Here is a 70,055-nt window from a genome sequence, read left to right as displayed (position 1 = left end):
TGGGAACCTCCATATGCCGCGGGAGCGGCCCAAGAAATAGCAAAAAAAAAAGACAAAAATAAATAAATAAATAAATAAAAATAAAAGGCTCTGGTGTGGCTGCAGCTGTGGCCTAGGTCACAGCTGTGGCTCAGATCTGATCCCTGGCCCAGGAACTCCATATGCCACAGGGTGGCCAAGAAAGAAAAAGTAAATATATAAATTTTTTTAAAAAATCTGTTGATTACCTATGTTGCCTCATGTCGGCATCTTTTTGTTTCTCATCCTCAGCTATTGATAGTAGTTCTGACTCACTACTTGGTGGGATAAGGATATCACTCCTACCTTTCCTCTTTGGTTCCCCTTCCCAGCTTCTGTCTTCTGAAATTTACTTGGAATGCTCAGTGTTGACAGCCTGTATATTCTAATTTTCCAACCAGAATTAAGTCTTCTGTGTTTGCCCATTCGTTGGTTTTAGAAGTTTAAAACCAATAAATGTTTACATCTGCGACAGTGTAAATATTGTTTATTACAGAGCTGGCAATGTCCTATAACTACATTTTTTCCTTTTTTCTTTTAGTTTTTCGCGGTTTCAGACTGCCTTTCTTCTCCTCCCCCTTCCCTTTTTCTCTTTACTTGCCATGATCATTTCCTCAAGTTTGATTCCAACTTGTCACTTGATTGAGTATTCTGTTTCTGAGGTCCCGCTGTTTCCCAGGGACCACTCACACGGGGCTCCATGATGCTCTAATTTGGGTGTGTTGCCAGGGACTTGTTCTTTTCACGGATGCCCTGGGCTGGTCCCACTGTTTTCTCTCTTTCCTCCTTCTTCCCTCCCTCCCTTCCTCCCTCTCTCCCTTCTTCTTGCCAACTCTCCCTCCTTTTTTTTTTTTTTTCTCTTTTTCTTTAGACTATCATTTTGCTGCGCCACATCTCAGGTAATTTCTTAAGAAGCAGCATGTGGCATATCATAGATTTTCTGAGTCCCTAGCTTCTCAAAGTGTTATAGTTCCACCCTTATATTTGAATGATCATATGGATGGAAACAGTCTTCTTTGGTGAAAACTGCTTTTTTCACCTAATGTTGATGGCATCATTCTAGCTTTTGCTAATGGGAGCCCTGAGGCCAGTCTGATTCTTATTTATTTATTTATCTACTTTTGTCTTTTGTCCTTTTAGGGCCGCCAGTAGCATATGGAGGTTCCCAGACTAGGGGTCCAATCGGAGCTACGGCTGCCAGCCTACGCCAGAGCCACAGCAACACCAGATCCGAGCTGCGTCTGCGATCTATACCACAGGTCATGGCAACGCTGGATCCTTAACCCACTAAGCGAGGCCAGGGATCGAACCCACAACCTCATGGTTCCTAGTTGGATTCATTTCCACTGCGCGACGACAGAAACTCCTGATTCTTACATTTTTAGTGGGAGACTTTTCTTCTCCTCTAAGGAAATTTTTTAGGATCCTGACTTTCTCATTGCTTTTTTAAAATTTCACCATGATGGTGCTCGTATGTGGGTCCCTTATTCACTCATTGTGCTGAATTCTTGGTGTTGCCTTTATGAGCAGTCCTTCAGCTGTGGGGAATTATTTTGTTTCCTTATTTGAGAATTTCTTCCCTTTATTTATATTTTCCCTTTACTTTGTCCTGGATATTCCTCTTATCCAGACATCAGGCTAATTCTCAAATTCTCTTGCTTCTCAACACTTCCTGTTGAAATTTCGATTGCCACAATCCTATCTTTCATTTCCAGAACCTCACATTTATTTTCTAGTCCTCCTTTCATAGCATCCTATACTTATTTAAGCACACGACACCTCCTCAAATCTCTGTAATTACTCACTAGTCACCGAAAATGTCTTTTGTCTTCTGTTTCCTAAATTATTTCTCTCTAGCATGGAGCATCTCCCCTGTGCCCATTTCTCTTTAACTTTTTTTCATGCCAGAGGTTTTTTTTCAAATATCTGATAATCTTTGTCTTTTCACATTTCAAAGTGAGACTGGGCTGGTCAGGAGGCTGGTTTCATTTCATTTCATTTCATTTGGACAGTGAGCCTGTATCACGTGGAGACTCCAAGGAATAGAAGCAGAAGCCTCTGCTTTGGGGTGATTGAATTGAACCCTCTGACTGGGGATGGACCTCTGGCTGCCCTGTGTGCTGCTTGGGAACTGACTGCTCCAGGTACCTTGGCGGGTCCTCCTCAATTCAGCGGGGGCTGTGTCTCCTGCCTCCTCTACACTGTCCGCCCTCCTGGCATCTTGGAGGCTTGAGCCCCCTGTGGTTCTATGGGGATAATGTGCAGCCATCCTGCAGCCTCCTTCTCTGGGTTCACTGTCCTCCACTCACTTCACCAGTGAGCCCTGTTTTCTCCATTCCTCAGCTGCTATATATTTGCCGAGACTGTTTATCTGCAGTGGTGTCCCTCCTGTTTTCATCATCGTCAGGAGAGTGAAATTTCCTCATTGCCTTGTCATCATTTCAGTGGGGTCACAGAAGGAGATGGAGCAAATGCATGTAGCCAATAATCTCTCTTTAACCGGCATCTTTAATTCCTCCTAATGTGTCTGTTTTACCTTTTTCAGAGTGAAGATCATTTTCCTTGACATAGGAGAATGAAACAAAGTAAGAACTTTATTATTATAGTAAATATCTCTGCATGTTGAGAAACAGGCTCCGCGGGCTCTTTCCTTCTCTATTTGGCTGCTTTTACTTATTTCATTTATGTATTTATTTGATGGCTGCATCTGTGGCCTATGGAAGTTTCCAGGGTAGGGGTCGAATGGGAGCTGGAGCTGCTGGCCTACGCCACAGCCACAGCAGTGCCAGATCCGAGCTACGTCTGTAACCTATACCACAACTCACAGCAACACCGGATCCTTGAATCCACTAAAGGAGGCCAGGGATTGAACCTGCATCCTCCTGGATACTAGTCAGGTTCTTAACCCGCTGAACCACAATGGGAACTCCTGTTTGGCTGCTTTGGGTTCACCTGCCTTTACTTCAGACACCGTTTCCACACCCACCCAGTCCCCCCGTCAGACACCTTTGCATCCTCACATCCGATTGCCAGTTTTTGTCTCTGTCCTGTCAGTTCTAAGTCCAGTACATTTCTTGAAGTCAAGTCTCCAGCTCCTTTGTCCCGGGGTCTTGACCCCCAGTTCAGTTGTGGGCAGTTTTCCCCTGCATTCTTGCAGCAGCCTCACAATGGTCCCTACCTGCCCACATCTGATTCAGTCGCCTTACACAGTAAGTTCAGACCTGATCTCACCTCTCGTTTACATAAAAAGAGGGACATTTGGAGTTCCCATTGTGGCACAGTGGAAACGAATCCAACTAGGAACCATGAGGTTTCGGGCTTGATCCCTGGCCTCGCTCAGTGAGTTAAGGATCTGGCGTTGCCGTGAGCTGTAGGGTAGGTTGCAGATGTGGCTCAGATCCCGCGTTGCTGTGGCTGTGGTGGAGGCCAGCAGCTGTAGCTCCGATTTGACCCCTAGCCTGGGAACCTCCATATGCTGCAGGTGCAGCCCTTAAAAAAAAAAAAAAAGAGGGATATTTAAAGCAATTAGTATCACCTTTACAGAGGGCTGTTTGGAATATCCATTAAAATTATAACTGCAGCTGACCCTTGACCTATAATTGCACTTCCAGGAAGTTATCCTGCATATTGCAAGATGACATATGTACAGAGTTATTTATTACTGCATTGTTTATAGATTCAAAAGATTATAGACAACCCAAATGACTATTAGCACAGACCTGCCAAATAAATTAGAATGCATTCATATGACAGATTAGTATGTAACAATAAAAAATGAGAAAACTTTATACAGTCAAAGGAAAAGTTACCGAAAATATAAGTAAAAACTGAAGGATGCAAAATAAGTGGTTAACACTTGTGTGACATTTGAGTAAAGGGGGAGAAAATAATATGTATTTATCTTCTTGTCTATGCATAAAATTCCCAGAAGGTTACAACAACATTCATTGAGTCCAAGAAGGAGAGCTCGATGGGGGGGATGGGGTGAAGGGACATTTTCACTCTATACCCTCTCGTGCCTTTTGAATTAAGGAACACACAAATGTGTTGTCCATTAAAAATAAATAAATAAAGGAGTTCCCATTGTGGCACAGCGGAAACAAATCTGACTAGGAACCATGAGGTTGTGGGTTCGATCCTTGGCCTCGCTCAGTGGGTTAAGGATGCGGCTGTGAGCTGTGATGTAGGTTGAAGACGTGGCTCAGATCTGGCGTCCCTGTGGCTGTGGCTTAGGCGGCAGCTGTAGCTCTGATTAGACCTCTTGCCTGGGAACCTCCATATGCCACAAGTGCGGCCCTAAAAAGCAAAATAAATAAATAAATAAGTAAAAATGAAAACTCCCCCTTTACATCATCTCAACTTAGTTTTTTTTAAAAATGCACCATGTTACACTAACTTACAAAATAACATTGTATGTTAATCTATATCTTCTCTGAATTCAGAATATGCTCTAACTTATCTTTTATTGATTTTTTATTATAGTTGATTTAGAATAACTCATCTTTTAATATGAGATATGCATTTTACTATATTAACATGACTATGTTACATATTGTATCTATACATACACTCGTTTTAAAGGTCTCTATAAGAAAGAATCTGAAAGGAGAACATCAGTGGCTACTTCTGGGTAGTTGGCATATGAGTGATTTTAATTTTCCTCTTTAGATGTTTCTGTTTCCCTGGTTCTTCCTCTTCTTCTTTTTTTTTTTTTTTTGGTTTTAGAGCCACACCCAAGGCATATGGAGGTTCCCAGGCTAGGGTTCAAATCAGAGCTACAGCTGCCAGCCTACACCACAGCCACAGCAACACAGGATCCTTAACCCACTGAGCGAGGCCAGGGATGGAACCCGCAACCTCATGGTTCCTAGTCAGATTCATTTCCGCTGTGCCACAATGGGAACTCTCTCCTTCCCTGGTTTTTCTGCCAAAGGTAAATTATTCCTCATAATCAGGAAAAAATCATGTGTGCTCCCCACTCACCTCTGTCCACAGGATAAAGCTCAGTGCCTTCAATGTGCTTTTTGAGGCCCTGCACCCATTTCTCTCTTATCACCCCTCCCCCTGTCCCCACAGGGGGATTTGTGACCTTGGAACACGGCACCTTGGCTGTTCTTCCCTGTGCTGCAGAAATATGACCCAGCCTTCAGTGTCCAGCTCAAATGTCCTCCCACCCAGATAGAATCAGTAGCATCCTCCCCTGCGCTAGGGTGACTCACTGTCTCCCTTTGAGCTATCTTCCTTTTGTGTGTGGCCCTTGCCTTAGGAGTCACTGAGCCTCCAGGAGCAGTCCAGGCCCTACCTCAGGCGGAACGGAGGGAGTGGGGGGGGGCAGGGGCTTGTCACTTGTCGCCTCCTCCACCTTCTGTGAGATGTGGTGCTAAGACAGTTACCTTTGGCTGCAGCCCTCACCTCACTCTGGTGTCCCCTTTCTGTTTGTGAGTTTCTGAGGTGTGATCTTGGTGTTCTGCCTGACCTGGCCACAGTCCTTGTTCCCATGCTGGGGGCCTCCCTACCCAGCGACATTTTTCAGAGAGAGCCGCATCTTCGAAACCAGCCATGGGCATGGATCAGCCCGCCCCCAGCGGTCCAGTTTGAAGGGAAAGGACTCTCCCCAGGGTGGCTGGGCTGCCCGATGGAGAGGGCAAGGGGGGAAAGTACTTTTCTCATGTTCGTTGGAGAAAGCGGGGCTGGGAAATAAGGTGACGTTTGCCCTAGAGACTTCCAGTCCCCTCCAAGAACCTTCTGAGTCCTCCTGCCTGCCCTTACTCAGAGGGAAACTGGCCAGAAGGGGAGCAGAGAGAAGCAGGAGGAGCAGGCGCCATCATCCTTCCCTTTTCTTGGAGGACTGGAGTCCGTTTTTGCCTTTTCCCAGGCTCACAGACTGGAGCAGAGGAACGCGCTGGCAGAGAATCCCATTCCTTCCTAGGCTTTCAGGCGGAGACCCGGTGATTCATAAGCTGCCCGCCTCCCTTCTCACCAAGCCCAGCCCCCTTCTCACCAAGCCCAGCCCGCTTCTCACCAAGCCCCGCCCCAAACCACCAAGCCCCTCCCCCAGCTAACCGCAACTGAATCTAAAGGAAATGACAGCGAGAGCAGATGTGGAATTTCTTTCATGTCCATCTATCCTTTCCCTTAAGCCCTGGCTTAAGCGGTACTAATAGAGACTCTTCCCTAATCCAGCCGCTGTTGCTCTCATCCTTACCCTTGTTCCTAAGGAGATTTACCAAGAGAATGAATCCTAGTCTGAGAACTCAAACACTTGGCTCCACGTGCTGCATCGCCTCTAGATGAGGACAGCCAGGGCTCAGCTTGAACATGGCATACACACGGCCCTGGATGGACACAAGACATTACCTATGAAATCCAGGCTATTAAAAGTCTCCCCTGTGGAGTTCCCGCTGTGGCACAGTCTGTCGGTGATCCGGGTTGTTTCCGTGGCGGCGCCGGTCTGATCCCCAGCCTGGCGCAGTGGGATCCGGTGTTGCCATAGCTGTGGTATAGGTCAAGGCTGGGGTTCACATTTGATCTCTGGCCTGGGAACTTCCATATGCTGCCGGTGTGGCTGGAAAAAAAAGTCTCCCCATATCTCAAACCCATCTATTAATAAGCAGTTATGACTAATATGTATTCAGTACTTAAAATGTGCCAGACGTATTCTGAGTGCCTTTCCTGTGCTAAAGAAGTGCATAGGTTTGTTGTATCTCTGATGCATAAGGAAATTGAGGCACAGAGAGGGGAAGTGAGTGCCCTGAGGTCACTGAGCTAATGAAAGGTCTAGCCAAGATTTGAACCCTCGGCAGAGCCTGTGCTCTTAACCTCAAGGTGAGACTCCCAGGGAGAGGGCTTCTCAAGCCCCCTGGATATCTTTCTTGCAACTGCTTGTAAAGTGTGCATATTCCAGGGGAGGGCTTCAGGCGAGCCCAGTCCACCTACTGGGTGTGAATTGGTTCATCAGATCCTTTTTCCCCCAGAAGGAGGTGGCAGGTGGCCTGAGAATGGCCCCTGGGCTTCTTCTTCTTTTTTTTTTTTTCCGTCTTTTTGCCATTTCTTGGGCCACTCCTGCGGCATATGGAGGTTCCCAGGCTAGGGGTCTAATTGGAGCTGCAGCTGCCAGCCTACGCCAGAGCCACAGCAACGCAGGATCCGAGCCTCCTCTGCAACCTACACCACAGCTCACAGCAACGCCGGAACCTTGACCTACTGAGCAAGTGCAGGGATCGAACCCTCAACCTCATGATTCCTAGTCGGATTCGTTAACCACTGTGCCACGACAGGAACTCCTGGGCTTCTTGAGATGGGAAAAAAGAAGAGCTTCTAAAGAGGGCATGAGGGTCAAGGACGTGGAGATAGTGGTCCTTGGAACCATCTAAAGGTGGTGGGGAGGAGGGAGGAACAGCTAGGTCCCCCAGCTCAACAGAGACAACTCAGGGGAAACAAGAGGTGGGACGGGGGAGGGTCCCTGGGCTGAGTCCTCAGAGCTCATGCTTCTGGTGTGATTCTTGGTGTGAAGTGGAGGGTTGCAGAGTGGATGCACAGGGGTGTGGAGGGGTGGAACGATTCTCTGGACATGACCTGGGCTTCAGGGTCCCCTGACCCTTGGGGGTGCCCCAGACCACTCCATCTGAGTCCACAGTCATGATTCTGAATTCTAACCCCCACCGCCGAACCCAGCCCTTGGCTCTCCAATGGAGCGGAGTGGGTCCGTGCCAGCCGGATGCTGCTGGGAGCCCTCGCAGATGGCCTTGTCTGTGAAACCTCAGAACCAGCTTCTTCCACCACACACCTGCTGCTGCCCATTCAGTGCCCACCGCCTGTGCACCAGCTCTTCACAGCCATGTGGAGAGATGGACCAGATTCTCCTGGTGGCCCATGAGGAGCTGAGCTCAGGGATGTTGTCATGTGCCAGGGAGAGCAGAGGGGTCAAGCCAGGATTCAAACCCAGAATTCCACACACTGGAATTCCAATCCACAGCTGCGCTCCAGGGATCCCCACTCCTGCTATAGCTTCGGGGCCCTCCTGGGCTCCCTAAGCTTTGGGAGTTCTTTGCCTTCCCAGTTGGCCACCAGTTCTCAAACCCGTATTTGCTTCAGAATTGTCTGGGGAGCATATTTAAAAATGAAATGCAGATTCCCAGGTTTCCACCCCCTGTAAGGTTTCTGACAGTGGAGGTCTGGGTGATTCCCAGGACTCGGCATTTTTAGCCAACCCCCCAGCTAACTCTGAAGCAGGAGGTTCCTGAGGTGCCCAGCTCTGAGAAACGTGCCTTAGTCACCACCTCAGAACCTCAAAGGTGCCTGGCCCAAGCCCTTTCCCACAGCAGGGCATCTATACCTCTCAGGTGTGAATGAGGGCCCCTTTGTTCTGATTCTGTTGCTCAAATACCTCTCCTGTGTATTTCATTTTATTTTATTGATTTATTTAGTGTTTTTGTCTTTTTAGGGCCACACCCACAGCATATGGAGGTTCCTAGGCTAGGGGTCCAATCGGAGCTACAGCTGCCAGCCTACACTATAGCCACAACAATGCCAGATCCAAGCTGCGTCTGCGACCCACACCACAGCTCATGGCAGTGCTGGATCCTTAACCCACTGAGCGAGGCCAGGGATTGAACCCGCAGCTTCATGGTTCCTAGTCGGATTCATTTCTGCTGCGCCACAACGGGAACTCCGCTCCTATGTATTTCAAATATTATAAAGGGTGATGGGGGACTTCTCTTGGCTGTAGGTGGTTTCCCTTTGTCTTCTTCGACTCTAGGCTTCTTCTCCTGGGTTGCACACATGACCAGAGATAAGTGAGGGGACAGCGCCACCTTTTAAGGTCTCCGCAGGGGCCTGGGGCTGTGCCTATGTTTTTAGACCTGGCTGCTGCTCTCTAGGCTGAAGTCATAAAACAGAGCCCAGCACCCAAGGTAGTGTTTCTCAACTAGGGGCTCCAGTGTTTCAGAATCCCAGGTTATCTGGCAAAAATGCAGATTCCTGCCCCACCCCAACTCACTGAATTAGAGTCAGGGAGGATGCGCGGCCCAGAATCCCTGAATTTTTGCCAGCACCCCAGTCAATGCTATACCCGCCCTTTGGTCTTGCTGCAAGGATTCAATGCAATCGTGAGAAAATGGATGCCAAGCACCTGGCATCCAGGAACAGCTCTGGAGGCACACCCAGTCTAGTGGTAAAGAGAAGGATGCGTAAATAAATGCCTGCCCTGGTAGGGAAGCGCTGTGAGTTAAGAACACCGAGCATTACTCACCCCATAGCAAACACTGAGCTGCTTTACAGTTGTGACCTTGGATTTCCTCCGGGGTAAGCTCAGTGAAGCTTTTCAAGGTGACTGGGTCCTTTCCCACCCTCAGGCATGAGCCATCCCAAGTTGGGGTCAGGTGTTGGCAAACCTCAGGTCTGCTAAGCTCCCCAGGACCTTCAGCCTCGCATGTGGCTGCTGGGAACGGGGAGTCGCCAAGTTCTCCCTTTCCTTGGTTCCCTGGCATCTGGCCCATCCAAAGAAATGCCAAAGCTCATAAAAAGTGTCCACCATTCATAATGTGTCGGTTCTCTCCGGAAATGTTCCCTGGCTCTGCTGAAAACTTGCCAGGCGACTTGGTGACGTCCTGCTCTCAGCCCACACAATGGGCAAGGCCAGAACAATGCCGAGTAGGAAAAACATCCCGCCTGTCCATAGGCTCACAGCCTCCTGGGACCCCACCCCACCCCCACCCATGGCTCCCAGGGCTGGGGGGAGGGGTGCCAGAGGATGCCAAAGCCTCTGTGGAAGAGGGGAAGGGGGGTGGAAGCAGGACCAAATCTCCCCAGGTTGGCTACATCCTGAACCAGCTGGGCGAGTCAGATTAGAAGTCAAATCTGCTTATTCTGGCTCCCTTGTCAGGCCCGAGAATCACGGCGCAACAGCCCTGACACTGAACCAGATTAAACCCTGAGCTGGCAAACAAAGCAGTTCAGGAAGCTGTGAGGCAGGTAGACTTACCTGGTGGGAGGCATGGCTCTGTCACTTAATTAACTATGTGCAAGGTGTTAAAACTCCCAAGGCCTCAGTTTCCACATCCATTGAATGGGGTAATCCGTTTACACCCTGTCCCCACACAGGGTGTTTTCAGAGCAAAGTGGGCTACTGTGCGTGAAAGCACCTCCATAACTACAAATACATTACTAGGTCTCCAAATGGGGACCGGGGTGGCACCCCTGGGGGAGGTACACCAAGAGAGCATGGCCCTCTTCACCCCAGGCAGCTTGCAACCTGAACCCAAGGAAGAAACCTAACATGTTGGAAACCTGGATACATGAGGGCAGATTACAGGCTGTGAACATTTCTAGAGAGTCAGGTGGGGGTTAGGACTGGGTGAAGCGGGGCCTCTATGGACAACTTACCTGGAGGTCACAGGTCCCTACTCAGTTATCCGTCTTTCTTTAGGTTGTGTATATTTGGGGGGCCTTTTGGGCAATGGAGGTTATGAGGGGCCAAGGCCCCCATGAAGCCCTTGCGTTGGCCCTGGTGTGGGCCTACATGGTGCCCACGGACCTGAGCACCGAGGGCTCAGGGGTTGACCAGGGCAGGCTTCCTGGAGGAGAGAGCAAAGAGGTTCCCACAACACCCTAAACTGGGAACAGACAGGTTGATGCAAAATCGGGAGGTAGGAGGACATGCTGTGGGGTCCGCACCCCCGCCACCCCCATCACAGCAGGGACAGGAGCACCGAGTCCCAGCACCTGCTCGAGGCCGAGAGTCTGACTGAGCTGCTGCCGGAGGGGGGAAGGACTTGAAGGAGGCGGTGCCTTCAGGGAAAGGTGGTCCCTGTTCCGCTAAGCAGGAGTGTGGAGCGTTCAGGCCAGACACGGGACTGGAGAGAGAGGAGGGTCAGGGACGCCTTGCTGGGCCTGGGCACAGCCCCTCGGAGATGACAGTGGGACAGTTAACAGGATGTCTTTTTTTTTTTTTTGTCTTTTTGCCTTTTCTAGGGCCGCTTCCTGCGGCCTATGGAGGTTCCCAGGCTAGGGGTCGAATCGGAGCTACAGCTGCTGGCCTATACCACAGCCACAGCAACTCGGGATCCGAGCCACGTCTGTGACCTACACCACAGCTCATGGCAACGCCGGATCCTTAACCCACTGAGCAAGGCCAGGGATCGAACCCACAACCTCATGGTTCCTAGTCGGATTCGTTAACCACTGCGCCATGACGGGAACTCCAACAGGATGTCCTGAGGCCTTGTAGAGCCCCTCTCAGAGCCTCTCAGAGGCTGCTTTCTTCCGAGAGTTCTGGGGGTGGAAATGGGGGTGGGAAGAGTAGCGCATGGAAACACCTAGAAATAAGACAGGCTTCATCACGTGACCAAAGGGCACTGCCTCTGGCACGGCTGAGGCTATGAGGATAGCCTGAGGGTGCTCAGTGATGCAGGCCAGGAAGAAAGGGACTGGCAAGAGTGGGTTCCAGCAGGTTCCTGCGGTATCAGATATTCCATTTTTCTTTTCTTTTCTTTTCTTTTTTTTTTTGTCTTTTTGTCTTTTTAGGGCTGCACCCGCTGCATATGGAGGTTCCCAGGCTAGAGGTCTAATTGGAGCTGTAGCCCCGGTCTACACCACAGCCACAGCAACGCCAGATTGGAGCCTCGTCTGCGACCTACACCACAGCTCACGGCAACACCGGATCCTCAACCCACTGAGCGAGGCCAGGGATCGAACTCGCCACCTCATGGTTCCTAGTCGGATTTGTTTCCGCTGTGCCAAGATGGGAACTCCAGATGTTTCATTTCCATGTTAATTCATTTTCATTCACAACTACCAAGCAGGAGGCCTAGAGGTCCAGCCCACTTTCGGAGGCTTGCAAGACACCGCCAGGTACCCACGCCCTCCGAGGGAGGGGAGGGAGGCAGTGGAAGTGACAAGGCCCTTGGGCAGGTGGTTCAAACCCTCTGGGATTATCTGCACCTTCGAGATGCAGATAATAACCCTCTATTGTTATTTCTGCAATCAGCTTATCCCTCCCAGACCACCCTGTGAGTTCCTTAAGGCGAGAGCACTGTTTACTGAATGTGGAATCTCTAGAGCCTCACAGATTGGTCTGGATCGAGGAGATTTTGGATAAACGTCTGTTAAGTTAAAAAAAAAAAAAACTTTTTTTGTTCCTATGGTTACCAAAGGGGAAAGATGGGGAAGGATAAATTAGGAGTTTGGGACTCATGTATACACACTAATATATATAAAATACATAAACAATAAGGACCTAGTATACAGCGCAGGGACATCTACTCAATAACCTGTAATAACCTCTATGGGAAAAGAATCTGAAAAAGAACGAATACACATATAGGTATAACTGAGTCACTGTGCTGCACACCTGAAACTAACAAACACAGCCAAGCAACTATGCTCCAACATACAATAAAAATTAAAGAAAAAAATTTTAATGGAGATAATGTCTGTTAAGTTCATATTACTTTGTCTAATATATATATATATATACATGTTAGGATAAGGAACATAAGAATTCTTAAACTTTGAAGGCAGTTTGAGAGGAGGGGTGGGTCCCCATGGACAAAGAGGTTTTATTCACTCCTGAGCCCCCTACCACCTTTCCCCCTCTAGAGACTGATGCCTGCTTCCACCCTCGGGGACAGGCCACATAATAACAGGCAGTACTTAGGTGGTGCTTTTTTAGGTGGCCAATACATATTCCGAGTGCTTTCCATGTATTAATTCATTTAATTTTCACACTAGTCCTATGATCACCCCATCCTCTGGGTGAGGATACGAGGCACAGAGAAGCCATTCTGTGTGATCCCATGACTAGGAAGTGATGGAGCTGGGATGTGAGCAGAGGCAGCTGGCACTAGAGTTTCGCTCTTGACGCCCGCACTGTAACTGCTTGGGCATCCCAACTATTCCCCCTCCGCTGGTACCCTGAAGCTAGGCCATCAATTCCATCACCAAACAAAATCACAGGTGGTTGGGGGTAACGCTGGAAGTCATCAGCTCAAGGCAGAAAACAGTCACTGGGCCCTAAACCCTGCGCCCACACCCCCGCTCCGAGGCAGCATCTGCTCCCATCCTCATCAGCTCCCACTGTAAGAATCCCAGGTTAGTTGATTCCCATATTCCCACAGCGTCTGCCCTAGAGAGGCCGAGGTCATCTGGCCTCAAAGCAAGTGGCTCAACTGGATGCACTAGGCATCGCGGCATCCAGGTGGAAGGATGTCTGCAAGCCCACAGCCATGGTTGCCACACTCCTCTCAACATCTCCGAGGAACACGTCTTACCTGTGGGCCGCATCTTGCCGCTCTGCTTGGCAAAGTAGAGACCCAAGGAACAGGGTCAGACTAGGGGTGGATCTGGCCGACCCCAAGACGACCCCATCCTCTGCAACATGGCAAGACTCACCAGAGACAGTGCAACACCCCTGAAATTCCCAACAAGTGGTCTCCCAGACTCTGCTTGAATGCTTCTAGGGACAGAGCGCTCACTGCCCCGGGAGGCTGCTGATCCACTGAGCGATACCTGTGACCCAGTGCTTTTTATCGTAAACTCTCTTTCCATGTTACTCCCCCAGCTGACTTTAAAGCTCTGTGGAGACAAAACTCTCCTGTGAGGTAATTGTACAGTCTTGCAAAATCTTTTAGGTAGAATTTGCTTAACACATTCTTGCTAATTGAGATCTTATCAAGGATGAAGAATGCAAGAAAAGGAAAAGTATGTCCAATTTAAATGCCAGGACTGGGACCCCTGGGGAAGGGAGGGAGCTGGAATTTCTGCTCGTGGCGAAGGGGCTGGGCATGTGCAGAGTGATATGCATGCCCCCCCCCCCCCCCCCCCGCGCGCGCACCGAGCACTCTGTGTTAGACCCCTTATGGGGACTCGCTTATGAATCCTTACAACCCCATGAAAAAGGCCATGTCACCGTCTCCATTTCACAGAGAAGGAAACTAAGGCACAGAGAGGTTAAGTAACATGCCCAAGGTGACAGAGCTTGCAAACAGCAAGGCTCGGATTTGAATCCAGAGTCATGTATTTTGGAGCCTTGGATGGGCAAGACTCCTCCCCAGGAACCCGGGACCTAGCTGATCCCTCCTCCAGGGAAAACAGAGATGGCATAAAAAAATCTTTATTGTGCCTGGGAAAAAAAAAAACAAAAAAAAACTTGGTAAATTTGAAAAGAATGACTAATGGACAACTCCCCTTCCTCCCCAGGAACTGAGACCTCTTGAGAGGAAGCAAAGACCACATGTTAACTGATGCCCGAGCCTCTGCGATTCTGCAAGTCGGGGTCTAAGTCAGGGTCAAGTTTGTATCCCAGATACTGGAAACAGAGCCTGGCACGGAGTCAGGAAGCCTCGAGTGAATAATGAATGAATGTGGGAGGGAGGAGCTCAGGACGAGGCAGGAAGATGAGGAGCTGGACTACAAGATTCGAGGAGGGAGAAGCACTGACTGCAACCAGGAGGGCTGAGCCACGCACCTGCCACCCTGGCTGAACCCCCACCCCCACCGAGTGCACACCACCATGGCCATAGCACTGCCGCACACTGGGTTGGCATCACCAGGATGAAATGGACCAGGGTGCAAGAAGAAGGGGTGCCACTTGGCATGAAGAGACCTCAGGGATTCAGGCCTGGGGTGGACAGCTAGGCAAGGCTTCTGCAGGGAAAAAGCCCGATCAGATGATGGAGCTTCTGGGTTTGTACTGCTCAGGGCCACCGCAGGCAGAGGAAGGGGCAGGGGAAGGGCAGAAGGAGGGGGCTGCAGAGGGAAAGGGAGGGAGAGAGATAGGAGAGAGAAGGAAGTGGCCAAGTGGCATCTGTGATCCCATCAGAGCTGCCCACCCGCCCCGACCATCCTGTCTAAGGAGAGCTGGCGCTTTCTCCCTGGAGCTGCCAGAAAGAACGTCAGGCATGGCGCTGGCACAGGAATTGGGGCCCCCAGTGCCCAGCGCTACCCTTTGAGCTGATGGATGGTGGGGAGGTCCTCAGGGTCCTGGGCCATGACAGGGGGCACATGGCAGGGCTAACTCTCTGGGGCCTATTGGCTGCCTATCAGCCATGCTTGTAGGTGACAGGTGTGCTTTTGTGTGTGTGTGTGTGCACTTGTGCACATGCACACGGGTGCTGCTGCTGCTCCCAGCCCCCAGGAACCCAGCAGACAAATGAGATGGAACCTCCTGTGCCAGCAGTTGGTAGAGTCCAGCACTGCACTGCTCAGGTAGGCAGACCTGGGTTTGAATTCTGATATTCTCTGGCTCTGTGTGGCCTGACAAGTTACCTCACCCAGAGCCTCAGGCACCTCGTGGGAAATGAGATGACAGCCTTCAGCCCAGGCCATCACTCCTCCAGGAGGCCCCTCCTCCCCTCCTGTGCTCCAGAGCCGAGTCTCCTCCTAGTGCCTGTACATGTGTGTGTTGGGGTGGGGGGTGGGGGTCCTTCCCCTCCTCCCTTGGCACTCTCCCACGTAGGCTGACATCTCCTACTGGCCTCTCTGAGCCTTTAAAAACAGAGGTCAGGGAGTTCCCATCGCGGCGCAGCGGAAACGAATCAGACTAGGAACCCTGAGGTTGTAGGTTCAATCCCTGGCCTCGCTCAGTGGGTTAAGGATCCAGCATTGTCATGAGCCGTGGTGTAGGTCGCAGATGAGGCTCAGATCCTGCGTTGCTGTGGCTGTGGCATCGGCTGGTGGCTATAGCTCCAATTCGACACCTACCCTGGAAACCTCCTCCATGTGCTGTGGGTGTGGTCCTAAAAAGCAAAAAGCAAAAAACAAAACAAAAAAAAAACACAACAGAGGTCAGTCTGGAAAATAAAGAATGTATACGGATGTATCACTGGGTCATTTTGCTATGCAGCAGAAATTGAACATTGTAAATCAGCTATAATAATAAAAAAATGTTTTTAAGTGTTCCCATTTAGCAAACCCAATTAGCATCCATGAGGACGCAGGTTCAATCCCTGGCCCTGCTCAGTGGATTAAGGACCCCAGCGTTGCTGTGAGCTGTGGTCTAGGCCAGCAGCCGCAGCTCCAATTGGACCCCTCGCCTGGGAACCTCCATACACCACAGGGTGGCCTTAAAAAGACAAAAAGAGCCCCCATTTTTTTAAGATAAATAAAAAATAAAAACAGAGGTCAGTGGCTTCCCAACTCGGAATGGGATCTGGAGTCCCTCCCACGCCCCTCAGGGCCCCATGTGAGTGGTTCTCAATCCTAGCCACACACTGGGGTCATCTGCGGAGTTTAAAAAAAAAAAAAACCACTGATGCCTCATCCCACTGCTGGAAAATCTGTGTGAATCAGTCTGAGCTGGAGCCGGGCATCAGTACTTCTTCCTAAACGCTCCCGGGTGGTGGATTTAACATGCAGAACCACGGCTCCATGTGAGCCAGCCTCCTGCCACCCGATGCGGTGGCTGTGCTCCAGCCTGGCTGCCTCCTTGCTCATCCTCAAGCACCCTCCCTTCGGAGCCTTTGCTGGAATATGCTGCACTTGGAGGTCCATGTGGCCCCCTTACAAGTCACTGCTTTCCCCAGTCTTGTCACCTAGGGCCCTGGGTCACATTATGTCAGCCCTCGACCCTGCACCATCACATCTGCCCTGGCCCTGTCTGATCTTGCTTCATCACACTTGATCTCTTGATATGCCATGTGTTTACCTGGGTGACACTTTCTCCCTCTCTATGAGAGAAGGACTTGCTCACAGCCCCTCCTCGGTGCTCAGCACAGGGCCTGGCATACAGTGGCACTTGAAAAAAAAAAATCTGCTGAGAGAAAAGCCATCTCCACCAGCAGGTGTAGGCTCCTGGAAGGCGAGGGTGCAGCATGTTGGATCTCAGTGTTCTGGTGTCCAGCACAGGGCCAGGCTATGACCCATTCATGGTGCTGATGATTTATTCCGGAGACTTGGGCTCATGCGGGTGCTGAAGGGTGTCAAGATTGGAAGCAGGGGTCCGAGAAAAGATGATAGGCTGAAAGGGGCTGAGCTGCTTCAAGGAGGAAGGAGGTCTGGCAAGTGTCTGATGCCTGGTCGGCCAGATACCTAGCAGGGCAAGGGGAGCGGCAGCCTTCAGGGCATCAGCCCTGACCACTGGACCCAGACCAGAGGGACAGGTTGACGGGAAGGGTGGGGCAGGGGACAGCCAGCCCCAGGTCCCACCAGGGAAGAAGTTGATGTGGGGCAGAGCCCAGCAGGAGAGTTGCCATCACCCTCGCCCCTGCAGCTGCCATCGAGAACTTTTTTTCAGGCAGCTGCAAAGCACAAATGCTGCTGCCAAGTGGGCATGGTGATGGGAGAAGTTGGTCGGGAGCCCAAGCCCTCCTGCCCCATCCCAGGAGCAGACGGCAAAAGTGAGGCCAGAGGGGAACATAACTGGCCAAAGGGGGTTTGGGGCAAGGACTCCAGCCTATGGGATGGGCTGCTGAGGGCCACGAGGCACAAGGGAATGATGGTGGGGGAGCCTGGAAACAGAGGCTCCTGGACACGCACAGTGTGTGGTGTCAGTTTGGCCACCGGAAAGCCTCGCGGCAACCCTCAGCCTTCTGCCCTAGCAGCTCACAATCCGTCATAACCAGCCATTCCACCCCTCCAGCTCCCTTCTCCAGAACCATCATTTTAGGGCCTGGTATGAGCCTATCCAGCTGAGCATCACGCCTCACCCTGCCCAAGCTTCCTAGAGCAGAAGCTCAGAGGACTCCAAAGTCCCCCCACCCAAGGGAGCCTCCAGGACAACGATGACAGGACAGAAACTGCACCAGCAAGATCAGCGGCCCCACCCCTGAAGCTCTTGAAGGAGCCTCTGTCAACCAGTTGGGTGCCGCTGCGATGATCAATGGCAGCTCTGGTCTCTGGTCTCAAGAGATGCTCCAGCAAAGCAACGTCAGCCTGGAAGCCCCCTCTTCTTAGCTTCTGGGGCTCCACCCTGCCCACACACCCCCCCTTCACTCCATCCCCTCCTTGAAGACCAAGGGCTGGGGTGGCAGACAGACCTGGGATTCTATTTGCTACGTGACCCCAGGCAAGTCATGTACACCCTGGAAACCTCATTGCCCTCACCTATGAAGTGGGGAGAAACGGGGCTGTTGTGAGGACTAAATGAGAGGCTTCTGCACGGCGCCTGGCACAGAGCAGGGGGCTTAACGGGTCCCTTAGGTCTTGGCCAGTCTCCTCCCATATTCAACCTAAAAGGCCTGACTTGCATTTCCACTAATGTTTTCCTGGCCCCTGCCCTCCTCTCAAGCACTAACTGTCCTCCAGTTTGGTGACTTGCTGCCCTGAAGAGGTGAGGAGGTCCAGGCTGCAGAATTCATGTTGAGAATCAGGCTCCTTAACATCCATGACCTTGGGGGGATGGCCCCCAACCTCTCAACACAAGCTTCTTCCTCTGGGAAGCAGCCACCCCCCTCCAGTTGGCCAGCAAATTGGAACATTCTTATGGCCAGACATGAGGCCACTGGACAGGTAAGGCCAGAAGCTGGGGTTTGGGGCCTGACAGTCTCAGGGAGAACAAACCTGACAGACAGAACAGGATGCTGAGAACCCGGGGAGAGGTGTGTGGACAGACCAAAGGTCAGAGGTCATCTGGGCAGCAGGAGGGGGAGTGAGGTCTGTGCAGTTACCGCTGGGTCAGAACTACAGTGAGATGTAGACCCCAGTTTGCGGCCCTGGCCTTGACCTTCCCCACGTCAACCCTTCCCCACCCCCTCTCAGCTGCGCCCACGGCACACAGAAGTTCTGAGGCCAAGGATCAAACCCACACCAAGGCAGCAACCAGAGCCACAGCAGTGACAACACCAGGTCCTTAACCTGCTAGGCCACCAGGGAACTCCAACCCTCTCTTGAACCTACCTCCCTGCTTTCCAAGAGGTCAGAGCCACTTGGATAGGGGAGCACAAGGGTCAGCTACAGCAGCCAGAACCCCAGACCCTTCCCCGGGACTCCCGGCGAGTCCCACCCCTCAGAGTCCCAGGCCTCTGCTCCCACCCCAGGTCACCCAGAGTTGACTTCTAGCCCTGAGTGCAGCAGCGCCCGAAATACAGCAGGGAGAGTGCAGGGCACCATGTCCACGGCCCAGGGCAAGTTCAGAGATACACACAAACCAAACTCTCTCTCCACTTTATACATATACGTATAAATATATACAAGCCAGCCCCACCTGCACTCGGGAGGCCTGGAGAGGGCCTTCAGGACTCCATCTTTGGCATCGACCTGTCAACATCAGCTTTTGTGCATGAGATTGCTCACTCCTTTCTGTACAGCGTGAATTAAATATATTATCTGTCTTTGTGCTGAGTCACTGGACATTCACAGTACAGTGGGGGAGGGGCGAAGGGACTTGTGGGGAAGCCAAGACCCTCCAGGGCTGCTCCTTAGGCTGAGGGGATTGGGCAGGGGGACAGTCCTGTCCTTGCCATCCAAGATTCCGCCACGACCTTGGGAATAAAACAGGCATGCTCCATAAGGGCGGTGGGTGTGCCTTCTTTGGGGGCCACGGTCCCTCAGGCTCCTGGTCCCCAGGGGTGAGGATCTCAGGATCAAAGTGTGTCCTGTCCTGAGCCACCTTTCCTGTACGTCAGACTGTGGCGCTGACCCTCCCTCTCGTGACCACCCTCGAGGGAGGCTGGGGACACCGGGAGACTAGTGCCTGGATAGGGTGGACCAAGGACAGGGTCGTGGGGGCTGGGAAGGAGGGGGCGAGGGAGGCTGTGCCAGCCCCAGGGAGCTGAGGCCGGCCTCGCATCAGCGTCAGGGTGACCCTGCATATCTGGGCACTGTCCTCGGGACCCTGGCCCAGGGCGGCTTATCGGCACTCGGGGGTGATAAGCTGGAGCTGCTCACGGGAAAGGGTGGATAGGCAGGAGCTCGGATCAGGGCTCCAAGGGCAGTGTGTGCTCTCCACCTGCAGGTTTAAGGCAACCCCATTCAGACAGGGGAGACGGGCGGGGCCCCGCGGAGCCGGCAGGCGTGCAGCTGGCGGGACCAGGCCACCTCAGGACTCAACTGGGCATCCAGCAGCAGAAGGGGCCTCTGGCGACGAGTGGGGGGTGTTGAGAGGAGGAGGTAGGGCCACCCTTCCCTCTGTTGATCTGTGGACACCCACCCCCTTAGGTGGGGGGCAGGGCTTTGGTACACACGTTGGCACCCAGAATTGCAGGATCCCAGACAAGGTGCCTCCCGCTCTCAGAGGGGGCAAGGGGAATCACGTGTGGGCTCTAAGGAGCCCTGAAAGGGACCTGACCCAGCTGAGGTGGGCAAGTCCCCAGGGTGGGGTGGGGACATGGTGGTACCCACATCCAAGGCACAGCACCCAGCCCAGCCTCTCGATTCTCTTGTCTGTGCGTGTCCACACTGGTGCCCGAGCACTTCAGGGTGGAAAGTGTCTGAGGTCACTCCCTGTCCCCTCACCTCCACCTGGGGAGCCAGCTCATGCCCAGCCCCAGGGCAGGTGATGGAGGGGTTGGCATCCAGGCCAAGGCCACTGGGGAGACATGTGGGAAGCAGGGAGAGGAAACAGCCGTGGCCAGCAGGGCTGCCGAGAAGTCTTCTGGGCCGGCCATTAGCCCTCATTCCTCAGTCCTCTGAGGCCACCCGGGCCCCATCTTGCCGCAGCTGTGCTCAGTGTGACCTCTCGTTTTCCGGGTAGGGCTCAGAAGACGCTCTGTCTCCGGTTCTTCCCTCGCCCTGGAGAAGGGAGAAGTTGTTGGGACCACAGGGAGAAGGCTGGGCTTTCTGCCTGAGATCAGGAAGGACAGAAGTCCTCCAGAGCTACTGTGACAGAGCCAGCAAGAGCATGTTCTCGGGAGCTGGTCAGTCTGGGTTCAAATCGCATCTCTGCTGCTTACTAGCTACATGCAACTGCATGTAGCTAGTAAGCAGAGCCTCGGTTTCATTGACTGGGAAATGGGGAGCATTAACTAACAGGGCCACTTTCAAGGAGGGTTTTAGGGTTAAGTGAGATAAGGGGCCAAAAGCACTGGTCACATCTGAGGCCATTGGCAAGTCTAAAGACAAAGCCCAGTTCTCCCCAGAGGGAGGCTGGAGGGCTCAGAATCCTGGGAGTTTCCTTCATGGCGCAGCAGTTAACGAACCCAACTAGGATCCATGAGGATGCAGGTTCGATCCCTGGCCTCGCTCAATGGGTTAAGGATCTGGCGTTGCCGTGAGCTGTGGTGTAGGTTGCAGATGCAACTCGGATCCTACGTTGCTGTGGCTGTGGTGTAGCCAGCAGCTGTAGTTCCAATTGAACCCCTAGCCTGGGAACTTCCATATGCCGCAAGTGCAGCCTTAAAAAGCAAAAAAAAAAAAAAAAAAGAATCAGCAGAGAGAATGAACCAGAGAAAGCTCGCACCTTAGCCAGGGCCACTGTCAGACGCAGCGTTCTGTCTTGGGTGGGGGTTGAGGAGGGAGATGCTGGAGGAGGAAGTCTGGGCAGGAGATAAGGAAACCAGCCCCTTCTCCGCTCCCCACGGGCCCCCGGAAGGCAGGCCAAAGTCGAGGAGGCCACGCTGATTCCCATGGCAGGAGGGGGCTGCTGGGCTCTATTTCTGTTCCTCGCGAGCAGGGAGCTGCCTGCCCTGCTCTCCTCCAATAAAGGGAGAGGTGGGGGAGGCACAAGCCCCTACCTGGCTGCTGAAAGGCCAGGCCCCGGTAGCCTGGATCCTTCTGGAGCTGGATCTCCTTCAGGGAGAAGATGGAGGCAGCTGGCGGGAGAGAGAAGGGAGGCACGGAGACAGCTGAGCGGAGCTGGCCCTGCTTCTGCAACCTGCGGGCCCCCATGCTGACTGCGCATGCGCGCGGAGCTGGGCGCACCCACTTCAGTTAGGACTGGCCCAGCAGCACCCAGCTGGGACTTAGGGGCAAGCACCTGGGGTCCTCAGGGTCTGATGCCTTCGTTACAAACGAGAACGTAAGGAGCGGAAGCCAGGCTGCTCAGCTAGACCCAGAGCCTTGGCCTCTTTGTTCCGGCTCCTCCGCCCACACCTGCTGCCCCCTTTCCTTAGTTCTGGGGTGGCCCTGCCCCTCTTCCCCCAACCTTCCCTGCACACTCACTGTCTTCGAGCTGGTGCACACGCTCCCCCAGGGACCGGAAGTAGGGGTGTCTCAGGGCCGCCTCTGCTGACACACGACTCTTGGATTCATACTGAAAGGCAGAGGGTGGGCTGTTGGGCCCTGGCTTGGGGACAGCAGGACCCCTCCAGGCAATGCCATTTCTATGCTAAGCATAGGAAACACCGGAGGGCCTGAGCTGAAAGCCCAAGGTAGTCTCATTGGTCAGGGTCCCTGGGCTCCAGCCATCAGGAAACAAAAACACCAATGGGACTTTTCAGAGCATGACTGCCTCTTGGGACAGAAATACAGATGCTGCAGCATCCAAGATCATCACATGAATACTAGTAATATTAACATGTAATACTAACAACTATTCTTTATTGTCTGCTTCTTCAAGACAGGCTCCATTCTAAGCCTGTTCCATAACCTCAATGTATCCTCACAACCATTTCATAAAATGTGAATAATTAATTCCACCTTGCAGTTGAGGTAACTTGCCCACAGCTACACAGCTGCGGTTTGAACTGGGGTTTGAGTTTGGAGCGCCCCCACTCTGAGGCCTGAGGAAGCCAGCATTCGTCTTGGGCTCAGGGGTCGGGTGTGGGGGGTGGAGGGTTCAGGCTTAGGGGCCTGTGAGCACATGGGTGCGGCTGGGAGGGAGGGCTGGGTGGAGTCTTGGGGCTTCAGCTCTCTGCCTGCCTGGCCCTGGCCCTGGCCGGGAGCACACTCACCAGGAGGAGGCTGGTCAGGAGGTTGATGCCCTCAGTGTCCAACCTGCAGGAGGAAGGAGCAGGCACAGGCCTGACCTGGGGGGCAGGGTGGAGGCAGGTGGGGCTTGCGACCACCTCCGGGAGGGACAGCCAGGACCACCAGCAGGAGAGGGTGTGGGAGGAAGGGCTACCTGGGAGCATGGCTGATGAGCGGCTGGGGGAGGTACCGGGGGAAGTTGTAGGCTCGGAACTCGCTCAGGGCCATCACCCCAGGCCACGTGTCTTCGGTAGGGGTCCCTGGGGAGATGAGAAGGCGCGGGGAGGGGTGAGAGGCCAGGGCCAAGGGCGACTTGGGGGGTGCAAGGTAGGAGGTCAGGCGGGGGCTGAGAACAGCTGAGGCCACAAGAGTCCCCGCCCCATGGAGATCCACCCTCCTGGAGACTGGGTGGGAGCTGCTCTTCCCCTTGGCAACATGAGCCTGGGCTGGACAGAGTTCTGGCGCCCCCTCGTGGTGAGAGGGAGGGAGCGGCAGGAGACTGACCGAGGAGCCGGAAGATGAGGTGCAGCTCCTCCTTGACCGTGGAGCCGGGGAAGAGGGGCCTCCCTGTGGCCATCTCGTAGTGGATGCAGCCCACACCCCTGCAGGGAGCAAGGGACAGGGGCGGCGTCAGGCTGGGCCTCTGGCGCTACCACGATGCCCTGCCAAGGTGGCTCGAATGGCTCATGGCACTGGGGTGAGTGGCCCAGGGCTGGAGAAGTTCCTAGCATAGCACAGCCCCGGACTCCAGCCTCCCTCTGCGGGCTTCTCTGGGCTCTAGGATGCTTTGCCCTCTCCCCTTTCACTCTGTAGGGTTTAGACCTGCACAGCCAGCACCCATGTGGTAGGTCTTCAAAGCTGGGTTGTCTCAACCTTTTTCCACTGTGTACCCCACTGAAAGAGAGAAATCCACTAATCCATTCTCCAAGGATACCCCAGGCATAGACACAGCGGCCATTCATTGGAAACCTGTGTTTTAGCTTTAAAATTGGGCTGGCTTTTCATCCTACACCGAATCAGGTGTGTGTTAATTTTAATAGAAAAATAATAAATCCCTTCTAGATTTTTGAGGAGAACTGATGCTTGGGGAAGAGTCACCATATTTACTGTGGGGGACCTCCTGTATCCTCTGGTAACCCCCAGGTACCCCTGTGGGAAAATTTCAGAAGCACAGCCTTGGAAGGTCTATTTAAAGCCCAAGAAACCCCAGTGTAGCTCAGACTTAATTCCTTAACCAGTTCAGCAGGATGCCACATGGCTTTTGGTTCTGTTTGGTTTTGGGAGGTGTCCACAGCATACATAAATTCTGGGGACTGAACCCACGCCACAGGAGGGACATTGCCAGATCCCACCAGGGAACTCTGCCACAAAGTTTTGAATTCAAAGGACTCTCAGGGCAGCAAAAGCAAGTCTGGGGGTAGGGACTTGCTAACCCTAACCCTAACCTGGGTCCCATGGCGCTCACTTACCACATATCGATGGGGGTGGAGTACTCTGTGGACCCCAGCAGCACGTCGGGGGGCCTGTACCACAGGGTCACCACCTCATTGGAGTAGGTCTTCGTGGGCACTGACTTAGCCCGGGCCAGTCCTACAGACAGACCCATCACTCAACCTCTCCCCATGGCATCCACATCCTGCGGAGATCACATCAAGGGCCCCTGCTCCCAGCCCAGCCCTGCGGGCTCTGGCTCTCACCAAAGTCGGCCAGCTTCAGCTCCCCTCTCTCATTGATGAGCAGGTTCTGGGGTTTCAGGTCGCGGTGCAGGATCTTGCGGCGGTGGCAGTAGGCAAGACCCCGGAGCAGCTGGAACATGAAAATCTGGGGGAGAGCAAAGAAAGGGAGCAGTGGAAGGTGGGAGCGTATCCCGTGGGGGACCCTGCGCCTCTGCCTCATGGCTGGGATGGGGATGAGGACTGGGTGGAAGTGAAGGACATGGGGAGCTACCTGGTTCTCCTGCCCATCCTGGGTCCCATCCACCCCAAGGAATCCAATCCAGAGGGGAGGGTGCCAGGTATGCGGAGGAGGCAGGAGGGGGAGAGAGGGAGGGAGGCAGGAGACTCATTCACCCCTCTGAGCCTCCCAGAAGCCTCTCTTCATCCTGGCAGGTACCTCTTGCTCCCATTCGACAGATAGGGAAACTGATGCTCAGGGTTAGAGACAGGGCTGCAGTGCAGTGGGGAGGAGACTCCATGACACGGAAGCTCTTACCTTGACGTTGTGCATGCTCATGAGGTTTCCACAGTGGTCCAGGTACTGCTTCAGGTCACTGTCCTGAAACACAGGGCCTGACTAAGGCCCGCCCTGGCCAGACCCTTGGCCACGAGCCCCTCCGTGGGGAGGGCCCGAGCCCAGGAGCGGGACAGGTCCCTGGCTCTGAGCTGCCCCTAAGGCCCGGCCCCCCTCCCCCTCTACCCCTGACCCCCACCCCAACTCACCAGGTACTCAAACACCAGGGTGAGCGAGCGCTCCGTGTGGATGAGGTCATGCAAGGTCACGATATTGGCATGTTTCAGGTTCCTCAGGAGAGACACTATGGGGAGACAGGCTCGCCTGGGTCCCTGAGGCCCTGTGGGCCCCTCATACCCATTCTTCCTAGGATCAGCCCCAGGAGTCCCCATCCTAGCAATGACCCCCTGGTCCCCAGGCTGGCCACCAGGGCTTAGGCCAGCGAACCCCTCCACCCAGGAGCCCCGAGACTGCAGGACCCTAGGATGCTGTACCCTCCCGGATGGCAGTGCAGGGCGCTCCCTCCTCGTGCTCCAGCCGGATCTCCTTCAGCGCCACGAGGTTCTCTGTCAGTTTGCTGCGCCCTTTGAAGACTGTGGCATAGGTTCCCTGCGAACGAGAACCCCAGCAGGCCAGCCCCCCTCAGGCCCCGCTCTCCTCTGTCCTGTGCTCGCCCCTTTCTGCCTCTGCTTGGGCTGTGACATTGGCAGGTCTCTGGGGGAATGTGTGTACCAGCTCGAAGACAGTGAGTGTGCAGGGAAGGTTGAGGGAAGGGGGGCAGGGCCACCCCAGAACTAAGGAAAGGGGGCAGCCGGTGTGGGCGGAGGAACCGGAACAAAGAGGCCAAGGCCCTGGGTCTAGCTGAGCAGCCTGGCTTCCCCTCCTGCCCCCCTCCCTTCACTGAAATTCTGTGTTTCCTCCAAAGCCCACTCCTCTGCGAAGCTGTCCCTAACCCCTCTGCCGTCAGAAGGAACTGTCCTTCCTCTAAGCCCCCAGCAGGCGAGGTGCCCATCAATTATTCTGTTATAACAGCAGTGTTGCCCTTCCGAATATTATGTTGATGTGTATGTGTTAAGTCTCCTCCGGGCTCCTGAAGGGAAGGGCCCAAGTCCTCCTGCTCTGTGTAAACCATCTCCCACCCCCAGCCTGGAACACAAAGGCCGACGCAGCGCTAACGGAAATAGTTAATAGCTCTGCAGCACAATAGCTTATGAGAGTGACCCAATCCGCCCTCACAGCCCCCTGTGAGGTAGAAGCCTGACAACCTCCACTGGACGGAGGTAGAAACCAAGGCCCAGAGGGAGCTCACAGCTCACCCCAGGCCACAGAGCTGGTAAATGGTGGAGCTGGGGTTTGATCCCAGGCAAGAAATACTTGCAGAGGAAATCAAACAAACAGAAAAAGAGCTTCTGCCCCAGAGCCCATCAGCCATTCCGCCCTCAGGCCCTCCTCCAGGACCTGGACCACCTTAACCCCTGCCAGGGGCGGGGCCAGACAGCACGGCCAAGATCGTGCATGGCAGGATCTGCAGGGCATGGGGCCCTGCGAGCACAGAGCTGGGGGAGCTGGAGGGGACCACCTTCCTCCCTTTAGCCATCCTGCCTGGCGGCTGGGAGAATGAAACCCAGACTCTTACCTCCCCCAGTTTGTCCAGTTTCACGTATGTTTCCAGTTTCCCAAAGCCGATGTCTGACTGAGAGGGAGAGAGGTAGGGTCCCGTGAGCTGGAAGGCCCCAGCTGCCCCGCATACAGTACACCTCCCGCCCCCAGCCTTCAGGTGGGAAGGGGAGGAGACCCCCATGCGGGAGAGGGAACAATCAGGGCTAGCAGGGTGAGGGCAGCCCCAAATCCTTCCTCCCCACCTCTTCCCTCATCCCTGGGCTAAAGGAAAGAGCCCTTAGAAGAGTGAGTTTCTCCATCTCGTGGCAGTGGGATTGCGGCACAGCTTTATCACCTGTCTGTCTCCATCCTGCTCAGACTACTAGCCTCTCGAGGGCAGGAACTGCGTCTTCTTCTCCACTGCACTTGAGGTCCACTTCAGAACCTACCTCCCTGTAGCCTCTCTCATCAGAACACCTCCTCTAGCTCAGTAATACCCAACCCTGCACAATATGGATTTCTGGGCCAGAGTCTGATTCCGTAGGTATCTAGAGTGGGGACCAGAATCTGTGCTTTGTAAGATGCCCTCAAGGAAATTGGATAGGGAGCCAAGACCTGGAAACACATGCCAGCTGGATGACTGATCTCACCTGCGTGAAGACCCTGCCACCTAGAGGGGGTATGAAGCTCGGCTCCAGCCCGCATGGGACCCAACTGGAGAATGGAGGTTGACCAAGGAGGACCAGCTAGTGGAATCCTCTATGGCCAGCAGGTGGCGCCAGAGGAACAGCAACCACCCTGGAAACCACTAGCGACCTCAGCTGGAACAAGCAAAACCAGGACTGCTGTGCCACCCTGGTGACCTCTGACCCTCTCAGGACTCACCAGGGAGGCGCGACGAGACATTCGGCTGGGCCGTTTGAGCAGGTCTGGGCTCTCCAGCTGTAGCTTCTGCAGGAATTCCTGGGGCAGGCGGATGTCCATGGGCAGAGAGAGCCTCTTACTGATGTCCTGCAGTGGACACAATGAGACACAGGTGCCAGTGTTTGCTCCAGGGTAGCTAGGGTGGTGGGACCCTCGCCTCTCACCCTGGGCCTGGCTTTCCCCGTGAGCAACCCCAGCAGGACTGAACCATGGGCTGTGATGCTTCAAAGATGTGCTCAGAGACACACGTGAACCCTCAGGGGTTGCTGTGTGACCTTAAGAGGTCCCCTTCCCTCTCTGGGCCTCGGAACCACCATCTGTCGAACGAGATTCCTATAGGCACTATGATTCTATAAGCATATTTTTCATACACTTGGGCACATGTATATGGGTCATAAGAACAACAGTCCAATTGTCTCGCCCTTGGAATAGTCCAATTGTCTAGCCCCAGGAATGTTCTGAGCACCTGGCATAGAACAGACTTAATCTTCTTAATGAGCCATTTTAACACAAGGAGACTGTGGTAGATAGAGGTTGAGTGACTTGCTCAAGATCATAGAGTTAATCAGTAGCGGAGCCGGGATTTGAACCCATGAGGTCTGGCTCCAAGGCAACCACCCTCCCGGGTGCCCATGTGTGGATGTGTCCTGCCAAGTCCACAGGGTAGAGCCCAGAGCCCCTCACCTCCATGGAGAAGCGGCGCTGGTTCTGTCGCCGGAACTGCATGCCAGGGGACGGCTGCCCGGGGTCATCCCCACTGTCTGTCGGGGAGAAGGTGCTGGACTCTGGCTGGGGGTCTCTGCCAAGGGGATCGAGCTGCAGGTCTGAGAGGGAAAGGCATCAGCTCCCCTCCGGGCCTCTCTGCCCTGGGGTACAGGTAGGAGGGGGATATACTTCCCCACCAAGGCCAGCATTGATGGGCCGCAGTGAGTCAGGGAGGACAGGGAGGGGCCAGGGGGATTGCAGGGCAGGGGAGGGGCTGGGGAAGGACCGCAGACCCCTCACCCTCATGGTGCCGCCGGTTGTGGAGCTGGTTGAACTGTTCCGTGAACTCGGCCAAGGACTCCTCGATGGTCTCGGTGCGGGGCACTGACAGGGAGAAGCGGCGCTTGAAGTTCTTCATCTTGTTCATGATCAGCAGGGACCAGGCAGCCGGATCCTGAGACAGGAGGTGGGAGAAGAGCCGGTGAAAGGAGTTCCTGTCGTGGCTCAGGGGTGAACAAATCTGACTAGGAATCATGAGGTTGCGGGTTCAATCCCTGGCTTTGCTCCGTAGGTTAAGGATCTGGCGTTGCCGTGAGCTGTGGTGTAGGTCACAGACGCGGCTCGGATCCAGTGTTGCTGTGGCTGTGGTGTACACCAGGAGCTATAGGTCCGATTAGATCTCTAGCCTGGGAACTTCCATATGCCGCGAGTGCAGCCCTAAAAAAGACAAAAAAAAAAAAAAGAGGAAGAAGAGGGAGTTCCCGTTGTGCCGCAGTGGTTAACGAATCCGACTAGGAACCATGAGGTTGTGGGTTCGATCCCTAGCTTTGCTCCGTGGGTTAAGGATTTGGTGTTGCCATGAGCTGTGGTGTAGGTCACAGACATGCCTCGGACCCCGCGTTGCTGTGGCTGTGGTGTAGGCCAGGGGCTACAGCTCTGATTAGATCTCTAGCCTGGGAACCTCCATATGCCGAGGGTGCAGCCCTAAAAAAGACAAAAAAAAAAAAAGAAGAAGAAGAAGAGCCCTTGAGAACACAGCAAGGCGATCCAATCAACACCAAATGGGAATTCTGGGTCTCAGGCTCCATCTTCCCCTCAAGTTCTGTCGAGGGAACAAGGGTTGCATCTTCAGCAAAGTTCAAGCTCCCTCGGGGGAGTTCCTACCCCTCTTCCTCGGGGTAGGAACTCATCCCCCAGGACTCCTGCCCCTAGGAGATATTCACAATTCGTATCCAGCAGCCACAGCAAAGCACGGCTCATAATAGCGGCATGAGGTGCCAACAGGCTCCCGCACACCTCCCAGGGCGAGGCAGTAACCTTTTAGCTGAGGGAGGTCTAGAGAGTTCTGGAAGGAGGCTAGGTAGCAGGAAGGACACCAGAACCGGGTGGGCCTTTAGGCTAAAGGATCTTTAGCAACTTACATGGAAGAGGCTGAATGTGTCAGCAGCCACTAAGCCTTAGTGATTTGACACTCAAGCTGAATATCAGCTCAGCCCACACCCTTGCAGCATGGTCTGGTCCAAACCCCGTTTCAGCCTGATGTGGATATTTGGGGGCCCTCTCTGGCTTGTCCTGGGTCCCCAGGAGGCAGGACAAGAGAGGAAAGGGATGAGGGAGATGATTCGTGCATCTGAACTGGCCCAGCCCCATCTTTGCAGTTGAAACATGGACAGTCAGGAGCAGCTGAATGTCTCAGGGGAAAGACAGAAGTTTACAGGAAAGAGTCAGGGCCCTCGGGAGGGGAGGCGGAGCGCAGCCAGCCCCTCCAAAACCAGAGCCGGGAGCAGACAGGGTGCCCACTGCAGAGGACGGACAGGCGAGAGGGGTGGGCTGCTCTGCTCATCCCAGGGCCCCTTCCCCACCCAGGAGGGGTTCCCTCCCTGCTGCTCCTCAGCCCTCTTGCCCTCTGAGAGAGGGGACACCCCGCTGAGGCTTGTGCAACTATTTCTTCCCATAGGCCCTTCCTTCTCTGTTCTGCCCTGAAACCCACTGCGGGGCTGTCACACCCCCCCTTCCCTCCTCCTCTCCCCTCCCCTTCATGGTTTCATGAGCTCCCAGTGTGGCCACCCCCTCCTTCTGCTCTGCCTACTTCTCTCTCAGCTACAGTGGTGCCGGGATCAAGATGCCCCCCAAGGGCCCCCAGCTACACCTGCCACAAAGCCATCAGAGCTAGCCCTGGGATGAGAGGGGGCCAGCTGGCCCCCTCTCCCAGCTTTTACCCAGGCACCCAGCACAGCCCATTCCGAGAGGATGCTCTCAGCACAGTCACTGGCCAGTACCCAGTTGCCAAGGCAACCAGCCCCCTCCTGAATCCTCCTGGTTTAAGGGATTATGGGTCAGTAACATGTTTAGTTTGCTTAATGATCACATCCTTCCGTCCTCAGCCAGCCTGGAAAGGGTCCTTAGCCTGGGCCTGCAGGCTCTTGGCTGCCCCCAAATGCAGCTAAGGGATGACCCTCTGACTTTCCTGAGCCCAGAGACTGTGTATGGCCAGGCCCTCCTTCCTTGGGCTAGCACCTCTCAGAGTACTCAGACCAGCCCATCTCTGCCAGTGGGCCCTGGAGTTTCTCACAGTTCAGGTCAATATGATGTGCCAGGCACTGGGGTTTGTGGTGAGTAAAGCCAGGTCCCTTTTCTCAAAGAACTCAGGGCTGAGGCCACCTCAGATGAGAAGGTAGCCAAGGGCTCCTCTTCTTCCAGCTCCTTGCAAAGTCCACCCGCCCGGGGCTTTCCCGCTTCTCCATCTTCAAACTCACTCTTGCCAGCCAACCTCAGCCACCCCTTCTGGCTCTGGTATGGTGTCCTGGGCCAGCCGTCTGGAGGCTCCTCATGGACAGGAACCCCACCACCACCACCACCCCCGCCCCGAGGACCATCACACACCTCATTCTTGTGTGCAGCCAGCCGGGGGGTGAAAGAGACCCCCCCCCAATAATGGGGGTTTTAGGATGGTGGAAGCATAGGGGTTCCAGTGACAAGAAGACCTTCCTGCCTGTTGACTCACATTTCCCACAAGACACAGAGTGGAGATGGCCCCACTGCACAAATCAACTGTTTATAAGTTAGCCGAACATCAGCACCGGCAGGGAGAAAAAATTCCACTTCCTGGGTCTCATCCTCAGATTCTGCAACTAAGGTTCTAAAAATGCATCTCTCTCTCTCTCTCTCTCTTTTTTTTAATCTTTTGAGGGCCGCATCCATGGCATATGGAGGTTTTCAGGCTAGGGCTCTCATCAGAGCTACAACTGCCAGCCTACGCCAGAGCCACAGCAACACCAGATATGAGCCGCGTCTGCCACCTACACCACAGCTCATGGCAAAGCCAGATCCTTAACCCACTGAGCGAGGCCAGGGATGGAACCCACAACCTCATGGTTCCTAGTCAGATTTGTTTCTGCTGCGCCAGGACGAGAACTCCCTGAAAAATGCATCTTTAAAATGCATCCTCCTTGGAGTTCCTGTCATGGCTCGGTGGTTAACGAACCCGACTAGCATCCATGAGGATGTGGCTTCAATCCTTAGTCTCACTCAGTAGGTTAAGGATCTGGCGTTGCCATGAGCTATGGTGTAGGTTGCAGACTCGGCTTGGATCCTGAGTTGCTGTGGTGTAGACCGGCAGCTGTAGCTCTGATTCGACCTCCAGCCTGGGAACCTCCATATGTCACAGGTGTGGCTCTAAAAAGACAAAAAGACAAAATAAATAAATAAATAACAATAAAATGCATCCCCCTTTGCTGTACAGTGGAAACTGCAGGAACATGGTCAATCAACTATACCATAATAAAAAATAAAATAAAATAAAATAAAATAAAATGCCTCCCCAATGATCTGAACATTGGAGCCATGGTTGGGGAGCAGCTGAGGTCCAGGTAAGGGATGGGTTTCCAGACTGTGCTCACATGCCAACTTGGGGAATTCTCGGAGCTGGGGAGGCACAGGAAGGTGGAGGGAATACTGAGTGGAGCAGGAGACACACACACACACACACACACACACACACACACACACTCCACCCAGAAGGGGAGAAAATGCCTGCTCTGCACAAACTGAGGCCCCAGGCTCAATCATAGTCATCCTAAGCGGGGTTGGGGGACGGGGCACTGGGATTCCTGAGGTCTGCGCTCTGCCAAGAGGGGCCAGTCACGCCCTCTTCTAAAAACAGGGCTCCCCATAAAGCTGCCGTACAGTCTAGGATTTATGGCACGGCGCGTTGGGTTAGTGGCTCAGGAATCCACCAGTAGCTGCCATAAATCTCACGCCCTTGCACGTAGGGGAGGGGGAGGGGAGCACAGCAAAAGCCTTCCGGGACAGGGGTCCCCAATTTCTACCAGACAAAGGAGAACCAGCCTGAATCACACCTGCTTCCTCAGGGTTCAGTTGGGAGCGAGGGGCCACCAGGAGGACCAGGAAGCATGGGGAGGGTGAAACTGGGGGCGGCGGACTGGAGCAGGAATGCGGGGGCCCCTGCCACGCAGACGATGGGGACCAGCTGTTCTCCACCCAGCCTGAGAAGACACCAAGAGGAAGTGGCTGTCACTGTTGCAGGAGCAATGGAGGTCAGATGCAGGGATGGACTTCCTGATGGTGGCAGGGGAGCAGGCGGCAGGGGTGGTGACCATGCAGAGTGGACGTCTCTCTCCAAAGGGGACAATCGGGGCATTGAACCCAACAGGGTCTGGGTGTGACAGGGCAGACTGGGCAGTGAATGGTCTGTTGTTCCCTAGCTCAGGACACAAGATGCCTCTGTCACTTCTTTCTTGGGAGAGTCAGCTCCTCAGATTTGGGGGTCAAGGGGGCAGGGAGATAGGAAAAAGGCCTGTTACCTTCGTGCCGTTGCCCCTCACCCCCATCTGGGGACAGAAGGACTCAGTGTGACCCAGTCTGAGGCCAGCCCAGGGCTCAGCACAGTGTGGCCTTTGTCCCCAGGGCTGGGGAGCCATCTGGGGCTGTCCCCGTGCAGTTGGTGCCAGGGGAAGAGGGAGATGCTGGCCTGGCCAGGCTGGGGGGGGCAGTGCTAAAGGAGCAGTTCCCCTTGGGACTGTGACGGGGGGGCAGGCAGACCCCCACCGAACCTTCCCTCCTGCCCAGACAAGTCCATAAAGTTCTCACCTACCTGCCATCACTTCCTCCTGGGCACAGACCAGCCACCCCAGCACTTCTTGCTGGTGCCAGAGAAGCAGGTGGACAGGAGGAAGGAGGAGCCAGGCCAGGAGGAAACTGACACTTGCCCAGAGGCCACTGTGCACCCTCGAGAAAGGGCTGGATTCCGGGAGCATTAGCAGGAGAGGGCGCTTACAGAGCCACTATTCTAGTCCCTGCTGGCCTGCCGAGGACCATGTGGCTCCCGGAGGGGAACTGACTTGCTCAAAATCGTGCAGCAATTTCCTGGCGGGTGCCAAGTGCGCAAACTCCGTGACCACATCGCTCCTTTCTTCTCCTAACTGGAACTCCCCCCACTCGGCCCCTCCCTGCAGCCCAGGCTCTAAGTGCCATTTTCTCCCCTCCAGGTCTCCTCCACCCCCACCCTGAATTAAAGCCAGACAACCCCAGGTTCCAATCCTGCTGCTGCCACTAGCAGGCTGATGACAGCAATGAAGTGACACCATCGCTCACAGCTTTGCCTCCAGTCTTTCACTCAGCAATTATTTGTTGGAGTTCCCACTGTGGCACAAGGGGATCGGCAGTGTCTCTGAGGTGAGGCAGTGTTGTGATACAGGTTCAACCCCCGGCCCAGCACAGTGGGTTAAGGACCCAGCATGGCCGCAGCTACAGCATAGGTCACAAAACCAACAACAATTATTTGTTGAACAGTTATGCGGCAGGCTCTGTTGTTGACCTTGAAAATACACTTGTGAATAAAACAGACATTAATCCTGCCTTATGGTAACAACATTCTAATGGGGGTGGGAAGAGGCAACATAGACAATAAGTAAATAAAACATACGCTGTTACCTGGTGACAAGTGCAACAACAAAAAATAAAACAGGGAAGAGGGATTGGGGTGTGAGAGGTGGGGTGCTGAATTTTAAATAGGGTGGTCAGGAAGTCCTCCCTGAGAAGGTGACATCTTCTGGAAAGAATTCGGAGTAGGCACTGGGGAGGGAGCTACTAGCCATGAAGAATCTGGGGGAAGCAGATGCAAAGGTCCTGGGGCAAGTGAGTTCGGTATGGTCTGGGAACAGCAGTGTGGCTGGAGACGAGAGAGCATGTTGGGGCCCCTCGGGATTTGGGAGGGTTTGAGACAAGTGACTGGATCCCATTTAGGTTATAGGCTCCCTCTGGCTGCAGCAGGGGGCAGCAGGGAGCCCAGTCAGGAGGTGGTGGCTGGGGCCAGTGTGGAGCAGGGGGGTGTGGAGAAGTGGCGGGATTCTGGGTAGATTTGGACAGCGGAGCCAGAGGGATCTGCTGATGGATTGTACCTGGGATGTGAAAAAGGAGTCAAGCACGACTCTGAAGGGTTTGGGCTGGGCAACTGGAAGGGTGGGTGGCCGTTGTGAGGGTGAAGGATGCTGGGAATGGAGGTCTGGGTGGGATGACAAGGGGTAGGTTTGGTGCATATGTTTTATGTCCAGCGGATGTCTGAGTGGGGCTGCTGAGTGACACAAGGAAAACATCCAGAAAATGTTAGCTCTCTTTTCTCCTTTTTTTCCTCTCAACTTCCTGCACAGATGTCAAAATGTGCCAGAAAAGAGGCCCATATAAAGCTCATCAAACACATCCCTCCCAGACTTTCTTACAGCCCATACGGTGCTGCGAGAGCTTGGGACAGAGATGAACAGGAAGCAGGGTCAGCCATCGGCAGGCCTGACCCACCAGATGGAGGGGGAAGGCCAGGCAGGAGGGGTCCCCATACTGAGACTAGGAAAGCTCGGCAGGGCCACGTGTGGGGCAGGGGGCCTCAGCCTCCTGGCTGACAGCTCCCATCCACAGGGCAGGACAGGCTGGCCCCACAAGCCCATTCTCCAGGTTGTCCAGAGCTGTCCTGCTGCCCCCGGCGCCCAGGGCAACTTCTGCCGGGCCCCTGACCTAACACTGCCCTTAGGCTGGGACGCCTGGGAGACCCAGCCCGGGGGGACCACAGAGGCAGAGAAGGAGATTGGCAGAGCATCCAGGGAAGCTGGCACGCAGCCTCCCCCTCATAGAAGTTTGGCTGCAGACTGGTGTGGAGGTGGGGGCCGGCTTTGCTTCTTACCCTCCAGGCAGCCAGGGTCTGAGACCCCTCAGGGAACAAGAAGCCCTTCTGCCTCCCTTCTGCATAAAGCCCCAGTTTGCAGCCTGTGCCTGAGGTCCTTCCTCTCTGGCCCCTTCCTCTCCCGCTCCACTCTCCCTACTCCCCACCATTCCAGCTCCCCTCCGGGCCACACCCCACACTCAGGTCAGGTCCAGGGTCTTCAGTTGCTGCCCAGATCGCTCAGGACTACCAGGTGCCTCTCTGATGGGCGGGCTCCGTGAAAGGACAGCATCTTGAGAGACCACAGAGAGGACTTGCCTCATGCCTCCCCTGCCAGGGGCGCTCTGACCTGTGCCCAAGGCTGCTGACAAACAGCAGGCCCCGCTGGCCGGGTCACCAGCATGCGAAGCACCTGCTGCGTTCCAGGCGCACACGTCAGATGCTTTTCCAAGTCCGTCTTTTTGTGTCGCCTTCTTTTCTCTTAGGTCGGAGTCTCTGGGAGCCCAGGGGCCAGGGTATGAAGGATGTGACTTCCAACTGCCCACTTTCGGCAGCCCAGAGAGTCTGACCCTCAGTCCCAAAGGCTGAGCGCCGGCTAGGATCCGTATGACACTCTCTGCTGCCCACTCCCTGCCCCCCACCTCAGCCACGCAGCCACTTTGGACCTTGGGCAGGTTTCCAGAGAACGAGAGGCCACGGCTGACCAAGTCTGCAGACGTCATGAGCTCAGGTTTCAGAGCCACTCCCTCCTCCCAGGAGAACTGTGCCTGCAGGGAGCAGGCAGATACCATCTTGCCTTCATCCTCTGACGGACCCTGCTCTGCACAGCTGGAGGCTGTAGTTTCCCCAGCATGCGACAAACCTCAGGGGAAGCCGGTCACCCCGTGACTGCCTGGAGCTGAGAGGCAGAGGCAGAAGCAGAAGCCCTGGAGCCCTGGTCACTCACCTCACTCTAGCCCTGGATGAGAGAGGCTGTCAGCCTGGAGCCCTCTGGGCAGCAAGAACTGAGGGGACAGATAGGCCTGGAGTCACCCTACCAATGAACAGCTGCCCCGGACAGAGCTGGGGCACGGAGCTCAGCGAAGATTCCCACAGCCTCTGTTTGGAATGCAGGAAGCAGGCGGGAAGGGCTTCCAGGAGCTGGACTAATGTGCAGGCAGCCAGTCAGGAGGGGGAGCGTCTGGGGCTCAGGGTCTCCCCTGCCCTGGACACATGTACCACCAGCCTCCACGGCATCCTACAGGATGCAAACATCCTCCAGGGAGGGCCATGTGCTGTCCAGGCCTGTTCTCCAAAATTATCTGTGGTTTGGAGTCATGGTAGAAAGCCCAGCTCTCCCACTTACCAGCACTGTGACCTGGAAAGACACCCAGGCCTCAGTTTCCCCGTCTGCTAAATGGGGATAAAACATAACCTCCGATCCAACTGCCACCGGCAGAGAGACCTAACTTTCTCAGTTGCTTTGCGAGGATGTTACTTGCCTACTTAACACCCTTCACTATTGGAGTTCCCGTCGTGGCGCAGCAGAAACGAATCTGACTAGCATCCGTGAGGACGCAGGCTTGATCCCTGGCTTTGCTCAGTGGGTTAAGGATCTGGCGTTGCCATGAGCTATGTGTAGGTCACAGATGTGGCTTGGATCCTGCGTTGCTATGGCTACAGTGTAGGCTGGCAGCTGTAGCTCCAATTCAACCCCTAGCCTGGGAACCTCTGTATGCTGCAGGTGCAGCCCTTAAAAAAAAAAAAAAAAAAAAGACAATAAAACCCTTCACTATTAACACCACCATCAGGAAAAAGTCCAAACTCCAGTGGCCAGCAAACTAGGCCAGCTTGTGTTTTGACCGCTGTCTCCTTCTCAGCCCGCCCTGGAAGGTCCAGCTTTATGGAACGGACTTGGCGTTCTCAGAGTCAACCGTGCGCAGGCCCACATGGACGTTCCCCAGGCCTGAGAGGCCCCTTTTCATTCCTCCCCTGGGTAAAAACTGGGTAAAAGAGTGTCACTTCACCTGGGAAGCCGCGCGTGGCCACCCCTCCCTCCTCGAGGTAAAATGAGAAGAGCCCGAGCACATCTGGAACTAGATGGTGATGCCTTTCAGAGCAAGAGCACGGACACAGGCGGCTCGGCTTCCCCAGCACTTCAGACAACAGAAGGAAGCTACCAGGGGCTCAGCCAGTGTTTGTGGACTGAACCAACGTGTGGCTGAATTAGACCACAGTCGTTGCACCATAACGACGAGTTGCAGCCTCTTTCCCCTACAGATATTTAAACCTCAGGCCCCCTGAAGACAAAGAGCTTTTGGGACCTTGAGTCCCCAGGTCCCTGTCTGTGGGCAGATCCTTCCTTCCATTCTCCGGAAGACCAGGCACCTGTTTCGAGGTGAACCTTCTCCCTGTCAGGCCAGTTCTGTTCTCAGCAGATGGGACGTGAGCCCATGGCGGCCTGGCCCTGCCCCCTTTCTGGGCACACCAGAGCAAGCCCGGGGGTCCATCTGCCAGGCTGAGACTCTCTGGGGCGTCTTTCCTCCTCAGTTCTCCTGGCTCTGGGTGGCAACTGGAACAGGGGACCTGGGGACCTGTGACAAGGGGAAGCCAGCAACGTGTTCGCATCTTCAAGGCTCAAGTCAGGCACAACCTCTTCTTGGACCCTGCTGTGATCTCATGCCCTCTCTAGCCTGAAACCCCGCCAGTCCAGCCAGGTGGGGGCCCCTTGTCTGTCGCCCACAGCCTCCTGGACATCCCCAAGTAGCACGCTTGCACTTGGCTCTCTGTACTGTGACTGCTCGCTTGCCTGTTTCCCTAGTTTGCCTGTGAGCTCGTTAAAGGCAATGGCTGGATCTGACTCTTCATTACAGCCCTAGAGCCTGACATGGGGCCTGGCACCCAGCAAACCCTCAAATGATCAGTGAGCACATCTATGAAAGCTGAGAAGTCCTGGTTCGGGAGCTGTTTGGTGTTAAGAGGGCTGCCCACCAGACTCTAAGCCTCAGCTATAAGCCAGCTCTTCCCTGATGGCAGTGGGGGAGGGGGAGCCAGACAGCAACACCCCCAGCGAGGTCTACAGAGGTCTTGGGGTGGGCAGGTGCCACACCATGGTCACAGATGGACTGGGGATGGAAACGATCCTAAAGACAGATTCTCACTGATTGTGTGCCAAGTTGGGGTCTCCAGGGCTTGTGGGGAGCGGGCTTGGCAGGTCCTGGGACTCCGATCCCTCAGGAGCAGATGCTCAGGGCCTCACAGGTTAGGGGCACTACCCAGGCTCAGACCTACAGATGACCCCTTCTGACCCTGGACCACCCCACCGTGTGGGCCCCACATCAGCCCTGCTGATACTCATGCTGCTCCTTTTTTTGGCTTCCCAAAGCTCAAAGAATGAGGCCACATCTATCATCTTCTGGTATTTTCTTTTTGAGAGCCTCAGCTGAGGCCAGCCTGCAATCTTTGGGGAAGCTCTGGATTTCCAAGTGATAAGATGGGACAAGGCGCCCTTCTGTCAGCTCTGGTCCTGGCCGTGCAGAATGTCCCCATCCAGAGTCTGGAGCAAGGGGCCAGTGAAGGCCAGACCTCCGTCTCTCACATCTGCTTCCAGACAAGCCCCATCTCACCTCCTAGACAGAAGAGACCCCTTCACTCTCCTTTTAGCGGCGTCCATTAAGGACCCTCAAGAGACCCCCAAGGAAGGTCTCTCACTTACCACTCATTAATTAATTAATGTCTTTTTAGGGCTGCACTCTTGGCATATGGAAGTTCCCAGGCATCGGAGCTGCAGCTGCTGGCCTACACCACAGCCACAGCAACTCAGGATCCGAGCCGCATCTGTGACCTATACTGCAGGTCACAGCAACACCAGATTCTTAACCCACTGAGGGAGGCCAGGGATCGAACCCACGTCCTCGTGGATCCTAGTCAGGTTTGTTACTGCTGAGCTATGATGGGAACTCGCCACCCAGAGGTTTTTGGGGTTTTTTTTTTTAATCTTTTTAAGGCCGCACCCACTGCATGGGGAGGTTCCCAGGCTAGGGGTGAAATTGGAGCTGTAGCCTCCGGCCTACACCACAGCCACAGCAACGCAGGATCTGAGCTGTATCTGTGACCTACACCACAGCTCACAGCAATGCCGGATCCTTAACCCCCTGAGCGAGGCCAGGGATCAAACCTGCATCCTCAAGGATGCTAGTCAGATTCGTTTCTGCTGAGCCACGACGGAACTCCCAGAGTTTTTAAAACTCCACAGTCTGGAACCTTATCTTAGGTCTTCCTTCCTAAATCCCAGTAGGAAGAGCTCACAGCTGCTTCCTCTCTGTTTGCTTGAGCAGAGATGCTGAGGTCCACCATGCGCTATACAACCCATAGGAGGAGAAATAAAGAGCAACGAGGTCACCTCCCCTTTAGCTTTCCCTTGTCCAGACTGAAGAACCCGTCATGGGGCCTTTCTTTTTTTTGTCTTTTTGCCTTTCCTAGGGCCGCTCCCACGGCATGGAGGGTCCCAGGCTAGGGGTCGAATCGGAGCTGTAGCTGCCGGCCTACACCAGAGCCACAGCAACGCGGGATCTGAGCTGTGTCTGCGACCTACACCACAGCTCATGGCAACACCGGCTCCTTAACCCACTGAGCAAGGCCAGGGACCGAACCCGTGACCTCATGGTTCCTCCTCAGATTCATTAACCACTGCGCCATGACGGGGACTCCAGAGGGGTCTTTGCTAACATCTCTCCGTTGACCATCTCTTTTCTTGCCAGGTCCAACTTTAGCAACAGAAGCTCAGGGGCCTTCAAGTGCTGGTGTCCCGGGGGAACGCTCAATCTTGCAAGCGGGGAGGGCAGGAGGGGTGGCTTTCCCAGCATACCCATTCCTATTTATACTCCACTCCCAGCCCCCCACTGCCACTGGTCTGGCGCAATGACGCCATGCCCATATTCTGAAGGATCCCCTGGCCAACGTTCTCCATCTTTCAGGGCCAGATGGAGAGGAGAATGGCCTCCCTCCAATCAGACTGGGCCCAGGCCTGAACCCTCCCTGTCCCCTGCACCTCTTCATCTCCAAGGTCCCCTCCCGGAAGCCTATCCACATCCTGTCACTGTGCAACTTTTTGCACAGTGCTCGTCTGGGGCACCCACCATCCAGAGCTCAGGGCAGGTGCTGGTTTCTCTGAGTCCCTCTCTCATTTCACAAGGATCCGCTGGGCAACAGGCACTGACCCAGGCTCGCACCTTGTCTTCCCCTCCTCCAGCCTCCTGCTTCTTCCTCCTTCCCGTGTCTGCTGGACTCAGTTCCTCTACCTGTGTCTGAATGTCGGCACTCCTGAGAGTTCCCTCTTTGGCCCTTTGATCTTCCCCCTCTTCATGCCTCCTGGTGACCTCATGCTCTCCGCCGGTGGAAAACACCAGCCACATGCTGGTGACTCCTGGCTCTGGCCCCACCAAGCCCTGAATGTCACACACACATGCCCAACTGCCTGCTGGTCACCTCGGTCTGGATGTCTCCCTAGGGCGTGAGATACTAGAACAATGCCCTTGGGCCTAGGACAGTCCCAGAGACAGCAAATAGTTTGTGATGTGGTTGTTTTTTTTTTTTTTTTTTGTCTTTTTGTCTTTTTGCTATTTCTTGGGCCACTCCTGCAGCATATGGAGGTTCCCAGGCTAGGGGTCGAATCGGAGCTGTAGCTGCCGGCCTATGCCAGAGCCACAGCAATGTGGGATCTGAGCCGCGTCTGCAACCTACACCACAGCTCATGGCAACACCGGATTGTCAACCCACTGAGCAAGGGCAGGGACTGAACCCGCAACCTCATGGTTCCTAGTCGGATTCGTTAACCACTGCGCCACGACAGGAACTCCTGTGATGTGTTTTATTTTATATATATATATATATATATATATGTTTTCTTCTTTTTCTTCTTTTTGGCCACCCCACAGCATATGGCGCTCCCAGGCCAGGGACCAGATCCGAGTGGCAGCGGCAACCTACATTGCGGCTGTGACAACGCGGCATCCTTTTAACCCACTGTGCCAGGCCGGGGATTGAACCTGCATCCTGGCGCTGCAGAGACGCCACTGATCCTGTTGCACCACAGTGGGAATTCCTGGGATATCTTTTTAAAAGAAAAGCGCATTTGTGCGCAACTTATAAAAGCTGCATGTGTGCTGGACAGACACGTGTCATACATGTACACTATATTAATACATGTATATACAAAACTGTATATAATCCAAAACCATATAATGCTATATGTATTATATATTAAAATATAAAATATACGTATATACATGTGTGTACGCACATAATGCATGTAATTGAGAGGGATCTAAGTCAAAACGCTGACAGGAGTCATCTAGCAGAGCGGCAGGATTATGGGTGATTTTAATACCTTCTTTTTGCTTATTTACATCTTCTAATATTTCCATAATGAACATTCATTGCTTATGTTCAAAGAAGAAGCAACGCTTCTTTTTAAATGAAAAGAAAGTATTTTTTAGACTGAGATTCCAGAGCTGTTTAGTGCAAGCCTTGGGAGAGCTATGATTATCTTAAGCAAGGTCGGCAAACCTTTTCTATAAAAGGCTAGACAGTCAATATTTTAGGCTTTGTGGGCCATGTGGTTTCTGCTGCAATCACACAACTCCATCCTCATAGAAAGTACCCACAGACAAGATGTAAATGATTATATGGCTCTGTTCCAGTACACCTCCACTCATATTCATATTTTATATAATTTTCAAGTGTCACAAAATATTACTTTCAGCTTTTGAATTTTTCCAAACCACTAAAAACTATAAAAATCATTCTTAGCTCATGGGTCAGACTAATCTAGGCTGAGTCTGGCCAAGAGCCACGGTTCACCGAGCCCCACCCGCAGGCACCCAGTGGCTGTGTGGCATCTGAATCCGGCACCCAGTCCTTTGGGAAGTATCTTGTCTCCTCCTGTCTGACAAGGGGGAGACCTTCTGGGGCTTCCTCGTCCACCTGAGCTGCAGCAGGGACTGGCTGCCCTGGCCTCAGCCGGGAGAAGGCCCTGCACTCCAGCGTCCGGGGAGGGGGATCAGAAGCGGGGTCCTTCCTGGGGTCTCAGAGCACAGCTCACCTCGTCGGCAGGATTGGCAAAAGCTGGAACCACAAACCAGCCATCCTGGCCAGGGCTCTAGAAATCCCCTAGTCTATGCCCTCATTTTTCAGGGGGAAGAGGGGAGGATTCAACAAGGAGAGCAACCTGCCCAGGGCCACTGAGTTGATGAGGCAGAACTGAGGTTAGAACTGAGGGCTTGTGACTTTGACTGCAGTGCCCTTTCTGTTCTCGCAGGGTTGAAAGGGGCGGCAAGGACCCAGCCAGAGACAGTGTTCCCTGCAGCGGGCACCGTTATCAACGAAATCAGCAGCCCTACTGGAGGGCTGCCTCGCGCAGAGAAGGAGCCAGGCAGGTCTGGCCTCAGCCCAGAGGGTGGCACCCAGCCCAGCCGTGGCAGGGGGGTGCTGCCAGCTGGGCTCCATGCCAGGAATAGTGAGGGGCCCAAGGGCCCCTTTGCTGGCCTCAGCCTATGCCCTGCAGGCAGAGGGGGCTCTGAGACCCAGCACTGCTAATGTCATGAATATGAGGCCCTCTAGCACAGGACCTACTGTCTACCTGCTTCCAGGCACTAGATCCTACCAGGATGCGGGGAAGGACAGCTATGTCCTCTCTTGGGCCTGGCCACCCAGGGTCTCTATTGCCGAGTGGCTGGGGCCAGAGGAGAGAAGCAGCCCTCGTTCCTGAGGAGGGGAGCCTCAGAGGCAGGAAAAGAGAGGCTTCTTTAGGAAAGCAAGGTGCAAGGACAGAAATGATTCTCAAGCTTTTCCGGAGCTTCCCATGACAGTGATATAATGAAGAGGGCACTCAGGGCAAGGGAGGGCAGAAATGTTTTAAGAGTTTCCTTCCCAGTGGGGGGCCTGAGCCTTGGTTTCTACAGGGATCAAGGAGAGGCCAGGGTATTGAGAACTGCCAAAGGGGGCCCACTAACTCGGTCTGCCGCCACCCTCAATAATGACACAGGTAAGGCAAAATGCTAGGAGTATCAGGGACATTATCTCACTGGAATTCTCACAACCACATGAGGCAATGCTATAACTCTCCATTTTCTAAAAGAGGAAACCAACACTTGGGTAAGCAAGTGCCTTCGCCCTAGACAACCGCTCATTAAGCAGCGAGGGCAGGATCTGAACTCACCGTGAAGTCTACACACACCCAAGGTGGGCAGGAGACACAGGATCCACACACAGCTGGCCATTCTCGGGTCACCATCCTGTCTACAGCGACCCCTCCATTTCCAGAGAAGACTTTATTCAATGTCAGAAGGGTGGGATGGGAGCATAGGTGACACCATTACCCAAAGTGCCAAGAAAGAGGGTCCCACCACCGTCCCTTCACAAGTTGGAGCCGATATCTCCAAGACCAGGGTGACCTGTCTCACCGGGGTCACCTAGGCTGTCAGGGAACCTCAGGTTCTTTTCAGTTCAAAGGCAATTCTCACACTCATCTCCTTATCCCCCTCCCTCTGCAGATGGAACTGCGGAGACTCAGGAGCAGATGGCTCTCCTTGGGACAGGAGACACGCCTACGGCTTTTCCCTCTCCCGGTCTGCTGCTGCACCACTGGCCAGCTCCTGCCAGGCCCCGCCGCCAGCTCTTTCCTGATCCTGGGTCCCAGACCCTCTGCATGAGCTGCTGGGAGTCCAGCCTCAGCGCTGGGGGCTGTGTGCATACGCGTGCATACGCCACCGTGGGGACCAAGACAAGCTCTTGGTCTGCTCCCACCCCCTGGAGATGGGAAAGCGCCAACTCAGCAGCTGATGCCAGGAGGGTGAAGGGTCCAGGATGGACAGGGAAAGAGAAATGTGACTTGCTCCCAAAGGAGTGAAGCTAATCAGGTGAGTCTGGATCCAGGCCAGCCACACTCCCTCTTGGACAATGGAGCAGAACAGAGACCGCAATTAATTAAGGACTGGGGGAGAGTCTTCTTACCCCGGCGAAAGGAGACCCTGCCACAGGGCCATTGGGCAGGAGGATGCTGGTTTTCCTCACTCATCCTGGAAACTGGGATAGAGGGGAGGCTGGAGTCCCATCACACTAACTCCTGGTCCTCTCCTGGCAGGTTCTTATCCAGCCAGGACCCCACCCCACCCCACCCCCATTCTCTTACACAGAATCCTCCTCTCCAACCTGGAGGAACAGGAAAGATACTGTTTAAGGGTCCAGCCTGATGGGATTAGGAGAGCCCGCCTCTGTCTCTACCCAAAGCCAGGCACAGTGTGATAACTAGGAATTCCTTTCCAAGTTAAAAGTCCAGCTACTGGTTATTTAGCATCTACGGTGTGCCAGGCACTGTGTGTTACTTCGTTGAACTCATATAACAACCAATCATATGATGATCTCCATTTCACAGATGAGGAAACTGAGGCTGGAAGAAGCTCAGGAATTTGCTGGAGTACTTGCTGGAGCTGGATTCCGCCAGGGGCCTCGATTGGCCCTCTCCTTTAGTTCCTGAACTCAGACAAAACAAGGTGACCCCAGCAAGTACAGGCATGGTTGGGACAGGGGCCGGGAGGAGCCAGGCCAGGCTCTGCCCTACAGCATGGCGCTGCCTGCCTGGGCGCAGGAAGGCCCAGTCGGCAGAGGACAGTCTGGGTCTGCAGAGAAAACAAATGCAGCTGTAAAGGCAGCTCCATCTCAAGCCCCAAGGGGGAGGCTTCCCAGGCAGGCAGCCCCATCCCATAAGGTCTCAGACCAAGAACCTACTTGTTCCTCAGATCCGGTGCCCTCTCTCCTGTGACCCAAGCCTGGCTCTGCCTGGCACAGGACAAGTGCGAGCCTCCTTACTCAGCCAGCCCTCCTCCCTCCTTCTCCTAGGATCCACATAGAACTCGACAACTCCAGAGTGGGCTGGGATCTCCCTTGAGCGGAGAGAGACTGAGAGCCAGGGGGCCGGAGGTTAGAGGAAGTGGGCTGGATCCCACCTATGTGGATCTGGGGAAAGTTGGCATCTCCGAGTCTCTGTTTCCACATCATAAAATGGGGATAATACCTACTTTGTAAAGCTGTGTAACACACAGCTTGGCACCCAGTGGATATTCAATAAACAGTAGCCACCAAGGCATTCAGAAGTCAGATGTAATTTACTGACGTCTACTCTGGCTTTGGAAACCCCAAGAGGTTTGGGAAGAATAAGGGCTCCTGGCAAGGCACCTAGCGGGCTGCGAAGTTGCAGGCCTGGGGAGGGGGGGAGGTCAGCCTCACAGGCTCACCAGCTGCTCAGGAGGTGACTGGGGCAGGGTAACCCAAGACAGTAGCTCCGCTGTGGCAAGGTGACCCTCTCTCCAGAACACCCTGGGGATGCTGACCCAAACCCAGGAGCCGGGGTTGCCTGGGGCTCTCCTCGCCTCCCCCGCAACTTTAAGCAAGGTGGGTGTCCCAGCCTTCTGTGGAGGCCAGACAAAAGGTAGGGGATTTCTGAGGACAAGTCTGTCAGCCAGACATTCCAGGCGCTTCGTCCTTGTCCTCGAGGATTCTGCTCCCTCAGGCCAGCGTCCAGGAATGTGCTGTGTGCCCAGTGGAAAACGCCAAAGGAACATGCCGAATCTCACAGGGTGCTGACACAGGAGGGGCAGGCCGTGGTGTCAGTGAGTCACAGGGCCCAGGCCACAGCTGGGGAACTGCTGAAGGCTGGGCTGGGGGGTGGAGGGTGGGGGTTCTGGGGAGCAGACCCTCCCTCCTCACAGCCCCAACTCTCCCACCCTTGCTGTCGGGATGGGATCAGAGAGAAGAGGAACGAAGCCACCGGTGCCTAGCAGGGTGTTGACCCACAGCAATGGAAAATCGGTCACTGTCTGAAGGGCCAGATCCCCACCACAAGGCCTGCAGACAGCGCCAGAAACCCCTGTGTGCACAACAGGGAGAGAACCGAGGCCTCCAGCCCACAGCTGACTTCAGATTTCTGATTCCTGATCATCACCAACTCCCCGCCACCCGGCCCCCCAGAGAGCAAAATTCTCAAGCCACATCTCCAAACAGGCCACTCACTCTTTCCCACTGCTGCATTAACCCTTTCCTGGCTGCTGGGGGATGGCACTGCCCCTTTGGGCTCCCAGGTAGGCAGGGAGAGAAGAGGCACAGGAACCCTCTGAGGCCCCCACTCGGCACCCCCACCCCCTAACACACACACACACAGCCAGCCCCCAGCGCTGGAACCTGCAGGGCTTCACCTGTTTTTCCACCTTCACCCTCCAGGACCCTGGCCTCCCCCCGCCCCTCAACTTGGCGCTCTGGAAAGTTCACCAGAGCCCAAAAAGCCCCTCAAGGCGGCGATCTGGCCCCACCTTCTCAGGTTCTCTCATTACCGGAGACTCCTGACCCTTGCCCTTCCCAGACGGAAGGACGCTTAGAAAGCTCTTGCTTCCCTGCGGGGTGGAAAAACTTTGCTTCCTAGGAGCCCGGGGGGCCAAAGCGAGTCCCGGTGGAGACTCCCGGCGGAGGAAGTGGGGGAGGTCCGAGAATGCAAAACAGTCCTTCCCTCCTAAACACCTGGAACCCGGGACTGGCCTTGCCAAGCATCGCCACCCTCCAACACACTTGTCCACACGCCTCGTGATCTCCGACCTTCCCCCGGCGCTCTGGTATTTCCCTCCAACCTCCCGCCCCAGGGCAAAAGCAGAACTGCGCCTTTAAGAGCCGCTCCGCTTACCTTTGCTCCGTTTCCCCGGCGCCACTGTGCCCCCTCCTCCGACCTCCCCTTCCTCCCCCGGCGCGCCGCCCGCCCTGCCGGACCCACACTGCGCTTCGCCCGCGGGACTCACCGCGCGTGTCCTGGGGGCCGCGGCGCGCCAGCTCCCGCCCGCGACGGCCGGGCTGCCGCGGGGCTGGGCTCTGTGCCCTGCGCCCTGCTGGGGTCCCTGCCCGGGCTCGGGGCGGCTTCCCCTGCTCCGGAAAGGTGAGCGGCTCCCCAGAGAAGCTGCAACCTGAGCTGGAAGAGGAGGAGGAGGAGGAGGAGGAGGAGGGAGAAGGGGAGGGGAAGGGAGGGGGTGGAGGAAGGTGGGGAAGAGGAGGGAGGGGGAGGAGGAGGAGGAGGAGGAGGAGGAGGAAGGGAAGAGCCCGGCCCCCGCCAGAGTTTTTCACACGTACAAGTTGACTCCTCCCCGTCCGTCCCGCCCTGCCCACAGCCGCTGCCAATCCCTGGGGCTCCCTCTGCCCGGGTGCCCACCCCTTTCTCCCACTCTGGGAACCAGGGTCCAAGAGCCTCTTCCGGTTTCGTTCCTAGGCCTGGCCAGCCGGACTGGCCCTGAGAGCCGTGACTAGGGATGAAGCCCTCCGGGCTGGGGCACCCAGGACCCGGGCCAGGGCAGGGGCTGATTCTGCTGTGTCCATCTCTACGTGTAGCTCACCTCCCTTCTGAGTCTGATCCTGGATCCCAGCGACTGGCACCCCAGGAGCTAATGTGCACAGACAGGTCCTGTTGGTCATTTTTGCCTTTAGAGCTCTTGACAACAGTAGTCCTGGCAGGGCTCTCCCTTTCCCCTGTCCAGTGGGATTTGTCACCTACCTTTAGGGAGAAAGCTCCCACCTAGTTGACCCCACCTTTCCAGGGCCTGGAGGAAGCTTCACTTCTAGCCATCACTCCCACTTCCTACCTCGACAAGTAGTTCAGTTTGTCCTTTTGGAAAATAAGCCCCACAGACCAAGTGCTAATCATCCAAGAAGCCTTACTGACTAGCTACTGCCAGCCCAGCTTTCATTTTAGAGAAGGGGAAACTGAGGCCAAGAAAGGGTATTGGACTGGCCCAAAGCCCCATGAGGAGTTAGTGGCAAGCCATGATTAGGACCCAGGCCAATGGCCACACCACCCCCGTCATCGGACTTCAGAGATCAAAGGAAAACTGAGATGGGATGAAATAGCCCATCCAAGCCCCTCCCAGCCCTGCTTCCTCCTGAAGGCTGTGAGGAGAGGAGATGGTGCCATGGATCTGATGGGCGTCAAATCGGGGAGCTCCATGGTCGCTGGCCGCCAATGAGTATGGCCTCTGCAGACTGGGGGCCCTGGCAGGGATCTCTTGAGGAGGCGTGGTCCGCTGTGTGGATGGGTTTCTGCTGAACCCTTTCTGACGATTGCTCGGAAGTGACTGCCTTTCTTCAAGTCATAGGCTTTGAGCCTGGCATCTTTCCCTAGGGAGAACAAGTTGTTGAGAGTAGGAAAAATTCCTTTCTGGAAGACATGGGCCTGAGGTTTGCCCTCCAACATCAGCCTGTATCCACAAGCTCTCGCAACTCCACGGGGCTTGGACTCGGGAGCAGGAAGGAAGACACTGAGCCTGTTAGGAGAGTGACTTGGTAGTCGGCAGGGGTACCTCACAAAGGGCTCCCAACTCTTTATCTCTTTTCTCTGCCAGGTCATACAGATTTCCCAGGGATGCTAATAAAACTGCCGAGCATTGAAGGGGTGCAAAGAGTGGTTGGGCTGAGCCTCTAGGATTTCGAGAGAGGAAGCAAACTGCCTGGCTCCATAATCCACGTGTGTGATCAGAACATTAGGGCACAGGGAGGAGGCCATGCAGAGGTCGGGAAGGAGCTGTGGTGAGGAATTGTGTTTTACAGGATTAGAGAGAATAGGGCCAAAGGAACCAGGGAGAAGGATGGCCTCAAGAGGTTTCAACAGAGGTTCTCTGAGCATCACTCGTCTGCCAAATAATAGCTACATCTCTAGGCACAAAAGATGAGCGAAATGCAGCCTCGCCTCTCAGGAAGCTCACTGTCTCATGGGGCAGGTAAATGAACAGTTCCAGGGCTGCAAGGCCAAGGTTGGAACCGTGGCTGCCTGGAGGGGTTGTTCTGCTGCTTGAGCTGAGGGTAATGGGATAAGAGGCCAGCGGAGAGGAGGAAGGGTGTTTCTGCTTTTCCAGCAGGGATCACGCCATGTGTGAAGTGCAGGGGTGAGAAAATACAGCCAGATGGTTCTGTGAGGCCAGAGCTTCGAAGGGGTGGGGTTGGACGTGACTTCAGAAAGTGGGAAAGTGTTGGCTTCTGACAGCTCCTCTACATACTCCATGGCTAATGAGCCAGGACCCTCTCCTGACAATACAAGGCAACCTGGAGCATCTCAGAGGAAAGAGTTATCCCCAGGTCGGTGATTTAGAATGATCCCTCTGGCAGTCAAGTGGAGGGTTGATGGTGGAGTCAAATCTTGAGATGCGAACCACAATTTCGAGGCTGAATCTGGTTTTAAAAAAAAAAATCATGTAGGCAGAGGCAGCAGGGAAGAGAGGAGGAGAGATAGGTAAGAGATAGGGTCATGGAACTTTGTGCCTATTTGAGTCTAGAAGATAAGGGAGCAGAGGTTGTAAGGATGGAACCACTGGTGTGAAGGGCCAAGCTGGGAGCTTCTTAGTGATGTCCCGGTTCCCAGAACCTCCTTGTGTTGGCTGTGTGCCCTCGGGCAAATGACTTCAACGGAGCCTGGTTTTGCAATCTACAAACAAAGGTATTAAAATCGATTTGTGTGGTTCTCGTGCATATTAAAGATTACATATGCCAAGGCACATGGCTTGGCACATAACAGGCACCGTGTACGTAGTAGATATAATTACCATTTTTGTCCATTCAACATGTATTGAGCATCTGCTGTGTGCCAGGGTCTGTACTGGATCCTTGGGATTTAAGGCTCTGTCCCTATTCTCATGCAGGTCAGCATCCAGGTGGAGAGAGAACTGTTACCTCATGAGGCAATATGGGCTGGGACCCCAGGAAGAATCCTTTAATGGTGCCCAAGAGAAACAAGAACAATTTCACAGAGCGGAGGTGACAGCTTAAATGATGTAGGGGCAACTACCTGCTCGGAGACTATCCCATCACTGCCCACCCCCCACCCCCACCCCCAGCCGCTGGCACGGGATTGCATTTCAAAATCTGAAATCTTCCGTTTTGAAGCCAATGCCTTGCTCCTTGGGGTTGGGGGATGGGGCTGGGCTGCAGATGGGTGTCTCTGTGGCATCTGTATGGCAGATGGAGCCTTGGCAGCCTCGGGAAGGGCATGAGCATAGAGGCAGGTGGAAGGAGGAACCAGGTAAGAGCGACCATGGGCGTGTGGGCAGAGCTTACTAGCTGGATAAAGAGCCTCTGTGTGTGTGTGTGTGTGTGTGTGCGCGCGCGCCTTTGCGAGCACACTTTGGCTCATCCTAATTTTTCTGCTCCCTCTCTGCCCTTGCGAAAATTGCCTCCAAATCCTTTGGTGTCCCCTAGCCTTCTCCCATGCCAGTTTTCTTCCCTGGCATCTCTTCCCAGCCTCATAGAGGCAGCTCTACCTGGCTCATCCACTAAAGAGGGACTCGCACCCTGCTGCCCTTCCAAGCAAGACCTCAGGCTTTCAAGCCACATAGACCATGCAACCTTGGACAGTTTTTCATGGCTCCAGTTTGTCGTGTGTAACATGGAGAAGGTAGTTGTCTCTCTTTCACGAGGCTGTTGTGAGGTTTCAATGAGATGGAAACTCTGCACCCAATCAATGCTTGTTTCCCTTCTCTGCAGCCCCATAGCTGCCTCACTGCTGAGGGTCAGCCAAGACACTCTCAGCTGGCGGTTCCCCCTGGCACCCTGGCCCCTGGGGTCTTTCCCAGGCAGGCCCTGCCGGCCCCTCCCCTCTGCTGCCTAAAGGGTCTGTGGCATTCCTGGGAGGCCCCGAGGACTCTAGCACAATGTGCTGGCAGGCCTGAGCAGCATGACCATGGGGGCCCCGGGAGCGCCCCCGAGCCCACTCCTCGCTCCATCCTGATCCTGTCTCTCCTCCCACTGCCAGTGACAGGCCACTGCTCTGCAGATAGGACAGGCATCCCTGGGCGCCTGAGGGCTGAGTAGGGAAGCTGGAAACAGCTCTCCCTCACAGACTGTGTGGGCAGCACATTCAAATAGCTTCTGAAAAACCAAAGTTCAAGTTCCACCCCGCTTTCTCCTGGGAGGCGCAGCATCCAGGCAGGGAGAGTTCAGCCAGCAGAAAATCTCCTTGCCGCAATGCCACTGCCGCAGCTCCCCTCCTTTCTGCCCCACCCACAGCCACACAGGCACGGTCTCCAGAAGCAGCCCAGGAACCCTTGGGAGGCCCAGAGACCTGACTCTGACACTAAGGTGCAGGAGTCGTTGCCTTTATCTGAGCCTCCGTTTTCCTCCTCTGTAAAATGGGAGTAACTTAAATGCCTGCCGCTTGGGAGGATTCAATGAGAGTGTGAATGCGAAAGTGCTTTGCAAACCATAAGAGGACGTGCATGTGTGTGAGATCAATGTTTGGCCAAAGAGCCCTCTTTAGAATTCAAGGAGACAAGTGAAAACAAGAGAAATGAGAAACTAAGTAAGAGCAGAGAGAAGCTCTCCTCAAGGGCATGTATGTCCTTGGCAGAAAGAAAGGAGGGTGGCAGCAGAGACCTGAGGGCATGCCCCCATCCCCTGTGACCTAGATCCTTAGGGTGTCCTAGTCAGGTGGGAAAGCAGGATGTGACTGGACTCAGCCGATTCCTGCTCCTCCTCTGCATAAACCCAGGCTGTTGTTTTCCAGTGATTTGTGGAGAGTGGGGATAAGTAGGAGAAAAATGTCCTTTACATGGTTCCGTTGTGATTCTAGCAGAGAGCCTGGGAGTTTCCACTTTAACACTATACCAAGCCTCACACCCTCTCCTCACTGTTTGTGCCAAATGTACAGACAGGCCTGTGTGTATTTGTGCATGTAATTTTGTGTATTTGTGTACACATGTGCACACACAGACGCACACACAGGCCATGTGCAACCACTCCAGACTTGGGATGGGGCAACAGCTGCATCCCCAGAGGGTTCTAGGACAGGGTGGGCACAGAAACAGAGTCAGCCAATCACAGCCTTGTTGACCCTAGCAACCATCAAGCCAATTAGAACCCTACCCCTGTATCCAGCAGTGCCTCCCAAACATACCACACACACACACACACACACACACACACACACACAGAGCCTTCAGGTTGCCGCATTGCCACGGCAACAAAACCACCGCACAGAGCTTAGAAAATGGTAAAGTGGCCCTTAGAGTTGAGACTGGACCAGTCACTGGGGGTGAGGACACAGACCATACTGGCTGAGGTTCGGTCATTAAGCAGGATCCCCATGCAGAATGGGGGAGGAGAGAAAGCTGGTTCGCCTGGGCTTTCTGAGTCCTTTTTTTAGTTGTGGGCCTCAATTTGCTCATCTATAGATGGGCTCAAAGCATCCTACTTACATTCTAGTATGTCTTAAGTGAATGTAGTTACTTTTCAACGAAAATTAATAAGGATGGGGATTTCCCAGGTGGCACAGCAGGTTAAGGATCCAGTGTTGTCACTACATTGGCTCCACTCACTGCTGGGGCGCGGGTTCGATCCCTGGCCCAGGAACTTCCACTTGCTGCAGGCATGGCTAACAACACTAAATAATGAATTAATTAAGGAAACTACTGATTTTTCTTTTCAGAAAACCTGAAGAATTTGGAGACTTCTGGGTAGAAAAGAGAGTTGATTGGTCCTTAGAAAGACCTGAAATCGAACCCTAAATTCCAGCTCATGAGTTCATTGTAGAGTTGGAACTCAGCTCAACTCGAAAACATTTACTTGGTATCTACCATTTGCCAGGTGCAGATGCCAATTGTGCCTGTGACCAGGTGGACTTTGAGGGGCCTGCAGAGCACCCTGGTGGAGATGTCTGGAAATGTCAGGAGACCCGCTGGGTGGGCCTGGAGGCAGGTTGCCGTGGGGATGGCAGACTGCCTTAGGGAGATGCTGCTCAGGTCCAATGAGAAAGCTGAGGCTGGACCCTGTGTGCCCCACTGCTAACCTGGCTTCTCGGATCCATACCTCAGAATCCTCCCTTCAGTTTACGCCAGAGTTAACATTTTTATTATTTAATTAATTAATTTATTTATTTATTTATTTTTCTTTTTAGAGCCACACCTGTGGCATATGGAGGTTTCCAGGCTAGGGGTGGAATCGGAGCTGCAGCTGCCAGCCTACACCACAACCACAGCAATGCCAGATCCAAGCCACATCTGCCACCTACACCACAGCTTATGGCAACACCAGATCCTTAACCCACTGAGCAAGGCCAGGGATGGAACCCACATCTTCGTGGACACTAGTCGAGTTCTTAACACACTGAGCCACAATGGGAATGCCCCAGAGCTATGTTAATTAAAAATAAGGAGTTCCCATCATGGCGCAGTGGTTAACGAATCCAACTAGGAACCAAGAGGTTTCAGGTTCAATCCCTGGCCTTGCTCAGTGGGTTAATGATCCAGTACTGCCGTGAGCTGTGGTGTAGGTCGCAGACACAGCTCAGATCCCGAGTTGCTGTGGTTCTGGCGTAGGCCAGCGGCTACAGCTCTGAGTCGACCCCTAGCCTGGGAACCTCCATATGCTGCGGGAGCGGCCCAAGAAATAGCAACAACAACAAAAAAGACAAAAGACAAAAAAAAAATGCATAAATACATAAATAAAAGTCTTCTTTGAATTTGTGTATATTGCCCAACTAATTAGATCCTGAGCTTCTTTTTTTTTTGTCTTTTTTGTCTTTTTGTCTTTTTACCATTTCTTGGGCCGCTCCTACGGCATATGGAGGTTCCCAGGCTAGGGGTCGATCGGAGCTGTAGCCACTGGCCTACGCCAGAGCCACAGCAACGTGGGATCCAAGCCTCATCTGCCACCTACACCACAGCTCACGGCAACACCAGATCCTTAACCCACTGAGCAAGGCCAGAGATCGAACCCGAAACCTCATGGTTCCTAGTCAGATTTGTTAACCACTGCACCACAATGGGAACTCCATGAGCTTCTCGAAGGTAGAGATTTGTCCTCCTTCTCTTCCTCCCTCACCTCCCCCTTTCCTTCCTTCGATAAACATGAATGAAATGCTATCTATCCAATGGCCACGATGCTGGGGACAGTTCCATCCCTCAGGTATCTCGTAGCCTGGGTTCAGGTCTCCTGAAGGTGGGGGATTTTATACCCTGGAGCAGTGGAGGGCTTCAGTGAGTCTAGGAAAACTCATTGTTATATGCTGATATTGACTTCTGCATGTGTGGGGGAGGGGAAGAGACAGAGACAGAGACAGAGGTTCTAAAGAGAGAGACTCTACAAATGGACATATTCAAGTGGAGTCAATCTGGATTCAAGTCTTATCTGTTTGACATGGCAAAGTATTTTCCACGCTGTACCTCAATTTCCTAATCTGTGAAGTGGGGATAATATAGCACCCTTCTCATAGGGTCAGAGTGAGGGTTCAATGGGAAATGTATGTAAATAACTTAGCACAGTGCTTGGAACATACTAAGAGGACAGTTAGTGTTAGCTCTTATTCTTTTTTTTTTTTTGTCTTTTCTAGGGCCACACCCGCGGCATATGGAGGTTCCCAGGCTAGGGGTCTAATCGGAGCTGTAGCTGCCAGCCTACACCACAGCCACAGTAGGATCTGAGCCTCATCTATGACCTACACCACAGTTCATGGCAATGCCGGATCCTTAACCACCGAGCAAGGCCAGGGATCGAACCCCCGCATCCTCATGGATCCTAGTCGGGTTCGTTAACCACTGAGCCATGATGGGAACTCCTTAGCTCTTATTCTTTTGGAGAGAGAGAGAGTGAGGGAAACTTTTGTGAGCCTCTCAGAGGATTCTATGATCCAGAAAAGACCAAGAGCCCATGGTCCACTGGTGGAATGACCTGTATGCCTACCACGGGGCTGTGACAGGTGCTAAAGCGGCATTAATCTGAGGCTGAGGGAGAGTCGGGGCACCTTGAACTTCCTCTTTGCATCTGCCAAGCACCAAGCAGCTCAGGAACCTACTCCATAAACAAACTGCTCAGGAGTAAAGATGGTTTGAATGGACCCCCGTGGCCACTGAGTAGTGTGTCCCTTGGGCAACTTATTAGGAGAGACCAGAACCCTATTTCTCCCAGATGGACAGATTAAAGGGGGAAAAAAAAGAAGAAGAGGACGAAGAAGCCCTTTGCTCCTGATCGCATTAAAAAGCAATAGCCTCCATAGCAATTAGGCACCCGTAAATTACAGAGCCTGCCTGCCTCTGTCAGCTGGCTCGGCACTGTCTCATTAGCCAGGGTGCCAGAGACGCTGCACGCCCTGCCGGGAGCCGCCTCATTGCCAAGCGCCTGCTCCGTAATTAAACACAAAATCCTGGTCTCTTCAAGGCACCCGCCCACCCCTCCCGGCGGGTAGGGGGGCAGCAGGCAGGGGCAGGGCAAGGCCTGGATATGGGCCCTGCTCTGGGGGGAGGTGGGGGGAGTCAGGGGATGGAAAATTAGAGGGGTCTGAGTTGTGAGTGGGGAGTCCCCAGCCCTCCCATGACCTTGGGAGGGAGGAGATTTAGGAAGTCCTCAGGGAAGGAAGTGAAAGGGCAGGGAACGGGGGAAGGACCCCACCTTCTCCCTGCCTGGTCACCCAGGGCATCCGGGGACCAAGAGCAAAGAGCAAATGGGCCAGACTGGCTGCGCAGGTGACTCTGAGTTGGCCTCAGAAGTGAAGTCCGGGCAAGGGGGGGTGGGGTGTGTGTGGAGTCTTTGCTCCAGGTTTGTCTGAGAACATTCAGGCACCCCACCCACCACAGACACACCAACGTGACACACACGCCACATACAGCCCCCCCACGGGTCTTCAGTCAGCGGGGGCTGATGGGCATGGTGTCTGGGGCAGGGAGAGGTCTCGGGGTGGGACAGCACTGCCCCCAGAGGCCCTTGCAGCCAGAACTGGACTAAGGGCTGGGCCAGCAGGCAGGTGCCTAGAATACTGGAAATGTAACGAGACATGTGTAGGAGAAATCACTGGACAAACCTCTTAGGGCAGAGGTAAGCGGGCTCTGCTCAAGGTCAAGAATGCTCTATGGGGAGGTCCCGTTGTGGCGCAGTGGAAATGAATCCAACTAGTATCTGTGAGGTTGCGGGTTCAAGCCCTGGCCTTGCTCAGTGGGTTAAGGATCTGGCATCGCCATGAGCTTCGGTGTAGGTCGCAGACGCAGCTCAGATCCCAAATTGCTGTGGCTGTGGCGTAGGCCAGCAGCTGTAGCTCTGATTGGACTCCTAGCCTAGGAACCGCCATATGCCGAGGGCGTGGCCCTAAAAAGAAAAAAAGAAAGAAGAAAAAAAAAAGGATGCTCTATGGACAAGAGAGTGGGGTTAGCTAAATACCAGAGTTTTTGCTTTGCCGTGTGGGGCACAGGGACCAACCAGGAAGGCAAGAGGACCAGGTCTGGTCCCACCAGTTCTCTGTCCACCCCAACAAGCCCCTGGTCTCTCTTCTGATCCACTTTGTTTTTTGGTTTTTTGGGTTTTTTTTTTTTTTGTCTTTTTAGGGCTGCACCTGTGACATATGGAGGTTCCCAGGCTAGGGATCCAATCGGAGCTGTAGCCGCCGGCCTACGCCAGAGCCACTGCAACGCGGGATCTGAGTCGAGTCTGCAACCTACACCACAGCTCACGGCAACGCCAGATCCTTAACCGACTGAGCAAGGCCAGGGATCGAACCCGAAACCTCATGGTTCCTAGTCGGATTCGTTAACCACTGAGCCACAACGGGAACTCCTGAATCCACTTTGAACACTGAAGAGACATCCTCATGAAGAGGTACCAGGTCACTGGCCTGCCCTGGATGCCGGCACATCTCCAGCCAACCAGGACTCCAGCTGAAGGAAGAGGGATAGAGAAGACTGCAGCCCTTCTCTCTCCGCAACCCCTCACCCCTAAACCTCTCCCCAGGGCCCACAGCAAGAGCAGGAGAAAGGAGGTGGGAGAGAAGGCAGTCGCCTGGGGCCTGGGGAGGGGAGCACCACGCCCCCCAGAGCTCTCTCGTGTCCTTCCTCCTCCCCCTGCCTGAGTGGCTTGGGTCTGGAAGGTGTGACCACTGCAGGATGTTCCAAGCTGCGGCTCCGGCAGCTGGACTGTGATGGGGAAGTACAGCACCATGGAGGAAAAACCAGTCACGTAGGCAAGAAGGCCAGTTCTCTGGGGCCAGAGACAGGGAGACCCAGAGGCCACAGCGGCTGAAAGTGGGGCGTGGATAGATGTGGATGCCATTCGGCAGGCATTTTATGTTAAACTGGGCGGCTGGGTTGGTGGCCAACGCCCGGCTAGAGCCCAGGGGACTAGCTGAGAGTCGGAGCGCACATAGAAGCCCAGCCCTGCCCTTCCCCCGTGCTTATCCTGGCTCGGATTTGGCCCTGGACCCAGCTGCTGCCCCTCCAGCCTCCCCAGTCTGGGGAGGGCGGGAGGCTGAGGACAGCTTTGCAGTGGTGATTCACGGTGCTGGCTTCTGAGGTTGGCGCAGCCCGGAGAAATGCCAGGGCAGGCTCCTTTCACCCCTTCTCAGAATCCCAACTCCCCAGCAGCCCTGTGCCAGGCTTGGGGCAGCCATCTCACTTCCCACCCCAGCCTGGAGGAGCCAAGTCTCCTGGCCCAGCCTATCCTGCTGGAACCAGCTGGGAGCCCATGGCCACCACACCTTGTGAACCCAGCCCGGGGACCATTGTTCCCTGGAGCCAAGGCTCATTTTCCTGGGGGCTCCTCCCAGGCCAGCTTCCCCTTTTTCCTGCAGCCTGGGAGGGGCTGGGGCTCCAGAGCAGCCAGGTGTGGCCTGAGGGGGTGGGAGGGGGACCAGGCAGATGGGGAGGGGTCAGCAGGAGTCAGGAACCAGCAGTAACCTGGACAGACCCAGGGTGGGGGGCACATGTGGAGGAGTAATTATGGAAGAATTAGGGGGCGAGGCTCACAACCCCTTCTTTCCTGGGGTAACTCCATGACCAGAACGGTGTGGGTCACCAGGGGTCTCCCGGCAGCACATGCTGTCTGAGAGATGCAGCAGATCCCAGGCCCGCTCTGATACACCTGAATGATGTGCAGTGAGCAGGTATGTCTGATCAAAATACACCTGAGGAGTTCCCATCGTGGCTCAGTGGTTAACGAACCCGAATAGCATCCATGAGGATGTGGGTTTGATCCCTGGCCTCGCTCAGTGGGTTAAGGATCTGGCATTGCCGTGAGCTGTGGTGTAGGTTGCAGATGTGGCTCGGATCCCTCATTGCTGTGGCTGCGGTGTAGGCTGGTGGCTACAGCTCCAATTGGACCCCTAGCCTGGGAACCTCCATATGCCGCAGGCACAGCCCTAAAAAGACAAAAAGGCAAAAAAAAAATATGAACGTGGCGGATGCTACCATGTCAAAATGCACCTGAGTGGCCTGGCAGTGGTGGTAAGTCTGAGTCAACGTGTATGACCAGGCACAAGCCGAATCAGATCTGAGTGCCAAATGTCCTGGCAAGAAAGACCTATTCCAGGGAACCAGCCACTCTAGGTGACAGCCCAGCCTCACTGGTTAGTATCTGGCAGTACCTGGTGTAGCCAGGGAAGGAAGGGATTGTGAACAGAGTCTGGCCTCCCAGGCCTGCTGCTGGCCCCAGGGGCTCGATCCTGGTCCCTCCAGGGTGTTAATACAGCTCAGCGTTTCTTCCCTAAGATCCCAGCCATTTATGAACCCACGACTCTGCTCTTAGTTCGACAGATGGTGACTGAACCTGATCCAGTATTTGCTCCCGGAGAGAGGGCAAAGGGGCAGGTGTCACCCCAGGCAGCCTGAAGCGGAAGTTGGCTGGGTTCGTGGGGGCGGGGGGTGGGGGTGGGGAGAGAGGATGTGCCCTCTGTCCTTGGGTACCAGAGGGTCTCTCAGATTCCAGGTGTGCCCTCATGCCCCCATCCCCGCCTCTTCCTGGCATGGGCCTGGAGGGACTGGAAGGGAACTTTGTCCCCAGGAAACTGTCCCTGAGAGGAGTGAAAGTTGAGTAGATGAGGGCCCTTAGCCAGGAGCTGTCAGAACCCAGACTCCCCCGGGTCCTGCCCAGGACCCAATGGGCGGCTAGAAGGGGAAGGTGGCTTCTCTGCAGGAAGTGTTCAGCCTGCTTTCCCCTGAAAGGCGATGGGGAAGAGGAAAGAGGGGACGGGGTGAGCCCCCACTGGGGAATGGTACCTGAGCATCAGGGCCGGGGGCTGCCACTGCAGAAAGGAGTCAGACCCACCTAGATGCTCTAAGGATCCAGACACTTGGTTGATGTCTCCATTAGGCATTGTAATTCTCCCTGGTGCGATTAGCAATAAACCTTGAAATGCCATGTACCCTGCCAGGTTCTTTAAGGCAGAGGCAACTGAGGGAGCTCCCTTGCCAGCTGGCCCTGGGGTTCTCCTGTTCCAGAGACAGAGTGAATTGAGGCTGCTTTAAGGAAGGGAGGCAGGTGAGGAGGGAGCGAGGCTTGCTGAAGAGAGAGAAGGTGGGGGCTGAGGTGGCTGCCAGTGCGGTTTCCTGATGGGAATTTACTGGATGCCTGTTATTTCAGGTACCATATATAGATCAGAGTTATCCTCATGATAACAGGAAGTAGATATTGTTATCTCATCTTACAGATGAGGAAACCAAGGCTTGTAAGTGGTCCAGTACTTTTTTTTTTTTTTTTTGTCTTTCTGTCTTTTTAGGGCCACACCCATGGCATATGGAGCTCCCCAGGCTAGGGGTCCAATTGGAGCTGCAGCTGCTGGCCTACGCCAGAATCACAGCAACTCGGGATCCGAGCCGCATCTGCGACCTACACCAGAGCTCATGGCAACGCAGGATCCATAACCCACTGAGTGAGGCCAGGGATCGAACCTGTGTCCTCACAGACGCCAGTCAGGTTCGTTAACCACTGAGCCACGATGGGAACTCCTCAAGTGACTTTCTTAGTCATCTAGTGAGAGGCAGAGCTGAATGCAGCTCAGGTCTGTCTGAGACCACAGCACATGTGCCTTCTGCAATGGCTGGATGCTCAAGCCAGGTTCCACACCTTAGTCTAGTACGGGCCAAGTCAGACAGGGGGAGGGGGTCTCTGCCACAACCTCAGGGTGCCCACACTCAGATGTCCTGTTCCTGGCAGCCCCCAGAGACTGCACATCAGAGGCAGCACCACTCAAGAGAAGAACACAGACTCTGGCCTCAGAAAAATCTGGATTCAGATACCATTCGCTAGCCTATGTGACCTGGGGCAAGTGGCTTAACTTCTCTGAGCCTAACTTTGCTCATTCAGTGAAGAGGACCTCGGAGTTCCTGCTGTGGTGCAGTGGGTTAAAAATCTGACTGCAGCAGCTCGGATTGCTGCAGAGACTCAAGTTTGATCCCCATCCCTGCACAATGGGTTAAAGGATCTGGCATTGCCTCAGCTGCGGTGTAGGTTGCAGCTGTGGCTCAGATTCAACCCCTGGCCCAGGAACTTCTAAAACAAAATCAGGGAGTTTCTGTTGTGGCGCAGTGGAAATGAATCTGACTAGTATCCATCAGGATGCAGGTTCAAACCCTGGCCTCGCTGAGTGGGTTGGGGATCCGGCATTGCTGCGAGCTGTGGTTGCAGGTTGCAGATGTGGCTCAGATCTGGTGTTGCTGTTGCTGTGGCTGTGGTGCAGGCTGGCAGCTGTAGCTCTGATTCAGTCCCTAGCCAAAGAACTTCCATATGCCGCGGGTGCAACACTTACAAAAAAACAAAACAGGAGTTCCCGTCGTGGCGCAGTGGTTAACGAATCCGACTAGGAACCATGAGGTTGCGGGTTCGGTCCCTGCCTTTGCTCAGTGGGTTAACGATCCGGCGTTGCCGTGAGCTGTGGTGTAGGTTGCAGACTCGGCTCAGATCCTGCGTTGCTGTGGCTCTGGCGTAGGCTGGCGGCCACAGCTCCGATTAGACCCCTAGCCTGGGAACCTCCATATGCCGCAGGAGTGGCCCAAGAAATAGCAAAAAGACAAACAAAACAAAACAAAACAAAACAAACAAAACAGGTCCTGGTCATACCTACCTCATAGAGCTATGTGAGAATTAAATGAGATACTGCATATGAAGCATCTAGCACATAGTAGGTGCTTAATGCATGTTAGTTCCTGGCAGGGCTGGCTTCTTGGGCACGTGATCATGTGTCACCCAGGGCCCAGTGCTCAGAAGGCCCCACACTCAGGAGGCTCCACACTAAGTTTAGTGCTTTATTGTTGCCTTTGTGGGGTAAGGGCTGCAGGCCAGGGCAGAGACAGAGCTCTGAGCAGCAAGGTCGGGAAATGATGGCCAGGGCAGGTCCCAGGACTGGAAGCCGAGGCGGAACCAGAGGCCGCCCTCCCTCAGTGCAGATTCTCCGAGGCTTCTGACCTCCTCAGCATTGCGTCTGACCCTTAGCTGTTTTTAGCTCTAGTTCCCAGGGGCCCAGCCTTTTGCTAATTCGGCTGTCTGGGCCCACCTACTGAACTCTGAGAAGCATCCTGCCAGGGAAATGGAAACTGATAGGCAAGGAGGCTGTCTGTCTTCTCTCCTTTGCTCTCCAAAGACATACCTCATTTCTAGGTCTAGGAGCCTTTTACAAGGACGCTGGCGTGGGGCGAGGGAGGATGAGGGAGAAGAGAACGGAAGAGGAGTCTGGTGTGCAGCTGCAGGACCACGGAGAGGACTCATGAACCCACTCGGGGAGGTCCCTTTGTGCTCAGTGGTAACAAACCCGACTAAATCCATGACAACACAGGTTCAATTCCTGGCCTCACTCAGTGGGTTAAGGATCCACCGTTGCCGTGAACTGTGGTGTAAGTGGCAGATGCAGCTTGGATCCCATGTGTCTGTGGCTGTGGTGTAGGCCAGCAGCTGCAAATCTGATTCAGTCCCCAGCCTGAGAACCTTGATATGTTGCAGGTGTGGCCCTAAAAAGCAAAAAAAAAAAAAAAAAAGTCCACTCAAACACCATGAAATACCAGAAAATATCAGAGCCAGAAGGGATCAGAGAGGGAAAGTATGTCACCCAAAGTCACACAGTAAGGACTAGGACCTGGGTCTCCTAATGCCCAGCCCAGAGCTCTTTCCATCATTTGAGTTCAGCATCAGAGACAAACTGGGTTAGTGAAGGAAAAAGAGAACCCATCACCACCAACAAACTCTGTATTCACACAATCCACACTAATTCCTCCTGGAGACTGGTAGAAGGAGGTGCTAAATCCTGGTCAGGTAAAAAGGGCTTTAGGGTAAGGGGGTGTGCCCTCTGACTGTAACCTTGGCACGGCCTCTGGAATCCGAGGCTGCCAGGGTGGCCTGGTATGCTATACTTGTGCCAGGACCCTTCTCTCGTGGCTGATCTGGCATGGTTGCTACCTTTTTGAGCTCTCAGGCTGAGATCCTGGGGCTTCTTCCTGGGAAAGAGGGATCTGGAAAGTTTTTCAGTCAGTGTGGGTCTTAAAAAGGTAATGACATAACTGCTAATATATATTAAGCATTTTCTATGTGTCAACACTGTTCTAAGAGCTTTTCATGTATCAATTCATCTAATAATTAAACCACCCTATGGAGATGGATACTGTCATTGTCCTATTTTAAAGTTGAAAAAACTGAAACAGAGGGAGTTCTCATCATGGTGCAGTGGAAACAAATCCAACTAGGAACCATGAGGTTGCGGGTTCGATCCCTGGCTTCACTCAGTGGGTTAAGGATCCAGCATTGCTGTGAGTTGTGGTGTAGGTCACAGATGTGGCTCGGATCTGGCATTGCTGTGGCTGTGGCTGTGGCTGTGGCTGGCAGCTGTAGCTCTGATTAGACCCCGGCCTGGGAACCTCCATATACCACGAGTACGGCCCTAAAAAGCAAAAAGCAAAAAACACACAAACAAACAAAACCTGAAACAGAGAAATTAAGTAAATTGCCCAAGATCACAGAGGTAGTAAGCAGTAGAGCTAGGATTTGAATGTAGGCAGCCTGGGAGTGGGTAGCCTGTGCTCTTCCATCACTCCCCAGATGATTCCCAGTTCAGTGTTCTAGGCACTTGATCCCCATCAGAAGGGTTTTAGTTGGAAAAACTATGTACATCTCTACTCACTTATACGTATACCCTCTGATTCAACTCCCCTTTCCTCCCTCACTTGGGCGCCAGGCACCTTTGCTCAACCAGGAAGCAAATTTGCAGTTGTGCGGCGGGGGGAACGCCCCGCTCCTTCTCTCTGCAGAGCCCCTCTTTTCCTGCCCCGAAGAGCATCCCCTAACGGCTTGTGCTGCCACCTCCTGGCCACAGAGGGTTAAGACAAGCTCTGTGGGTATTTTTCAGGAATCTTCCCTTTCACGTTCCCTTTCTCAGTGACGTCATTGTCTCCCAGATTTATGTGACTGTTGATTCCCAAATATATACTTTTTTTGTTATTCCAGATTTTTTTCAGTTTTATTGAGATGGAACTGATTTAATAGTGTGTGCTCTTTTTTTAAAGATTGGTGTTTTTTTTTTAACTGAATCATAACATAGCTTGAAACGATCTAGAAATCCTGGTCAACATCGGTTTGGTTTTTTTTTTTCCATTTTTTTTATTGACATATAGTTGACTTAACATGTTTCAGGTGTACAGCAAAGTGATTCAGTTATACATGTAAAGAAAGACAAACATTGTGTAAGTTTAAGATGTACAATGAGATGATTTTTTTCCTTTTTATTTTTCTTTCTTTCTTTCTTTCTTTTTTTTTTTTTGTCTTTGCCTTTTTGCCTTTTCTAGGGCCGCTTCCCAGGGCATATGGAGGTTCCCAGGCTAGGAGTCAAATCAGAGCTGTAGCCACCGGCCTACGCCACAGCCACAGCAATGCAGGATCCGAGCCGAGTCTGCAACCTACACCACAGCTCACAGCAACGCCGGATCGTTAACCCACTGAGCAAGGCCAGGGATCGAACCTGCAACCTCATGGTTCCTAGTCGGATTCGTTAACCACTGCACCACAACGGGAACTCCTCCTTTTTTCTTATTTTTATTCTACAGTTGCACCTGTGATATATGGAAGTTTCCAGGCTAGGAGTAGAACTGGAGCTGCAGCTGCCTGGCTAGGACACAGTCTTGGCAACACCAGATCGGGGCCACATCTTCGACCTATGTCGCAGCTTGTGGCAGCTCCGGATCCTTAACCCACTGATCGAGGTCAAGAATTGAACCCATATCCTCACAGAGACAACATCGGGTCCTTAACCTGACAAGTCACAATGGGAACTCCCAAGTGATGATTTTGATACAGGTACATATTCTGAATGCTCACTACAGTACCTTTAGTTAACACAACCATCACTTTATATAGTTATTGATTGATTGATTGATCAATTGATTGATTTAGCTTTGCTTTTCCTTTTTACACTACACCTGCAGCATATGGAGGCTGCCAGGCTAGGGGTCAAATCAGAGCTGGTACTGCCGGCTTTCACCACAGCCACAGCAACGCAGAATCTGAGTCATGTCTGCAACCTACACCACAGCTCCCAGCCACACTGGATCCTTAACCCACTGAGCAGGGCCAAGGATCAAATCCACGTCCTCATGGATACTAGTTAGGTTCTTAACCTTCTGAGCCACAACAGGAACTCCTAATTTTTAATTATTTTGGAGGTGAGACCTCTCTGCCCAAATTTTTCTTTCCTCTGAGATCCAGATCTCTGTGTCCTGATGTGTGTGGCTCTTGCACCCCAACACCCTATAACGCCCCTAAGCTCCGAGCTGGCACTAGAACCCGGGGGTCCTGGCTCCTGACTCAGTTCTCATATCTCAGCACCACACTGCTTTTCCAACAAGGGGGCAGAAAACATGACCAAAAGGAGGGCCCAGAGAAGGACAAGACAAAAGCTACATGCTGGCTGGTGCCAGGGTCAGATTTCCCACTCATGTCAGGGCGGTGGCGATACTGGTGGGTGTTTTAGAGGGTGCCACGTCAGTGCTGGGGGTTTGGAGATGGGCAAAGCCTTCTAAAATGTATAGATAAGAAAGTGCAAGGCAAGTTAAAGGGTGAGCCCTAAGGAGGTCAGACAAAGCCTTTGTGGCTGAGAAGAGGTGGAAAGGGGGTGGACCCTGCCCTGGACTCAGGAGATAGAGATGCCAAGAATGAAGATCCACAGGGAGAGGAGGGAGAGGAGGGCAGAGGGCAGGGGATGGGCTCCTGGGTTCTGGCCTTGTTGAGGGATCGGAAGGAGAAATAACACAATGGGCCGAGAAGGAACAGTCAGAGGTGTTAAGTCTGAATGCTTTAGAGACAGACCCTTACATCTTAGAGCCGGGGTCAGCTCGTTAAGGCCCTGCTGCCTGGTCTTGTACTGCCTGCAAGGTAAGAAAAAAATATTTTTTGCATTTTTAAATAGTTGAATAGATTCAGGAGTTCCCATAGTGGCACGGCAGAAACAAATTCAACTAGAAACCATGAGGTTGCGGGTTCAATCCCAAGCCTCGCTCAGTGGGCTAAGGATCTACATTGCCATGAGCTGTGGTGTAGGTCAAAGATGAGGCATGGATCCCATGTTGCTGTGGCTGTGGTGTATGTAGCCTGGCAGCCACGTTCCGATTAGACCCCTAGCCTGGGAACTTCTATATGCTGCATGTGCGGCCCTAAAAAGACAGAAGAAAAAGGAAAAAAAGATTCAAAAGAAGAATACTATTTCATGACACTTGAACATCACATGAGAGAGTTCCCATTGTGGCTCAATGTTAATGAACCCGTCTAGCATCCTTGAGGAGGCGGCTTTGACCCCTGGCCTCGATCAGTGGGCTAAGGATCTGGCATTGCCATGAGCTGTAGAGTAGATTGCGGAGGAGGCTCAGATCCTGCGTTGCTGTGGCTGCTACAGCTTGAATTTGACCCCTAGCTGGCAGCTGCAGCTTCGATTTGACCCCTAGGCGGAAACTTCTATATGTCATGGGTTTGGCCCCAAAAAGAAAAAAAAAAATTATATGAAATTCAAACCTCAATGTCTATGGATAAAGTTTTATTGGGACATAGCCGGGCTCACTTATGTATCATCCATGACCGCATTCTGCTACAATAGCATAGTGGATTGCAACAGAGATCACAAGTCCCATGAAGCTTAAAATACTTATTCCCCTCCCCCCTACTCCTGGCATGCAGATGTTCCCAGGCCAGGGATCAAAGCTTCGCTCATATAGGTGACCCAAACCACAGCAGTGACAATGTCAGATCCTTAACTCTCCGAGTTGTGTGGGAACTCCTCAAATACTCCTTGGCCCTTTACAGAAAAGTCTGTGGAGCCCTACCTTAGAGGAAAAGGGCCCTGGGCCACAAGATCCACTCCCTCTATTGGAAAGGAAGCTGCCCGGGGGAAGTTCAGGCTGAGAGGGGCAGCCAAGGAGCAGAAGGAGGGGTGGGCCCTCGGAGGCCTTTGCAGAGCCTGATTTTCCCATGACAAAGCTCCCCCACAACGAACCTACATCTTCCTAACCCCAAGTCAGCTCTCCCCAGAGGCGGGGGTGCTAGAGAGCTGAGATCACTCTTATGAAATGTGTGGGCTCATGCAATTCCATGACCTCTAAGCCTCAGGATCTCCATCTGTAATATGGGTATGATAAGGAAGCTCCTGAAGGACCATTGAGAATTCTGTATGATGGCAAAACTGATAGCACAATGCACAGTGACTTTCTGAAGACCTTGTTGCTGTTAAGGGCAGGCAACTGCCTGCAGTTCTGCTACAGAAGTGCATGCACCGCCTCACTGTGTCCACTAGAGGGCAGGAAGGCCCTGCTGGCGGCGGGGAGGGTGTCAGATGGAGTTGATCTGCAGGTTTCCTGCCTGCAGAGAAGGGCAGGCCCTGCTGTTTACAACCTTGGCCTTTGATCTCCTCCTGTCCTCCCCACAGCCTGCTGAGGGTCAGACGGGTGCAGAGCTTCCCGCAGGGGGTGGGCGGGGCTTCCTTCTTGCCCTTTCTCTGTTCCCCAGAGGCAGCCCAGGCTGAGGCCAGGTCACTGGATAAACACTTCCTCTCTGGTCTATTATATATCACCTCATGTCATCCTCCAATGACAGCAGAGGAACAATGCTCCTCATTCTGGTGAGCAAACTGAAGCTCTGACAGGTGAGGTGACTTGCCTGGGGTCCCCCAGCTCGTTAGCAGGATGGCTGGGACTGTAGCCCATGTCACCTCTGCCAGTGCCAGGGGCAGCTCTCCCCGGGTCAACAGACTGTCCTTAGTGACCACACTCTCTCTGAGGCACCATCTCCTACAGCTTCTTCTAGTGTCCCTGCCCCTGCCCTCCAGGCTGGTGAAGCATCAAGCCACACCTCCACCAAGTGCTTCCACACACGTGAGCTCACTTCTACCCAGGACAGGCTCCCCCAGGGGGATTAGGGGCAGCAGTGGGACTGTTTTGTCTGAGGGCTTTGATGCATTTGGGAATGCAAGGGCACACAGGCACATCCACCCCCAGATGTCTCTTGGCAGGGGACAGTGACAGAGAGGTTGCTGGGCAGATGGCCTTTGGGAAGCATCAGGAAGGAGAGCAAAGCGGCAGGAGTGTGCACATCTTTCAGGGTGCACAGTGAACCAGACAGCAGAGTGTAAGCCCCTAAAGTTGGAAGAGGATGCTTCCCCAAAAGCCTTGAGTACCAGGCTCAGGGGAATGACTCTGGTCATGTGAGCAGTGGCGAGACATGGAAGGCTTTTGAGGGAGGTTGGTAGGAAGCAATGGTGTCCCAGGAAGGCTGATATGACAGTGATGAGGAGGAGCTCCTGCTGTGGTGCCACCAGACTGGCAGCATCTTGGGAGCGCTGGGATGCAGGCTGGATCCCTGGCCCGGCCCAGAGGGTTAAGGATCTGGTGTGGCCACAGCTGCAGCTTGGGTTAAAGCTGTGGCTGGGATCTGACCCCTGATCCAGCAATTCCATACACCATGGGGTGGCCAACCAAGAAAAAAAAAAAAGAAAGAAAGAAAGAAAGTGATGAGGAGACTGGGTGCCTTGGAAAGGAAGCAGAGGAGGATATTTCTAAGGTCCAGGCTTAAGATAATTAGATACAGTGGAGAGGGCTTGGATTCCAGAAGAACCACCAGGGTGCTGAGCTTGATGTGATGGGGAGGCCGAAGGATAAGAACTAGCCCTTGACGGGATTAGCTGGAGAGTCCAGGGTGTACGTGTGAGCGGGCGATGGAGGGAAAAGATGGTTAATTCTTTTACTATGTGGATGAATTTGAGGACATCGAGTAGAAAAGCCCTGTGAGCACATCAGGTTGCAGGGTAGAATATTAGAAGAGAGTCAGGGCTCAAGACATAGACAAGGAAGGAATCAGTCTCATGGACCTGATCTCTGAAGCCGAGAGAGGGAGTCCGGGTGCCAGGTGAGCAGGTGGGGAGGGGCTGAGCAGCTGGAGAGAGAGGACCTATAGGAAGAAGCTCAGGGGATGGGTGTGTGTTGGAGCCACCCCCTCCCATCCCAGGGTGGGGCCCATGCACCCTTCTAGCAACCATGATTGGCTGTTGAGGGAGCGGCATTTGTCCCACGTCAGGCCAATCGGAAAATTACAGGGTTTTGGGGGTTGGTTGGTTTGTTTTGGCTGAGCCTTTGGTATACAGAAGTTGATGAGCCAGGGATTGGACCTGCAAACCTGCATCACAGTTGCAACCTGCCCCACAGCTGTGGCAACACGGGATCCTTAACACTGTGCCACAAGGGAACTTCCGAGTTTCAGCACTTTTGATGGACGTGATAGACAAAGAAGCTCTTTCCATCCGTCTATGAAGAAGAAGGCTGTTTCTGGGTCCCGGAGGGAAGCCAGTCTTAGGCCGAGGAAGACAGAGGTGGGGAGGGAACGAAGCAGCCCAGGGTGACATCTCCAAGTTGCTCCATCAGGCCCTGCCTGAACCATCAGGAATCAATAACTGCCCTTTTTTCTTTAAGCCCGTTAGCTCTTGTTTTCTATTTCTTGCGAATGGAAGATTCCTAACTCGCACCAAGTAAAGAGGAGAAGCTGAAAAATGTCACATTTGGCAATTAAGGAAGGAGACGATTTCAGCCTAGAGGGAGAAGTGAATAGTATCAAACACTGGGAGTGTCAGGTCGGAGAGGTTTTGCGACCACAAATTGTATGATGAGGAACTAGCAGGTCAGAGAGGTTCCTATAGTCAGACCCACACCCAGGACTTAGGATCCACAGTCAAATTCATTACCTCAAAGGGGAAAGGAGGGCTATTTCTGGGAGGTCTTCCCCACCCACGTCTTTGATGTAGTCCTCCCAGCTCCCATTCATCTCCTTTCCAGAAGCGTCTGGAGGCTGAATGGCCAGCTCTCTAACCTCATGCCAGACCTGCATTCATCTAGCTTCTATCTCAGACCAGAAAATAGCTTGTATTTTTAAAACTCTCTTGCAACAAAGAGAGACCACAGTGCGGTCAACTGAACCACCCCGGCAGGCACTGGCCACTGCTTCCTAGTGTCTCACTCACTTCCTTTCATTGAGAGGGACCCATCAGTGCTCCCACTGACCAGGCTTGTTGGTGCATCTGTAAGGCATCTGAGGGTGACACAAGGGGCAAGGGGAGAGGGGAGGCAGGCAGTAGGAGTCGCTGCAGAGGCAGGAGGTCGCCCTGCTCCAAACACACTGGCTGTGGGGCTACAGCGGCAGGGCCAGACGCTTCCTGAGCGGATTACCACTGCGGTCTAAGTGACTGGAGCTGCAGAGAATGCTATTGTAACGAGAGGCTTACAGAAATGTAGACACCCAGCCCTGGCATGTCCTGACACACAGAAGGGAAAATAAGCAGCATAAGCTCCCGGCGCTAAGCCGCTCCATTGTCCTGTTTGTT

The 70,055-nt window shown here is 53.8% G+C and overlaps 1 protein-coding gene across 3 annotated transcripts; it reads right to left on the bottom strand.

Annotated features, from left to right (window-relative positions):
- Positions 1–19,102: 19,102 nt before the first annotated feature.
- CDK18 (cyclin dependent kinase 18) lies at positions 19,103–47,463 on the bottom strand. 3 transcript variants are annotated; one of them, XM_047752642.1, is made up of 16 exons: positions 47,245–47,463; positions 28,555–28,708; positions 28,234–28,373; positions 27,511–27,636; positions 26,663–26,719; positions 25,521–25,635; positions 25,236–25,330; positions 25,009–25,071; positions 24,495–24,618; positions 24,267–24,387; positions 23,302–23,399; positions 22,952–23,057; positions 22,782–22,824; positions 22,051–22,141; positions 21,624–21,701; positions 19,103–20,682 (listed from the first exon to the last, which is right to left on the bottom strand). In XM_047752642.1, exons 2-16 carry the CDS (start codon positions 28,679–28,681, stop codon positions 20,648–20,650), a joined length of 1,419 nt encoding a protein of 472 aa, XP_047608598.1. In that variant the 5' UTR covers positions 28,682–28,708; positions 47,245–47,463; the 3' UTR covers positions 19,103–20,647. The 3 variants fall into 3 exon arrangements, 2 of the variants coding, with proteins under 2 accessions (XP_047608598.1, XP_047608597.1); XR_007130774.1 differs by lacking the exons at positions 19,103–20,682; positions 22,782–22,824; positions 47,245–47,463 and adding an exon at positions 47,133–47,174 and having other exon boundaries at positions 21,623–21,701; XM_047752641.1 differs by lacking the exons at positions 19,103–20,682; positions 21,624–21,701; positions 22,051–22,141; positions 47,245–47,463 and adding an exon at positions 47,133–47,174 and having other exon boundaries at positions 22,148–22,824.
- Between the last annotated feature and the right edge of the window lie 22,592 nt (positions 47,464–70,055).

The sequence above is a fragment of the Phacochoerus africanus genome, chromosome 11, assembly GCF_016906955.1.
Source record: "Phacochoerus africanus isolate WHEZ1 chromosome 11, ROS_Pafr_v1, whole genome shotgun sequence".
NCBI classification, from domain to species: domain Eukaryota; kingdom Metazoa; phylum Chordata; class Mammalia; order Artiodactyla; family Suidae; genus Phacochoerus; species Phacochoerus africanus.
Note: the sequence above shows the minus strand (reverse complement) of the source record. Positions and strands in the feature narration are given on the sequence as shown.

Excerpts from the sequence above, each read along its gene's own strand:
- CDK18 (XM_047752642.1), bottom strand. The coding sequence starts at position 28,681 with ATGAACAAGATGAAGAACTTCAAGCGCCGCTTCTCCCTGTCAGTGCCC. Across the intron at positions 24,388-24,494 it reads GCTGAAGCTGGCCGACTTTG|GACTGGCCCGGGCTAAGTCA; the intron begins GTGAGAGCCAGA and ends GTCTGTCTGTAG. Across the intron at positions 22,142-22,781 it reads TCCTGACCAGCCTCCTCCTG|TATGAATCCAAGAGTCGTGT; the intron begins GTGAGTGTGCTC and ends TCTGCCTTTCAG.